The sequence below is a fragment of the Lytechinus variegatus genome, chromosome 8, assembly GCF_018143015.1.
Source record: "Lytechinus variegatus isolate NC3 chromosome 8, Lvar_3.0, whole genome shotgun sequence".
Classification (NCBI taxonomy): Eukaryota; Metazoa; Echinodermata; class Echinoidea; order Temnopleuroida; family Toxopneustidae; genus Lytechinus; species Lytechinus variegatus.
In genome coordinates, this window is record NC_054747.1 from 12,308,171 (window position 1) to 12,380,259 (window position 72,089).

At 36.0% G+C, this 72,089-nt stretch overlaps 2 protein-coding genes across 2 annotated transcripts; both read right to left on the reverse strand.

The window, feature by feature from the left end:
- Positions 1-4,086: 4,086 nt before the first annotated feature.
- LOC121419988 lies at positions 4,087-15,405 on the reverse strand. The gene is made up of 3 exons (XM_041614498.1): positions 15,248-15,405; positions 6,092-6,155; positions 4,087-4,446 (listed from the first exon to the last, which is right to left on the reverse strand). The coding sequence occupies exons 1-3, from the start codon at positions 15,372-15,374 to the stop codon at positions 4,176-4,178; spliced, it is 462 nt and encodes a 153-aa protein (XP_041470432.1). The 5' UTR covers positions 15,375-15,405; the 3' UTR covers positions 4,087-4,175.
- A 12,307-nt stretch (positions 15,406-27,712) lies between these two features.
- On the reverse strand, positions 27,713-52,709 carry LOC121419989 (transmembrane protein 145-like). Its single transcript, XM_041614499.1, has 14 exons — positions 52,527-52,709; positions 47,755-47,829; positions 46,096-46,182; positions 44,255-44,482; positions 41,739-41,817; positions 40,503-40,574; positions 37,108-37,176; positions 33,552-33,711; positions 32,075-32,168; positions 31,430-31,602; positions 30,429-30,549; positions 29,410-29,673; positions 28,537-28,584; positions 27,713-27,748 (listed from the first exon to the last, which is right to left on the reverse strand). The coding sequence occupies exons 1-13, from the start codon at positions 52,659-52,661 to the stop codon at positions 28,537-28,539; spliced, it is 1,605 nt and encodes a 534-aa protein (XP_041470433.1). The 5' UTR covers positions 52,662-52,709; the 3' UTR covers positions 27,713-27,748.
- Between the last annotated feature and the right edge of the window lie 19,380 nt (positions 52,710-72,089).

The following is a 72,089-nucleotide window of genomic DNA, read 5'->3' on the forward strand; positions in this document are numbered from 1 at the left end:
TAACAAAATTCCTATAAGCGCTTTACATCGCCCAAAACCCTAACTACTTAACTTAATCAATTAAAATTACTTATCAACTTAACTACCTTACATAACTAAACATCCAACGTTACTACCTTACATATCTAAAATATTAACTTAACTACGGACATATTAACTGAAAAAAATTCATACTATTTACGGAAGAGATATGTCTTAAGAAGGGTGACCAGACGTCCCGTATTTTCCGGGATTGTCCCGTATTTTGCTCCTGTGTCCCGGAGTCCCGACAAACCCTTCCCGGGACGCCTATTTGTCCCGTATTTCAGAATATTGAACAAAATGTAGTTAATACATTTAAAAGTGACGAACTTTCATAAAATAACCAACAGCTGACGAAGCAGGGACAAATTATTAAATCGATATTTACTGTAAACTTTTGCAAGTTCTGCGGTGATTTCTTGCTAACCCAATGCATTGCAAACCAACTGGTCTCCTGCCTGTGTGTGGCAGGCTACTAGCTAGACATGTAGGATCGAAGCAATGGTGAAACAGTCTCACATGATAAACAGTTTTTCCACCAAAATAATCACGAAATCGGCGGGAATTTCTTATAATTGATGCTATGGATTCTAAGATTAATGATTTGGAGATGTAATCGGAGGAACAAGTTATTGAGTTTTTATAGATCTAGTTGTTTCAGCTTTCGTTTTGAGTCTTGGTGTGCACGCGATGCCGCGATGTAGTTTGAAGTTTAACAATAATGTTTCACTTTGAAACTTTATTCATTTCTAAAACATTTTATTTTTTATTATCCTTTTTTATTTCCTTCATTCTTTCTTTCCATATAATTACCTTGGCTTCCTTCTCTCTTCGTCTCCTGTTTCTTTTCGTTCTTTCTCTCCTTCCATTATTTTCTCTCTTTTTTCGTTCTCTCCTCCCTTCATTCTTCCCTTCCACTCTTTCTTCCTTTCTTTATTTTTTCCCTTCTTATTCTTTTCCCTTATTCTTTCTTTCTTTTGTTTCTATCTTTCCCTTCCTTCCTTCCATTTTCTTTTTTCTTTCTTTCAAAGAATGAAGGAAACATGTTTATTTCCTTCATTATCTCTTTCCTCCTTCTTTTTCTTACCCTTTTCCCCCTTTAATTCTCTCCTTTATTTTGTCTTTCAGACATTTACTCATCTCCCCTTCCTTTCTTTCTTTTCTTTCTTTCTTTTTTTTTCTTTCTTTCTTTCTTTCTTTCTATATTCATTTCAAAGAATGACGGAAACCTTTTTTATCTCTTTTATTTCTTTCATCCTTCTTTTATTCTAACTTTCTGTTATTTTGTCTGTTTTCCTTTATTTTCTTTCCTTCTCAATCATCTCTTCTTTCTCTCCTTCATTCTTTCGTTCACCTTCCCTTCCAATTCTTTATATTTTTTTCACAAGTTTAACACTTTGTGTGGGCTTCTTTGATGATCTTCGTTTGTCAATTGTCCCGTATTTCATTTTGTGAAATCTGGTCACCCTGGTCTTAAGTGCTACTTTCAATGAACTTGAAAGAATGGGATCTTAAGCTAAGAGGAAGTGAGTTCCAGAGTGTAGGAGCCACGACTAAAAATGCTCTGTCGCCATGGGTGTGGGAGGTTGCATTGGGAACTTAAAGGTTCTTGTTGGAGTTCCGAAGTGATCGGGAGGGTTGGTAGGTGTTGATCATGCTCGCGATGTATGAGGGGGATTTTCCTTTTTAGGGCGGGTATTACTAATGGCTGTGGTAGACAAATTACTTCAGCGCCAAAATATATGATAATACATGAGGATTTTCTTTAGGAAAATGCTCCTATCTAATTTTGAAATTTTTCTTTCCAATTCGCGTCCTCACTTAATCTCAGGTTGGGGTGCAAAATGGAGTGTGAACTTTTGCTTAGCAAGGATCTTTATTTCATGCTTGTCAGAGATTTTGGGAGTACGATGTTTTTGTAAATGGGCAGATGTTTTCAATCTTATTGCTTTCCAGTGATTTTTTTTTCCGGGGGGATTCTCAAAAGCAGCTTTAGGTACTCAAGTTTAAACATCAAGTTATAAGGGAGCGCTATGATAATGAATGCAAGAAAAGCCCAAGACCAGGACTTGGGTTTTTTTACATGCATACCAGATATTCCTCCTTTATTTACGGCATTTTAGATGATTTCAGATTTATTATTTATACAGAAGATGAGTCATTGTATAAGGAACAATTTCCAATTTTTAACTCTATTTCACCAGAAATTGAACTTGGGCCTTTTTTCAGATACTCATTACATTGTTTAAAGAAGTAAACGAACCAACGCAGCAAAATACGTACTGCCAGGAATCCTTTTCTGTCAGGGAAAATAATATCGTATAAAACAATAGGCCAGATGGATAAAACGAAGCAATTGCTTTTGCTAGGCTTTTGGATGATTCCGTATGCATTCAAATGAAGTTCAAGCAATCGCTAACTGACTGCATAATTTCCTTGACGAGTAAGTTATTGGTGAGAAGCGTATACATAAAGCGAGTATTTCGCTTGTGCATTTAAACATTTGCTTGTGTTTTTTTTTCAAGCTCCGTCAGAGCAGCTTCATCGTTTGCTTGATCAAGACGTTTGCGTTTTTAGTCATGTTTATGCACCTGGGAGAGCACCCCATGGTGTATCATAGCCTACATGTCCATGTTTTCTTCCTAATAAATGCAAACCAAAAGCCGAATGTATAAATCTATCAAAGAGAAACAAATTAGTAGCAATCGCTGGCAAGCAACTGCTTTTCAGTAGCACAAGTAATAGCCATGATAGCTATTACCAAGCAAAATAAATCATGCTTCGGCAAATGATTTGATTTGATTTACTTATTTCCGTTTCACAATTGGACATAATATGAGAAACGTGATATAACAAGGTTGAAAATATTGCAAGACAAAATATGATATAGCATATACATGTATAACATAATCATAGATTTAAGGAACACCAGTAATTATATATATAAAGTCATCTCAAATGACATTTGTTTTGAAAAGTAAAACGGAGGGACTTGCCGAAAAAAGCAAAGGTTGTACAAGAGGCAACCCCCTATCTTAGTAACATTACAAAATTACAACAAATAAATATTGGGTCGTGATAGTAATTTTGTTTTAAAATAAATACAAACAATTTTTTTGCACTTGACAAAAACGTATAACTGATGGATCGTGTGGGAAAATATTGAGTTTTACAATATTATAAGAGAGGGGGAGGTGAGGGGGGCAGAAAACAGAGGAGTGCAGTACACTAAGTAGAAAGGAAGAAGGCGGGCAGCAGGAGCCGGTACTTATTCAACTATAATTACATTAAAAGTTATTCAGCTTGACATGTTTGCAACGAGTATTGCAGAATTAACTTTTTTCAGTTACTTTGCGTTTAAAAATATTTACAGTAGGAGATTCTTTGAAAACTTGAGGAAGAGAGTTCAAGTAGGCAGACCCGGAGAAGACAAATGAGTTTTTTTTTTCAAATAAAGTTACTGTCGTTGCCTTGTTGGGTAGCAGTGTACTGATGCATTTTTATGAAACATATTTGAGAAAATAGTGGGGAGATCGTCCTTGCTTAATATGAACATAAATTGTTTAAGTTCGAAAAGATATCTGTCACTTACTTTAAGAATGTTATTTTCAAAAAAAAAATAAGATATCAGTATGTGATCTAAAGTGTGTTTGAGAAATTGTTCTCAGAGCTTTTTATCTGGAGAAGTAATATTCTATTTAGCTGTTTTTATTCCATAATTAATATATGGTAGGATAATGGTGTCATAATGTTAACAAAGTGCGGGAAGGGGCAAAATGTTTGAGTTTATTAACGATTCCAATGTTTCTAGAAATTGTTTTACATATACTATCAATACGAGGCTTCCAGGATCCTTTGTCGTCAATAAGGACACCCAAGAATCTGGTAGTGGAAACATTATTAAGAACGAAATTGCTTTACTTCATATGCATAACCCTTTTCTAGACAGTGCTTGAACCCTTTTCTTGTCTTCAGAAAGCGATTGCTAGGGGTTCGAACAACGGCGACGTCATGCTGTTGCTAACACCACTTACAGAAAAGACAGGACTCGAACTCAAAGGTGTAATAGTGCAAATTATATCTCCTTTAACATCTTTTCCTCAGACGTAGTGTCAAACTAACTTGTTGCAAATTGTTCACGAATATCGTGCTAATTACTTTTTATATTTATCAATGAGAGCTCCCACTTCTGCCATATCCAGAGCTCTATCTAGATCGTCAATAAATCCACCTTCACGTTTATCAGCCCATTCATTTAATATATGTTCAATTGCTTCGTTTGTGTCATTTAAATGTTTCTTCAATTTCGTCTGCATGTAGTTGAAGTCAAAACCCAAATGTACACCTAGCTCGTTGTACTTCCCGTGAGGTAGGAGTTTGGATAGCTTGATTATTTCTCCTGGTGTAACCTTTCTCTTCGTTGACCTAAAATACAAACAAAGGAGAATTAAAGCTAATCTAAAAATATTGAAAATGGGTCAGTTATGCAAATACTGAAAATGGGTCAGTTATGCAAATTACGCTCGACACCCTCTAGTATCATTTAGCATTCAAAAGGTTTAGTAAACATTTATTGTGTTTACACGGGCATAATTACAACTGGCAGGCAAAATATATTCATTCAATTCTCAATATTTAAATTTGATATTGCTGATTGACAAAATTGAATGAATATGATTGACAATCTAACACTGATTCTAGGAAGGGTAACTAAAAATAACTTCTTTTTTCCAACTTGGGAAGATATATCACCACTTTGGAACTATTTTTTACTGGCGGAAGGATTAGGGCCATATTACTTTCTCAAGTGATGAATTTGATCCTGTCAGGCGTAGTACGTCTTCATAAATGCCGATTTATTTTTGAAATGATCAGGTCAAGGTACACTTTTCTGGTCAGGTATGGAATGTCAGACATTTATCCTTTTCACTGGTAGCAAACATTTAACCCTCGAATGTCATCCTTATTTTGTATGATTTTTTAAAGTGCCACTTTAACCATGTTAACACACGAGTCTATTGGAAATGTTTTTGCCCCTGATACCATGTGTTTCCAGCTCAAGTTAGAATTCAAATTTTACATGTGCTAATGTTTCTATTTCTGTTAGTTATAATTCTATTTCTGTTAGTTATAATTCTATATGAATTTAGTGATTGTAAATTCATATTAAAGAGCTATCGACGAAGATTATATCATTCAAAAAGCCTCAGCCCATTACGAGGGGTCTCACCTATACAGGACAATCTACGAAGATAAAACAAGAAAATACTTCGATTAAAAAAGTAAAATTTGTTTTAAAAAACGGTTAATCTATCCTATATCCTCAATATCATACAAGTTTGGCACATTATATCTATAGAATATACTAATAAATTTGAATATTGACGTGCACTTTTCTTGGATTTGCCAAAACTAACAATTTCGAAGTAAACGTACACAATCTGGCGACTTTTGACCTTCAATAACAATCTCTGAATGTCCCATTGTCAAACTTTGTTTGTTTTTGTCATGTTATATTCACCTTTTAAAAATTAAGCCTCGGGGAATTAATACATTTATGTTGTCGAGGATTTGCTAGCTTTTCACAAAGGTTCGTTTTTTCGCGCCATTCACGGAATATTTTTCACTCCGAAAGAAATCCTGTTCTTAAACATATAATTCCAACATCAAAATATCTTATCTTTCATTTCAGTGTTTAACATATCACCTTTTTAATCCTAGAATAGTATTTGAATAACTATAGTAATAATCTGCTATGCAGGTGAGACGACAAGAAATAAAACGTTGGCAACTAGTTAGGAATAGAAATATATGCAGATGTATCATATCCATCCCTGACGATTGCATTAAAAATGTCAGCATCAAATGTAAGTACCACACTTAATCTATATTTATCATATTAATTTTCAGACCTTTATTTTGTAATGTATTCATTATTTTGCATTGTTATGGCAGAGTGAAAATACTTCATTAAAGTTTCTACTAGGCAAACCCCAATGAAAGATATGATACCTTTTTGTGAATGAGAAGGGAAAATAATGTCACATTCATGGATTAGAATAATACTTACAGTGCTTTGTCCGCATTCGAAGCTGCAGTAGACGGGTTTCCTGCATTCACTTCAGGGGTTGCGACTAGAAAGAAATCAAGTATAAAGGTGAAAACAACAATAAAAACATTGATAATTTTCTCATAATTGATAATTTTCTCATAGAACGCAATATTATAAGCGCTGCATACTTTCCTGACAATACGAAGAAAAACAATGCAATAGGATAAAGCAAGCGTAAGAAGGGACCGAGAAGGGGGGGGGGTCTTTTCTGATAGCGGTTATCCATTCTAGGGTACAGAGCTTTGGGGCAAAGGCTCTCTTACTCTCAACATTTTAACATTCTTTTTCAGATTATAATTTTTTTTTCAGGATAATCGTTATGGGTGAGAACTAAAACTTGTATAATCTGACTATCCCCTCAAAAGAAGGCCACCATCAATTACAATCTTATCCACTCTCCTGCGTTCATTTGTCAATGTTTTTTTTTAATATCATTAAAATGTGAAATATATGCCAACACCATTTTTTCTAATTACGTATTATGTTTATTTTGTATACATTATGGATTACGTTGCATATTTCAAACAATGTAAATATTTCTATAATGTCTCGTGAACGCAGAAATAAAAATAAAACAAACAAACAAAAAGAAGTAATAATTGTCCTAAGAGTGTTATAATGACTTGCTTTCTGTTGTGAATTTAACTTTGCTGCCCTAATATTGGAAATCTCTCTAAAAACACTGGGGTAACGACGGCTAGCCAGTAGGTGATGCAAGTGCTTCATTCCTGATTGAAACTTCATCTATCGCTCTCAGTCTTCTTGATCATTCACGATCAATATCAATCTTTCTGTCATTAACTTTTAGAACTTTTAAAAGGATTGGATATTTATCCGAGCTCATGGCAATGCGTATGCTATATTATAGCTTTTCATAAGCCTTCTTGCAAGGTGATCCAATCGATCAGGACACTTTCTTAACATGTCATGATTTAAAAAAATAGTGTTAAGGTGCATGCAATCTAATATTATTCGTGTTGTGAACAGACAGCAAATGATTGTTTTCATGAGAATTACTTGTACTTTAGCATGTAGATAAGATAACACAAGCATAGCTTTTTACTTATATTTATCACTAAAAGTCAGCATTGCAATATATCTGGCAAATATTTTATGAGCACAAAAGGGTCAATAGGTGAATATTTTTTTTTCATGGAAGACGGTATCTATCATTGCGTTGTTCGCTTGGTAGTGAAACCATAAAGGACCCAAAACAGTACTCCATTGAGCTATGAAATACTAAAACTCTACTAAAAGAACTTTGGCACGCCAATAGCTTCAAGCATTTCAGTGCTTAAAATAGCTGGCCTCTGCATGTTACTCAACAAACAAAAAGCATATCACATGCTCTATGTACTATTTATTCATCAGTCTTTGTCAGTATTGTTTATCTTTCTGATTGTCAAACTTAAAGATGCATTCATTTAATATCTTTGTTACTCTGTTAATGTATTATTGACCTATGGATACAATGCAGAAGTTCCTACAAAAATAACATATTGATATCTCACCAGAATTTATTTAACGATTTTATTTTATTTGACTTTCTTACCTAAGGGATTGAACATGCAGGAAATCAGTCAAAATGTACCAACACTCTCAATTCAGTGCAAGTTTAACACGTTTAAGATATTATAAATCATCATGAAGAATCTAATCAAATGAAGTGATTAAAGGAACTTACGGTAGAATTGTAAGGAATTAAAAGAAATAAATAAAACCTGTTTGCATGGTTTTAAATTTGGAAATCTCCTGAGTTCTATTTTTCGGTGATGAAAAGATAATTTTCAAATATCTGTATTTTTTAGACAAAGGATATTCACGTTTTAATCTGTACTTAAAGGATTAGGACCGGGATCAGGATTAGGATCAATGAGAAAAAAAAACATTCGTTACCATTCCCTCTCCCCTCCCAAAGAGATTTTATCCTCACTCGCCTAGAGCACTTCCAGTAATCAACTTTTACAATAAAAATATCAAATTGCATCATTTTAAAGGGGTCTCGCTTTACATGTAGTCTAGGAGCCAGGGGGCTTTATTCAGAATTTTTGGTGGGGAAGGTTTGACAAGCTTATCCGGGGTAAAATTGTGCGCTGATTCCAAAAATGTCACTCTTATTGACCGTACTCACGCCATTTTGGTCATTTTGGCCAAATTTTGACCAAAAATGACCATTTTGACCACTCTTTGGAAAATGGTCCTTAACAGACTGCTTTTGTAGCCACATGCAATTAAAAGGGTCTATCTTAAGTAAAAATGCACACAGATTTCAGATAAAGTGCTTTCATTTGCCAAATCACAATAGCAGTGGTCATTTTGGCCATAATTTGGCCAAAAATGACAATTTTCATGATTTTTTTGGCTGAAATGTGTTACAAATATTGATCAGAGCTACGACTGGATGTTTTTAGAAATCCACATTTATTTTCAAAATGTGCGCTGGATCATAACCATCAACCTCATGTAATTTATTCCGTCAGTTTTGACCTATGAGGGTCATTTTGGGTACTTTAGACATAACTGACCATTCGCGCAGTTTGCATTATTAACTGTTCAAATAGGCAGGAAATTGAGGTCTTTACCATGAGAATGCATTTAAATGTCTTTCATGTGTAAAATTTTATGCTGATTCCAAATATATCAGTCATAATAACCCTATTTGATAGCTTGTGGTAATTTTGACCACTTATGGCCCTCAAAATGGCCAATGACATCAGTTCATTTTACCCCCAAATACTTCGAACGTTACCAGAACCATAACAAGGTGTGCTGCGACACCTAACATTGGTGTGTTAATCCTTTAAATTGAACATCTCACAAAGTATTTTGACCTTATGTAATTTATTACATCAGTTTTGACCTATGAGGGTCATTTGGGGTACTTTATACATAACTGACCCTTCACGAAGTTTTGCATAATAAAGTGCACATATACATGTCGGCAGGAATTTGAGGTCTCGTAGCGTGTTTTATCTTCTTCCCAATATAAAATGCAAATGCATTCAAAAATCCATCTTGTGTAGAATTTTATGCAGATTCCAAATATATCAGTCTTAATGACCCTATTCAATAGCTTATGGTTATTTTGGCCACTTATGGCCCTTAAAATGACCAATGACATCAGATCATTTTACCCCCAAATACTTCGAACGTTACCAGAACCATTACAAGGTGTGCTGCGACACCTAACATTGGTGTGTTAATCCTTTAAATTGAACATCTCAAAATTATTTTGACCTCATTCCATCAGTTTTGACCTATGAGGGTCATTTTTGGTACTTTAGACATAACTGACCATTCGCACATAGGCAGGAATTTGAGGTCTTCAGTGTGTTTTATCTTCTTCCCTTATAAAATGGGAATACATTTAAATGTCCATCTTGTATAGAATATTATGCTGATTCTAAATATATCAGTCTTAATGACCCTATTGAACACCTAATGGTCATTTTGGCCACTTATGGCCATAAAAATGACCAATAACATCTGTTCAATTTATCCAAAATACCTCAATGTTACCAGAATTGTTTCCAGGATGTGCTGTGACATCTAACATTGGTGTATTAATCCTTTAAAATGAACATTTCAAAAGTATTTTGACCTCATGTAATTTATATCATTAGTTTTGACTTTTGACTATTTTGGGTAACTGACCATTCGTGCAATTTTGCATAATAACTGCAAATCGGCAGGAATTTGAGGTCTTCAGTGTGCTTTATCTTCCTCCTTTATAAAATGGGAATGATGCATATTTCGTTCTTCTGTAGAATTTCATGCTGATTCCCAGTATGTCAGTCTTAATGACCCCATTTAACAGATTATGGTCATTTTGGCCACTTTTTGGCCCCAAATGACCAATACCATCTGTTCAATACTTCAGTTTATCCAAAAATACTTCGAATGTTTATTATAATCGTTACAAGGGTGTGCTGTGACACCTAACACTGGTGTGTTAATCATTTAAATTGAGTGTCCCAAAAATATTTTTGACAACCTTGGTCATTTTGGCCAGATTGTCCCCTGCCCAATATGTGTATACTAAATTAGCCTATAGTGAACATAGTGAGGAGACAATTCAGGATTGTGTTGATATGAGCATCAATTATTGTTAAATTGGAAAAGTTTGAAAGCTTTTGGGTGAAAATCAATGCAATGATTCCATATAAATCAGTGTTATTGGCCGATCGAACTATTGGACTTTGAGGTAATTTTGATCACCTTTCCTCAATAATTTCTCGTGACCACACATTATTTGATTTTAAAAGGGCTCAAATGTTGCTTAATATTATTTCAGCTTGAGCTACTACACCAATAATCAAGAGTTTAATGAATGTGATAAAAACCTTTACATCAAGTACACATAAGGTTGTTTGACCATGCACTTTGGTCATTTTCATGATTTTAGGCACATTAACCATTTTGTAATTCATGGAAACAAATTCAAGAATGATGTTAGATAGGACATATTACAAAAACTTTCTGCACCAGATTAATACAATGATTTAGAATATATCAGTCTTAATGACTACTTAGTGGTCATTTTGGTCCCTACAATTAGCAATGACAATAACATGTATCAAAAGTATTCCAATGTTCTTGCTCTATATTTTTGTAAGCTTTGTTGTATCAAATGTCAAATTATTTAATTCAATATGATATTACTAATAGTACATAATCAAAATGTGACCATTTTGGCTACTTTGACCGTTTATCCAATGTGTGAATTTTGAAATAAACATGACTTAGCAGCAATTGTAGGTCTATGAACATGATGAAATGCGTTCAATCCCTTTTCATGGGAAATATTAAAGGCTCACCTTGAGTAAAAATTGTGCCAAATATCATGTGACTGTCTACTGTGGCCCCTTTGATCACTGTATGTTCCTAAATAGCCAGAATTATTTTCCTTCTTTAAAGTCAAATTGTACTGAGAATCATTACAAAGCAAATAGGTCACAGTGAAGTTCACAAAGAGTTTTGACTATCATTCATTTTTACAATCTGTTTTTTCTTGTACAGTGATTCACAGAGCTCACATTGGCATGATTGGTGAGCAGCAAATTTACCCTTAATTCTTTTGAAGACGTACTGGGTAATAAAATACATTCTCTATATGAAATAATACATGCCGAATTTTGGTCACTCTTTAACAATTTAGGGCAAGTTTTCCACTTTCAACTTTACCAATCATGCCAATGTGAGGTTTGTGAAACATTATACAAAATGGCAAAGGTAATAAAAATGCATCATGGTTTCTATTCGTGAAATCCAGTTTCACCAATAGCTTTGTAATGACGCACCTTTGAGTTCAGGATTAGTGCCTTCCTCTAGAATATAGTTATCTGTATAATTTAAATAAAAAAGGAGGGAATGATGTTATGGCTACTCAATGACCATACAATGACCAAATGGTGAGGTATTTGGCACAATTTTTTTACTCAAGGTGAGCTTTTAATATTTCCAATCGAAAGGGATTGAACGCATTTCCACCATTGCTCCTGTCATGTTTATTTACAAAAGTCATACATGCGATAGATAGTCAAAATGGCCAAATTGGTTTCAAAATTTTGATAATGTGCTATTAGTCATATCATATTAAAATCAATAATTGATATAATACATCTTATTAACAATACGGAGCGACAACAACATTTGAATCCTCTAAAAGCGACCAAAATGACCACCAGCTCATTAATGGTCATTAAGACTAATATATTTGGAATCATTAATCTACATTAATCTAGAAAAGTGTCTTAAAATTTGCTGCCCCATATATGTGAGGTTTCCATAAACATTTACTGTGTGGTCAAGGTGGCTAAAATCATGTAAATGACCACAGTGCCATGGTCAAACAACCTTATGTATGCACGATGTCAGCACTCTTCACCGATTATTGGTAGCTCATGCTGATAATGATACTGACCAGCATTTGAGCCCTTTTTGACTCATCAAAGCATGCGAGGTCTCTCTCTTAGCTGATCTCTCCACTAGTTGGAGATTCCTAGGGTCCATGGTCACTGGTCAATATTGAGGGAAACGTGGTCAAAATGACCACAGGGTCCAATAGTTATGGTCTGTGTGGAATAATTTCATCAATTTCCACCAAGAAGCTTTCAAACTTCCCCATTTAACAATAATTGATGCTAATAAATAACGCAATCCAAAATTTCTCCTCACCATGTTCGATATCACCTGAATTAACATACACAATGAGCAGGGCTGGCCGGGGGGTCAAGGTGGCCAAAATGACCAAGGTAGTCAACTTTGGGGATGCTCAATTTTAAGGATTCATTCACCAGTGTTTGGTATTACAGCACACCCTTGTTAAGATTCTGGTAACATTCGAAGTATTTCTGGATAAATTGAACTGATGTTATTGGCCATTTTAAGGGCCATAAGTGGCGAAAATAACCTAAAGCTTTTGAATAGGGTCATTAAGACTGATATATTTGGAATCAGCATCACATTTTACATAAGATGAACTTTTGAATGCATTCCCATGTTATATGGGAAGAAGATAAAACACGCTGAAGACCTCAAATTCCTGTCTATGTGCAGTTTATTATATGCAAAACTGCGTGAATGGTCAGTTGTGGCTAAAGTACGCCAAGTGACCCTCATAGGTCAAAACTGATGGAATAAATTGCATGAGGTCAAAATACTTTTGAGATGTTCAATTTCAAGGATTAATACACCAATGTTATGTGTCACAGTATGCCTTTGTAACGATTCTGGTAACATTCAAAGTATTTTTGGATAAATTGAACTGATGCCATTGGTCATTTTAAGGGTCATAAGTGGCCAAAATGACCTTAAACTGTTAAATAGGGTCATTAAGACTGATATATTTGGAATCAGCATCAAATTTTACATAAGATGAATTTTTGAATGCATTACCATGTTATATGGGAAGAAGATAAAACACGCTGAAGACCTCAAATTCCTGTCTATGTGCAGTTTATTATATGCAAAACTGCGTGAATGGTCAGTTGTGGCTAAAGTACGCCAAGTGACCCTCATAGGTCAAAACTGATGGAATAAATTGCATGAGGTCAAAATACTTTTGAGATGTTCAATTTCAAGGATTAATACACCAATGTTGTGTGTCACAGTATGCCTTTGTAACGATTCTTGTAACATTCAAATTTTTTTTGGATAAATTGAACTGATGCCATTGGTCATTTTAAGGGTCATAAGTGGCCAAAATGACCTTAAACTGTTAAATAGGATCATTTACACCGATACATTTGGAATCAGCATAAAATTCTACACAAGGTCATTTAAATGCATTTGCATGTTATATGGGAAGAAGATAAAACACGCTGAAGACCTCAAATTCCTGTCTATGTGCAGTTTATTATATGCAAAACTGCGTGAATGGTCAGTTGTGGCTAAAGTACGCCAAGTGACCCTCATAGGTCAAAACTGATGGAATAAATTGCATGAGGTCAAAATACTTTTGAGATGTTCAATTTCAAGGATTAATACACCAATGTTGTGTGTCACAGTATGCCTTTGTAACGATTCTTGTAACATTCAAATTTTTTTTGGATAAATTGAACTGATGCCATCGGTCATTTTAAGGGTCATAAGTGGCCAAAATGACCTTAAACTGTTAAATAGGATCATTTACACCGATACATTTGGAATCAGCATAAAATTCTACACAAGGTCATTTAAATGCATTTGCATGTTATATGGGAAGAAGATAAAACACGCTGAAGACCTCAAATTCCTGTCTATGTGCAGTTTATTATATGCAAAACTGCGTGAATGATCAGTTGTGGCTAAAGTACGCCAAGTGACCCTCATAGGTCAAAACTGATGGAATAAATTGCATGAGGTCAAAATACTTTTGAGATGTTCAATTTCAAGGATTAATACACCAATGTTGTGTGTCACAGTATGCCTTTGTAACGATTCTTGTAACATTCAAATTTTTTTTGGATAAATTGAACTGATGCCATTGGTCATTTTAAGGGTCATAAGTGGCCAAAATGACCTTAAACTGTTAAATAGGATCATTTACACCGATACATTTGGAATCAGCATAAAATTCTACACAAGGTCATTTAAATGCATTTGCATGTTATATGGGAAGAAGATAAAACACGCTGAAGACCTCAAATTCCTGTCTATGTGCAGTTTATTATATGCAAAACTGCGTGAATGGTCAGTTGTGGCTAAAGTACGCCAAGTGACCCTCATAGGTCAAAACTGATGGAATAAATTGCATGAGGTCAAAATACTTTTGAGATGTTCAATTTCAAGGATTAATACACCAATGTTGTGTGTCACAGTATGCCTTTGTAACGATTCTTGTAACATTCAAAGTATTTTTGGATAAATTGAACTGATGTCATTGGTCATTTTAAGGTTCATAAGTGGCCAAAATGACCTTAAACTGTTAAATAGGGTCATTTAGACTGATACATTTGGAATCAGCATAAAATTCTACACAAGGACATTTAAATGCATTCTCATTTTATAAGGGAAGAAGATAAAACATGTTGAAGACCTCAATTTCCTGCCTATTTGAACAGTTAATAATGCAAACTGCACGAATGGTCAGTTATGTCTAAAGAACCCAAAATGACCCTCATAGGTCAAAACTGACGGAATAAATTACATGAGGTTGATGGTTATGATCCAGCGCACATTTTGAAAATAAATGTGGATTTCTAAAAACATCCAGTCGTAGCTCTGATCAATATTTGTAACAAATTTCGGCCAAAAAATCATGAAAATTGTCATTTTTGGCCAAATTATGGCCAAAATGACCACTGCTATTGTGATTTGGCAAATGAAAGCACTTTATCTGAAATCTGTGTGCATTTTTACTTAAGATAGACCCTTTTAATTGCATGTGGCTACAAAAGCAGTCTGTTAAGGGACCATTTTCCAAAGAGTGGTCAAAATGGTCATTTTTGGTCAAAATTTGGCCAAAATGACCAAAATGGCGTGAGTACGGTCAATAAGAGTGACATTTTTGGAATCAGCGCACAATTTTACCCCGGATAAGCTTGTCAAACCTTCCCCACCAAAAATTCTGAATAAAGTCCCCTGGCTCCTAGACTAATGTATTTTAGGACTTTATATGTTAGGCTACCTTACCACCTCCAGCATGTCCAGATGGGAAGAAATCATCAACTAATTCCGCAAATCCAGATTCATTCAGTGCCTTGATGAGATCAGGTATTTGCTTCGCTCTCGGTGTCTTTCTCTTCCAGTCGAACAGCATGGAGCTGGTTCCTTCTGAACTGTCACTTCGTTTATTCACACTGATGTACATCTTAACCTTTGGCACCTTAAATCCCAGTTTCAACCCGAGAATTAATAAATTTTTATCGACAGCCACAGCCTCTGCTAGTTCGAATAGTTTTTCCTCTGTTAAGGTCTCCGTCATGGTGCTTGGTTAATTTTGCCTGATTATTTTTTTTCGATTAGAAAGTAGGTTAAAAGAGAAAAGGGCATGATTATATATGTCTTCATGTGGGTGAGAGAACCGTTAAAATTTCCCATTCTGCTGCGGTCATTCTATATGTGGACCGCAGTTTATTAAGTTTCCGTAAAGGTTACATGAATGCGAAGTACCCCAAGACTCTGTCGGGGAACCTATTCTGTTTTCCAGTAGTTCGAGGGTCCAACATCATAGTTTTGCCACCATCTTTCCAGGTGACGTGCAGATAACATTGTTCTCCTTCTACTGTTACTACTTCTATTTCTACTACTACTACTACTACTACTACTACTACTACTACTACTACTGCTACTACTACTACTACTGCTTCTACTACTTCTTCTTCTACTACTACTACTACTACTACTACTACTACTACTACTGCTAATACTACTACTACTACTACTACTACTAGTGTAATGACTCCTACTATTTCTACTACTCATCTCCGCCTTTTCTTCTTCTCCTTTTTATCCGGATGACGCCATGATGTAAACATATTTAGCGATGTACTCATTTGCATTTATATGTGTTAAACAATGGCAAATGATTCCAAGTAGTTGCAACTGTAAACCACAACATTTTGTTTTCATATGTTTATAGTCAACGGGCGTTCTGAACATATTCATAACCTTAGCTTTGATCACAGATAAGTGAAAACTATAGAAAGTGATAAAAAATATCTACTTACCTCGACGTGTTATCCTAATTTTGACTTACAACACAGTCACAAAAATACACTTTTCATCAAACAGTCAAAGATACATGTAGATTGAGAACTTACATTATAATTAATTGAAATCGTTCTTACGAAGAAGATCAACGAGAAGCCTGTGATGGCGTGCTTCATATTCAGTAAAATTCAAACATGTAATGTGTAATGTGTGCTTTCAAGATTGTAGGCATCTCATTTTTCTATCAAGAAGATATTTGTTGAGCTATATAACCTAAACGATCTTGCTTTATCCAAAGATTATAGTGATAACTGTTTAGCTTTTAAAGAGATCTCATTAGAAAAGGAGATTTGTATTATTTATTATTGATACCATTAGCCTTTCTTCTCTCATTTTGTTTTCGCATTGTTTCGCAAGAGAAATTGTACATTACGTTGGTAGTGATGCATTTCTTTGTTTCCTTTAATAAACAACATCTTGTGTTATTTATTGTAAATTGATCAATATATAAGAGTAAGAAATGCCATAAACAATATATTGTTTTAGTTGTTGTAAACTGATTGATATAAAGAGTAGCGCTTTGAAACTTCTGTATAAAGCGTTTTATAAATGTTGTATATTATCATTATTATTAAGAAGTGACATATTATTCCAAACAAAAACTTGTAGAAAAAAAAACACGTAAGGTTCCATAAAACATCGGGTAAGAAATTACAAAACAAACACCCCCCCCCCAAAAAAAAAAACCGTCTGTCTACGCCACGTTGCTTTTCCTGACCAAGGTTTCAAATTAAACTTAAATTTCAACGAATTGGTGGAGTGTATTTAGATTTCTTTGGGGGTGCATTTAGTCACAAGACAATTTAAAGTGATGGTCCAGGCTGATTGTATGTATACCTTAATAAATAGGGTAAAATTCACTGAGCAAAATGCTGAAAATTTCATCAAAAACGGATAACAAATAACAAAATAATTGAATTTTAAAGTTGAGCAATATTTTGTGAAAACAGTTGTTATGAATATTCATTACGTGGGCTGTTGATGTCACATATCCACTTTTTCTTTTGTATTTTATTATATGAAATTAGGTTTATTCAATTTTTGTCTTCCAAGAACTAGAAAAGTTGGATTGACAACTGATTTTAGTGCATTAGATATTTATTAAGAAAGACATGTTATTTACACAAGTATGAAATAATGAGAAACAAATTATGATTTTATGTAATAACATAAGAAAACGGAAAGTGGACATGTGACATCATCAGCCCACCTAATGAATATAAATGACGCCTGTTTTCGCAAAATATAACTTAACTTCAATAACGTTATTATTTGTTATCCGATTTTGATGAAATTTTCGGCATTTTGCTCAGTGAATTCTACTCGATCTGTGTACTGAGATATAAATATATTCAGCCCGGACCATCCCTTTAAAACATGTGACACCATTTCCTTTATCATTTGAAATTGGTACACAACCCCGACTTCTGCTAGTCTTCTTTGTTCTTATAATTACATAACTTTCTCTATCCTCCAGTTTGATCAAACAATCACCGCAGGGCCAGCACCGCCCCCCCCCCCCCCCCGCTAAACGTAACCGACGTAGAGGGCGTCAATACACTGCCATTATAATTGCCCTATAATCGGATAATCGCGCTCCGATTGGTCGAATATTTCATGGTTCCCGACTTAGTTCCCTCTGCTCGTTTTCCTGCCCCAGTGATCTTTTACCAGACGATTACCTCCGGCTAATTCAGGAATAAGTTACACGTTTTCCCAATACTAAGTGGTATGATATCTCAACACTTTCAACTGACAGATGTATTTACTACAAGCCATTGTAAGTGTTTTGACGCTGAAATTTGACCTTTTGTAGATAATGCAATTCTGTATAATTTCAAAATTATGAATAAATAACTCCTACTGTCAATGTTGCTGCCCTCTACGTTCGTTGTGTAAACTCTTTAAAACAACTCTCGCCACACAATATAGCTGATCGCACCAAATATAATAATCAGCATATAATCATCAGCATCATCACCACCACCATCATCAGCATCACCACCATCAACAACATCAGCATCATCACCAACATCAGCATCATCACCACCATCAACATCAGCATCATCACCATCATCAGCATCATCATCAGCATCATCACCGCTACCACCACCATCAGCATCATCATATTCATCAAACATTCTCTCACACCAAACATTAAGAAACTAATAAAGAGAAATGCAAAGCTTGATATTTTTTTGTGATTCACACACTCTAATTACAACTTAAATCATATTGCCTACTTTAATGTGTAGGAACATTTTGAGGTCACAGTTAACAAAACTGTGTTGCTATTACACAACTAAATCTCTCTCAAATGTTATTAATTCTGTTCGAAATAGGTGCTGAAAAAAAAATCTAAATTTTCTTAAAATTTCAAAATGTGAACATTGCATAATGAAAAATCATGGTAATTAACAAAATGAAATAAAAACATTAATCTTCGTACACAACTACAACACTTCATTCTCGAAATAGATGTCTCTAGGCTCAAAATACATTTTAAAAAAATCATTGTCAAAATACAATCCTACAAAGAAAATAAATTCTTTAATATTTTAATGTCATTAAAAAAGAGAAGAACTGCCTGGATGGAATAGCCTTTTGGGGGAAAAATCACAAAAAATAATGAAAAAGAAAAGTATTTCATTCATTGACTAGCATTCGGATTGTAGAAGAGAATAGTTGGTATACTTTCTGCATACTTTGTTAAGTAAGCACAGTATCTGTGCAAGAATATTTTCATGAAAAAAACTATTTTTAGCTGTATTAAAATAATTCAATGTTGGTGAATTATGCTAGAGTGTACACCACAAAAACATCGATTCAGATTCATCTACTCGAACCAGCATTGTTGTGCATGGAGTACGAAACACAAACTTGATGCAAAATCTACTATTGGCCAATTGAACAGGCAGAACTTCACAAGCATCTTACAGTATTTCTGTTCTGTTTCTGTTTGTGGTAACTCCCGTAGGAACTCGGCAGGACAGCATTTTGCTGGTAAACGCCAAGCTGGTATATAACCAATTACCTATGAAACATTTTACGTCTAGGTTAATCAATCATAGTGACGACAGATATCACTTTCGGGCCTTTTATCAAAGTGGAGACAATGGCAGAGTTGGGATTCGAACTCACAACCTTGCGATCATGAGCCCAATGCTCTAACCACTGGACCACGCAACCCGTAATTATTTGGTTTTTTTTTAAATCATGAATTTGTACTGCAAAACCCTACAATCATTACTGCATTTGAAGGAATATGAGTGTTCATGTAAATCTGAGAGATATGATTCCCTCACAATGCACAATTGAGAAAACAATAGTTAGTGTGCTAAACATAGAACATGAATTAAAGTCAGCAGTACTTCATTAGACAAGGCATATTTCACAGAAATACATCAAACATGTGTGTGATCAACTAAATATCTGAATAAACTTTCATTTCACTATATTAGACACTGTAAGACACAATTAGAATGGAATAGGTACAATTTGAATGATAAATGCATGTATAATTGACTTGAAAGACATTGGCGATATATCATCATACTTTCTTCAAAAAAATATTTAGCAACTTGTTTACAGTAATGCTATTGGAGGAATACAATTATTTATATGCCCAATTACATCGATTACCGAATGTTTGAAATATAATGGTAAATGAGGTCTAGATGATATTCCTAGAATAACGATCTTGAAATCTGGTTCGATGACATTTGCTCTGGTGACAAATGCTCCAATGGAAAATCTGGAAGTTTAGCCAAACATGAAACCTAGCTAACCTTCAAAACTAAATGAACCCTAATCCTATAAATCTTTACATTATTCTGAACCAAAAACTCGAATACAATCCTCACTCTAACACTATACCCTTTTAGATATTAAGACAAGGGCCCCATCTTACAAAGAGTTACGATCAATCCAATCTATCGTAACTCTATGGAAATCCATCAGTGGCATAATTTCTTCTACAGGAAATTTGCCATTTGTCCTTTGTAAACAAAAGAGAACACACCGAATTGTCAAGAAATCAATGAATTTATGGACATACATTCATATCTAGAATTTTTTTTGAACAAACAAGCATCTTGTACGTTGACGTTGCTGGCCGTCCATAGTTGCGATTGATCGGATCAACCGCAACTCTTTGTAAGACGGGCCCAGAGCAAATGTCGCAGGAACATAATATGTTGTATAAATGAGGAGCATGAATCTCAAAATACAGGTCCACGCCACGATACGTTCAATTAGTCGACAGCGGCCAACCTTTCAAAGTAAAAAGTAGTAATCTAGAACGCTCAAAAGTCATAATTTTGACCTAAGAGTCATAATTTCATTTTGTGGTAGTGTAAATTTCCTTGAAGATGTTATATAAAGAACAGATTCCTAAACAATAAATGATTCCTCTTTCTTTTTTTAAGTCTTAGATTCAGAATCATCTCTAGTACTCTCTCTCTTTTGCATAAACTCCTGATAAATCCAAGAGCAAACAACAAAAGATTGAGTCAGTATTTAAGCAGGTGATGATCACAGTCAGAGCGATGTAAACAAAGATACCTGAAAACAATCATGCGAATAACGAGCATCATTGGCCGCCTCCTGATGAGTTCACCACTGACCGATGAATAACAATATAGTATCAAATGTTAACATACTTATTTGCCCTCAAAAAAGTAATAATCATGGTCAAAAGCATAATGGCATAATTTGACATGAAAATCATAATATTTATGATTATTTCTTAATAGTTGACAGCTCTGATTAGTCGACTATTCACCAAGTCAAAGCATAGTTTTAGTCCAGGGCCCCCGTCTTACAAAGAGTTATGATCGATCCGATCTATCGTAACTCTATGGAAATCCATCAGCGTCATAATTTTTCCTGCAGGAAATTTGCACGATGTCCTTTGTAAACAAGGAGAAGCACAGTAAATTTTCAAGAAAACGATGAATGGATGAATATATACATCAAAGTTGGAAAATACTTTTATAAAACAAACGGGCATGATAGTTATTGACATTGCTGGCCGTCCATAGTTGTGATTGATCGGATCAATTGAAACTCATTGTAAGACAGGGTCCTGATTATGCACAGCATGTTTTTATACCTCTTCTAAATAAAATTTCTCCCGAAGTCAAATTTGAATTCGGCAGGAGTCGAATGTACATCTGCATGTATAATACATATATTTCTGCATACACATTTAATGATTAAATAGAAAGTATACTCAATGGTGAAATCTTTTTTACCCTATTGATGTTCATAAGCATGTTTAAATAAATTACAGAATAATAAGGTAACTCTAGATTTTCCTTATCCTGAAATGGATTATGAGTTACAACTGGTCCAATGTATCACACATCATGCATACTACATGCATAATTGCATAATTAACAAGCAATCAATAATCCAATTAGATAGCGATTTAGCTTTCGGTTACATAGCACTGCAGACACCCACATCACATTAATAATTCACTTATACTTCTTTCCTTTAAAATAGGAAAAGGAATTTTTAAAACTATGACAGAGAAGTTTGAAACTATGAAAACAGGTAAGAACTGGACGGAACATCAGTGTTTCCTACATAGATTTTAAAATCATAACAAGTGGAATGCCCCTGGCGGTCTCACCTGCATCACACGATTAACATAGCAGCAGTGATGACTTTGAAAACTACTATAAAGTAATTATTCACAAAACACCATTCATGTATGATACAATACAATATTTATTGACCTTGACCATGTGACCTAAAACTTGTCAGTGATACTTGATTACCCCTATATCCAGATTCTATACACTGTATCTATAAACTTTGAAAGGTCATGTGACCTGAAACTCGCACAAGATGTTCAGTGATACATGAATACTCTTTTGTCCCAGTTTTATGAACTAGACCAATAAACATTCAAAGTTATGACGGTAATTCAACAAATATCCCCAAATCAGCCAAAGTTCATTGACCTTAAATGACCTTTGACCTTGATCATGTGACCTGAAATTCACACAGAATGTGATGTGGTACTTGATTACTCTTATGTCCAAGTTTCATGAATCAGATCCATAAACTTTTAAAGTTATGATAGTAATTCAACAAATACCCCCAATTTGGCCAAAGTTCATTGACCCTAAATGACTTTTGACCTTGGTCATGAGACTCAAAACTCAAACAAAATATTCAGCAATACTTGATTAACCTTATGTCCAAGTTTCATGAACTAGGTCCATATATTTTCTAAGTTAATATGACATTTCAAAAACTTAACCTTAGGTTCAGATTTTGATGTTGATTCCCCCAACATGGTCTAAGTTCATTGACCCTAAATGACCTTTGACCTTAATCATGTGACTTAAAACTCTGGCAGGATGTTCAGTAATACTTTATTAACCCTTATGGCCAAGTTTCATGAACTAGATATACTTTCTAAGCTATGCTATCATTTCAAAAACTTAACCTTAGGTTAAGATTTGGTGTTGACGCCAAAACTTTTTACTTTGTGAAAACCAAAGTAATGTTTTTTTTATTTATGTTCAGTGAACTCTTACCCGCAGTTTAGAGTTGGTTTGGGGAATGCAGGTCATCGATAGCGCTCTGTCCAATCAAGATTTAATTTACAAGATAAGTAGAGGGCTTTGTCAAAGGCATACACATATAATTATCAATGAAGCATTTCATATTTGGTATCATCTGCATATCGATAGAACTTATCAATCTACAAGTACATAATGTCAATTTCAAGGCAGAACAAACTCTTAAAGTGTACTTCTATAAATATATTAATTCACAATATCCTCAATAATAATAATAATTACTCTGGAATGATGATATGTACATGAATATTTACATTACAAGTGGAATAGAAGACAGAATATCAAGGTGTTAGAGGTGAAAATAGTTGCATTTTTAGATTATTTTTCTATGATTTTTTTTCATCATTTTCCATTACATTAAACATACACAGTAATACACAGTATGACAATCTACGATACTCTCTTATAAAAATAACAGCAAAAGTGAATGAACAACTGAATATCCAAACATTATAATAATAGGTATATTTACCCAGGCAAGCCACTTCAGGGGAGCGTTTCATGAAAGGACTTGTCAGACGTTTTATCAGACAAGTCCTGTTTTATCTGACAGTTACTATAGTAACAGTACTTCTCAACCAATCAGAATCCAGAAAAGTTGTAAGATCTGACAACTTGTCGGACGAAAATATTGATGAAACGCCCCCCAGTTCTGAAAACTGTCCTCCCAGCTGGCCCTGCTATTATTATTATTACATGTACCCCAGCTGTAGCTGGGTTATCTAGGCACTCGAGCATTCCAAGGAATTTCTTCCTACCAGGTACCAATTCACCTCACCTGGGTTGAGTGCAGCACAATGTGGATAGATTTCTTGCTGAAGGAAATTACGCCATGGCTGGGATTCAAACCCACACCCCCGTTTCAAAGTCCGAAAACTAAACCACTGGGCCACCACGCTCCATTCCGTTGGTATGTATTAAAAATGACGTACCACAATCCTAGAACGTCGTGGCCCAGTGGACTACTCACAGGACTTTGAAAAAGAGGGCTGTGACTTGGAATTCCAGCCACAGCGTAGTTTCCTTCGGCAAGAAATTTATTCACAACGTGCTGCACTCAACCCAGGTGAGGTGAACTGGTATGGAGCAGCATTTATTCTTTACATGCACCAAGCACCTTTAGCAGCTGGAGTTAAGGCCTGGGTAGTATATAGTATGCCACTGAACTGGCATCTAGATAATCAGTGCTTCATAAATGCTATATGTTAATATTATCATAGCTTGTTTCTATTCACTCAAGCGAACTACACAACAAAGTTGTCAGCTACCCATTTTAAAAAAATTTATATTACTTTACGAAAACAACCATTGGAATTACAAGCATAATCTGTGCTTATGTGTGTATCCATGACATAATGCTGTACCGCGACTTGCTTTGAAAATTACACAAGCAAACCTCTACAAATGTTGTCAGCCTCACATTTTAAAAAGTTTACATCACTTTACAAAAACAATAACTTGAACACAAAATGGTGCAAAGAATGGATGGAAAAGCATATCAAGGTGAAAAAAACAACATTTTTAAGCCTCTATTTCCCTACAGCCTACATGCATATGGTTGGGAATGCTAATGTACAATACATTCATAATATCATTTCTTGTTTTAGTTATTTCTATTATACGATACTTTAAATTCCTTATCAAGGTCAACTTTTGGTATTGATTTTCAAGGTGATATATACGAAAATATAGACGTAACACCACACATCGTATGATACACTGTGTTGGTACTCCATACATTTTCTCTCAGAGAAATAGTGCATACTAATTTTACTTAGGTGAAACGAAATTGCGATACAATAAGAAGTACAAGAATGTGTGCAAAACAATTCATCTCACATATTTATGCAAGGAAAGATTAATGATGCAATGTACCAATCATAAATGAAAGATGATAAATATACTATACATAATAGTGAATTCCAAAAGATAAATACTCACTGATACAATGCATGTAGAATGCACTAAAAATATAAATATAGATAAAGTGTAATTTTCAAGGGGCACACAAACAATTTGCAAAAGGTGTGAATTTCAAAACCTCCTAAAAGTCCCATTTTATGCCGCAAAAGATTACCAAACCTGGGGGGTGTTTAACAAAGATTTAAGTATGACTTAGAGTCGCACTTAAATGTCTAGTTGCGCGTAGTATGAAAGGCATGACAGTATTAGTCAGATCATGCCAAAAGGACGCGCACTACTGCGTATTGATCAATAAGATTGCGCGTTCCATATCATGTACGCGTCGACATTTAAGTGCGACTTAAGTCATACTTAAATCTTTGTGAAACACCCCCCAGGGCGCCGTCTTACAAAGAGATATGATCGATCCAATCAATCGTAACTCTATGGAAATCCATCAGTGCCATAATTTTCTCTGCAGGAAATTGCATCATGTCCTTTGTAAACAAAGGAGAACAGACCAAATTAACAATCAATCAATGAATTCATGGATATACATTCATGTCTGGAAAATCTTGGGAACAAACATGCATTTATATGTTGACTTTGCTGGCTTTCCATAGTTGCGATTGATCGGATCAATCACAACTCTTTATAAGATGGGCCCCTGACGTTTATAATTATGCTGTAGTATGTTTATTGCAGTCTGTGGTATATGTGTACTTTTTAATTCTGTAAATATTTCCACTATTATGAGACTGTACACTTGAATAAATTGTATGTATAGCCATTTGCAATTCAGGGGAGCGTTTCATCAACATTTTTGTCAGGCAAGTTGTCAGATCTGACATCTTTCCTTAATTTTGATTGGTTGAGAAGTACTGTTTCTATGGAAACTGTCGGATAAAACAGGACTTGTCGGATAAAACGTCCGACAAGTCCTTTCATGAAACGCTCCCCAGTCTTCGGCCTAGATAGGGTTAAGCAAGTACTGAAGTTTGCATAATCATTTTTTCCCAATTGTAAGGTTTTCCTTGCTCTTAATCAAGTTGCATGATCTTTGCTTATAAAATTTTGGAATAAGTGTTTTGTTTGTAAATGTTGACCAGCCTGGTTCACCCACAGACACTGTGACAGTGCACACCTTATTTTGTGAAAATTCCACACAAAATAGACTTGAGTAATTTACAACCCTTCACTCCCAAAACCCCCCTGGGGGAAAACAAATCTCAGAATTGTGGACATTCACATCCGTAGTCAATTGTTTGTGCACCATCTGAAAATCGCTCATTAGAGGTAAAAAGTAGTCTTTGGTGTGTACTAAGCTTGCACAGTATCAACTTTCAAAACACAAGGTGAGTCTACATCTAAATTTCTATTCAAAAGTATAATGGAACATAGCAGTTGAAAGTCACTCTTTTGGAGATGGTCAAGTTTATATTTGATCCTTCCTTTCAGATGCAATGTGCAACAATCAATGGACGGAAAAAAAGTCTGTCCAGTTTTAGATGCAATGAATTGTTTTTATAGATTTTCATTCATGTAAACAAGTTGAACACATCTATTCATTCACTGTCAAGATAATAGTTTACTTGGAATAATTCTGGAAAATAGCATCCAAGACTGATGCTGATCATGCTAGCATTCAGTTTTTGGTCTACATATTTTCTTTTCTACTTCTGATTTTTACTTTTCTTTCAAATACAGAAAACATGGAAATATCAAGGATATAACATATTTTTACCCAAATAGTCCAATTAATCTGCAAATGTCAGCACGGCTGGCAAACTCTTATAATACTAAAAGTGACGATAAAAATAATCTAAAGAAGCATCTACCACGGCAAAGTAAGTTTTTCTATTTTTTAATATATCAATTTAAGTACTTATCAATATGAAAGACGTGTTTGCTCTCCCCTCTGGTAGGCAATGCAAAGCAACTATTAAGGGGGTGTTGCAAGAAAATATTTGCAATCAATTGCAAATTCAGAAGCAAAATTACTATTGATAGATCAATCTTAATGAATAGTAAACTGATTTATACTTCTTGATGTACAAGACAGACCACTGGTCAATTCCAAATTTTCAATGGAATGCATGATTTTGAATTGATTTCAGGACCTAAAATTGACTTGCCATCAATTGCAAGTTTCTTGCAACACCCCATAGGTGATAATAAAATTGCTATCACCACAAAACTTAGGTCGTGTATGTCTATCAATGCAATAAAGGAAAAACTTGATTCAAAGTCATTTTTAAAACTATAAGTAATTTAAACCTAAATCTAAGATTTTATCACATGGAATGGATAGGGTACTTGGTCAGTTGCATTTAAAATGCACAAATGACGTTCAAAACAATCTACAAGACAGTATATCGAGATAATTGCAAATGCATAATGAAACATTGTGAATGTGTTTGTAGATTTTGATTGAAATAATCAAAGGATTGGTAAAAAAGCTAAAGGAAACTGAGGTGCCGAAACAAAAAGCTTTGCGATCGATCATGGGCTGAATATTACGACTAATCATACGCAACAACCAACGCAATCAATCGTATAAACAGGCACCGTGATCAATTTTTGAATCCAACCCAAATAAAAAAAAAGATGTTTTCAGAAGAAAATGAATAATCAGACAAGTTGATAAATGAAAGTTTGAACAATATTGGACATAACTTTCTTCTCATTTGTCCGATTTCTTTCAAGCTCTCACCATTCTGTTTTGTTATTTATCTCCTTTCCAACATGACATTTTATGACCAAGGTTAAGTTATATATGTTATGGGGCCATGGTGTGTTGACAGTATAGTGCTGATGTACATGCAATTTGATTGCTTTCAACTTCTCTACCTACTTTGATCACGTTTAAACTCATTTTTTGTGGGTGTGAAGGCATCGTTTCACATGGCTGGCTCCTCATCTGGAATGAAAGAGGTCAGAAAGGTTAGTAATGGTAGGATAGACAGATGGTATGGAGAGAAAGAGGAAGACGACAACAAAAAAAAACCCTCTTGTTAATCTTCAAGACATAAAATTTGCAATGGTTAATCAAAATGATTTGTTTAAATTAACCCTTCAAACCCTGAATTATTTGGGATGGTCGTAACCCTCACCCTGAATCATTTGCAATCAAATGCACCATCACAGGGTGTGACTTTTGTTTCGTCAAATGGGATCCGAAACAATCATTTGTCTGTGGAACTTTGCAGGCTCATCTTGCGATTGAGTGTTAACTTTGAGTAATTCAGTAATATAATGTGGGGCTTGACCAATTATTATGATTTATATACAATTAACAGAATTTTGAATGAAATTCCTTGATGTACGTGCGACCAGTGGAGCTCTCTCAGAAGAGGTGTAGTAGAACTGAACTTTGGGACACGGGAGACAAGTCTTGCACATGAATTTTGGACTCTTAGAAATGTAACTTAGAAATAAGACTATCAGGCATTCCAACAAACAACAAGTCAAGCTTACTTGTAATCAGAGCATGTGCCAGCAGTGATCCCCTTGAGAAACTTGCAACAGCCAATCAAAACCATTCATACATATGACATTTGTTTTAAAATTTGGCAAGGAACCAATAAAAAATACTGTAAAACAATCCCTTTAATATTTATCGTACGAAAGTAATATTATCATTAAGATGCTTCATCTACCGAACGAAATGTTGCATTGGTCAATAAAACGTGTTGTGTATGAACTCACCTACTTGGCCATGAACATACTGGATACATCACGTTGTGGATTATGGTTCTGTTAAAAGAAAAATGCAAAAAAATATCAAAAGTGCTCGCGTACATGATGAAAAAGCATCTCGATGAATGTGAATTTTTAATAGTTTTGTCATTGATTAGAATATAGTGTAATTATGAGGCGCTTATTATCAAGTGACTACACAATGGTGCACCATATATTACCTTGGCTTTAGCACAGCTGCTAAAGGCACTTGGTGCATTTAAGGAATTAATCCTGCCGGGTACCCATTTACGTCACCTGGGTTGAGTGCAGCACAATTTGGATCAATATCTTGCTGAAGGAAAACATGCCATGGCTGGGATTTGAATTCACGACCCTGTTTCATAGGGGAGAATCAGAATCCCCAGACTATGCTCCGCATTATTTAAAGAATTTAATTTGTCTATTTCTGGGTTCATCTCAAATTTGTCTATATTAATAGTGTAGTTGCAATACAGTATATATGAATTGTCCATATTTTATCATTATTATGTATATGTAAATTAATAATAATATAGGGTATTTATATTGTGCACATATCCACCTTGTTAGGTGCTCAATGGGCTCCTATATTACCCGGCTAAGCGAGGCGTTCATAGCGCACACAACTTTTAAGGAATTACTTCCTACCGGTACCCATTCACCTCACCTGGGTTGAGTGCAGCACATTGTGGATCAGTTTCTTGCTGAAGGAAATTACGCTATGGCTGGGATTCGAATTTAGATCCCCCCCATCAAAAAAAAAAGATATCACCCTGACAAATACCTTCAATTGAAGTGGGTGAGAGCCAAAAGCTGTTTCAAAATTTGTACCATCTGTAACAATCTAGAACAAATACTTACAACTCCGTTTGAAGCGCCATTAACCATTCCGTTTGCATTACCGTTCGGCTGGTTCTGCGCATACTTATTGGACTGCCCAACCGTGAACAGTTCTGTAAAGTTTGGTTGATGATCGTTGTTGAATACGTTGGCAGCATAGCCATGGTGCTCGTAGGCATCGGGGTTATTCTGAACCTGGCCGTCTGGGGTGTCGATAACACCAACTTGCGAAGTGCGGACGTGGTAGGGAAAGTTGTGATTGGCTGCCGACGGTCTGGTCAGAATCTGACCGGGAGATAAAGATGGATTGTAAATGTAGAGTTACATGTATATATGACACAGTGGACGAACACTCTGATAAATAAATTCCTTCACAATAGATGGGATAAAATCATCAGTGGAAAATGTTGATTTCAAGGAGGAGCAGATCTTTTATTATTCTAAATTAATACTGGTAGGTCTCAAAAACATTGATTGAATGTGAAGAGTCAAAATCATTAACTGAATATGAATCATATGTTTACATGTTTGCCCAGTATAATCTATTAGTATCATAATATCTATCTACTATTATTATTATAAAAAAATATTTTTTTCCATATCATTGTCACTGTTACCACCATTTCATCATCACTAAATATTCTTATCATTATTACCAATTTTATTATCATCATTATCATCATTTTTATTATCATGATCATCGCACTTTTCATGCGGGATCGAAATAACTCCAATGACTGGGGTAATAATAAGCTGTAACGCGCTTTTAGCCATTCTTGGAAAAGCGTTTTATAAAAATTGACTATTATTATTATCATCATCACTATTATTGTTATCATTACTAATATTTGTATCATTACCATCATTATCATTAACATCATCATCATTATCAATTTCATTTTTATACATATATATTTATCATCACTATCATAACCAACCCTGAATACAGACAAATATATGAATACATCATTTACAAAAGGATCAAATGACTAATGAACAAAGTAAGATTAGACAAAGCAACAATTCAAATTGAAACTTACCAAAAAGCCTAGCTGTGCCACAAAGGCGATGATGAGTTCAATGGCATTCATAGCCTTCTCTCTCCACCATTTAGGCATGGCTAATGATGCTATAATGTTCATGACAGGCATTGCAAGAAACCTGAAAAGAGAGAAAAAAGTTACCATTTTTACATGAACAATGCTGCTATTACGATAGGCATTGCAGGTAACCTGCAAACCTACAAACTGTGCTACAAATGCAAGGAGTTCAATGGCATTCATGGCCTTCTCTCTCCACCATTTAGGCATGGCTAATGATGCTCTAATGTTCAATACATGCATTGGAAGAGCCTGAAAAATGAGTGTCGCTAGGGCGAGCACAAAATACGCCAAGCTGTAATGCGGAAAATGGATTTATTGATCAACCAAGAAAAGTGGAAGGTGGTGACTTGACCTTTGACCTTTTAACCACAAAATCAATAGGCTTCCTGGGATCCATGCTAGTATCATACACACCAAATTATATGAGCCTAGGTTAAGTTTAACTGAAGTTATCATGTTTACATGGAAAAGTTAACGGACAGACGGACGGACAGACAGACAGGCGGATCCCGAGAGTTATACCAAAGTATGTTCCATCTACGACGGACGTATAAAAAAATAATTCAGGGGAGTGGTTCGTCAACATGTAGTTATCTGACAATTTGGCTGAGAGGCACTGTCGGACGTTTCATTTAACAGTTACAATAACTATTTCCTGATCATCATTTTGTCTATGAGCATTTCATCTCATAACCAGTTTGTCTAATATCCATTTTATTAATTTCCCGCAATAAACACTTAGTCCAATTAGTCCAAATTGGATATGTACTAAATGGATATTGGACCAACTGGTTTATCAGACGAAATGGTGAGTGAACATTTTGGCAAATAGACTGTGTGGATAATGGACGAACTGATGGTAGACCAAATGATAGTGGACAAGTTGGCAATTGGACGAATTGGCATTGGATGAATTGGAAATGAACCATTTCACTTACCACATTGTATAGCAGAAGAAGAAGGGTATGTAGAAAGAATTCTTTTCAGGATAGTGCTTCAATGTGAAGAAGATGGCGTAGATGAACCACAGCCAGGTGAGCGCCCTCAACGCCACTAGGACGTACCCTGCAGGGCTCTCGTACAGGTATAGCACCTCTCCCGCATCAAAGGCCTTTAGGAAGAGAAAAGGGCATAGGATTGGAACTAGTTAGACATTGTGAAGAGACATAAACTACCATGCTATCATGCAGGTGTGACACCTCCCCAAAATCAAATGCCTTCAGGAAAGAGAAAAGGGCATAGGATTGGAACTAGTTAGACATTGTGAAGAGACATAAACTACCATGCTATCATGCAGGTGTGACACATCTCTAGTAACAAATGCCTTTAGGAAGAGAATACTGGCATGGGAATGGAACTAGATAGAGATGTGAAGGGACACACGTAAACTACCAAGTGATCATGCAGGTATAACATCTCTTCAGTATCAAAGGCCTTTAGAAAAAGAAACAGACAAATGAATACTAGTAGCACCAATCTCAGTTCAGTTTCCCTTGGAAAATGTCTCTAAATATGACTCAGTTTGTTTAAAAAAATGTGACATATTTAACAAAAAACACATTTGATTTGAAAAAAATACTTACATATACTTCATAGATGAATAAGGCTGCATACAGCATACAGTATATAGCCATTAGAATGGTGATTTTTACAGTGCCAGAGTGGCTGAGGCGTCCTCTGAAAAGTTAAATTTAAAAAAAAAAGATAAATTCAACTACATATTTTCAACCCCTTTAATGTCTTCACTTGCGTTGGTAAACAAAGGTACATACACTGAACATTTGTGATTATTTTTTTCCAAAACCCCTGTCTTAAAAAAAATGATTTTTTTTTTAAGTGATTACAAAATCACCAGCTTAAATTGTATAGGGGAAACAATAATTCAAAGAAGATATGAGAACTATTGCGATTGTTAAAGGACAAGTCCACCCCAACAAAAAGTTGGTTTGAATAAAAAGATAAAAAACAAGCATAACACTGAAACTTTCATCAAAATCGGATGTAAAAAAAGAAAGTTATGACATTTTAAAGTTTTGCTTAATTTCGCAAAACAGTGATAAGCACATCCTGCTCGGTATGCAAATGAGGAGACTGATGACGTCATCCACTCACTATTTCTTTTGTATTTTATTGTATGAAATATGAAATATTCTCATTGTCTAGAGAAACAACAATGAATTCCTCCCTGAACAAGTGGAATTAGCATTGTTCAATACTATATGGTTGAGTCAAGTTGGTCCAGTTATTGTCAAATCTGTAAAAAAATGAAATATTTTATAATTCGAACAATAAAAAACAAAAGAAATAGTGAGTGATGGACATCATCGACTGACTCGTTTGCGTGACACTGAGTTTTTCATATCACTGTTTTGTGAAAAATAATCATAACTTTAAACTGCCATAACTTTCTTACTTTACATCCGATTTTGATGAAATTTTCAACATCATGCTAGTTTGATTTTTCTCTATGAATTAAAATCAACATTTTTCTGAGGTGGACTTGAACTTTAACAATTGCTAACGCTGTTCACACAATTACACCAAACCTTTTCTTCAATGAAAACAACATGTGACAAGGAATGGGAAAACCACAAATATTTGTACCAAGTGATTTTCAGTAGGAATTTCAAAGTGGTTTTGGTCAGCATTGTCAAATTTCAGTTTTCAGTATTCTTGAAAGAGTATATTCTTACTATAGACAATAGGAAAAGTGGATGTACCAAACAAAACCAAAATTGCTGTTTTGACAGTGTAATTTACATTGTGATTACGAAAACTCCCTTGTGAGTGTGTAGTGACTACTTTATTTTATTTTCCAGTTTGATTTGCTACTTTTTTACCACCAAACAATAATTTTGGGTGTGGTGATATTACGTCACAGACCGCAAAACCACATTACTTTTTAGTCAGGTGGGTCTGGTATCATTCCACTGAGGGAAAAATAGTCCTCCCCTTTTTCTATCATAAACATATATTGTTGTATTGTTGTCGAAAACATATACAAGAATATAACACTTTAAAACCTAAAATAAAAACTAATTTTCCTTTTTGATATTTTACCTGGTAATGGTATATCCCTTTGCCATGAGGATCAGCTGAAGTAGAAAGAGGGCGTCGGCACCCGACTGGAACGCCCTGGCGGTGAACTTTAGCCCTCGGACCTCCGTCCCGTCATTTGCATAGTCAGCATAGAAGATGATGTAGAATACAAGGCTAAGAACTGAAATAAAGAAAGAAAAAATGAATACAATAATTACAGCTGAGCTGACAACCTTTAGAAGTAAGAAGTAATAATCCAGAAGCTCAGTCATCATTTTGACATAAAAGTCATTATCTCATATGCACCACTTTCATCTCTGGTAGTCTCTCATTTGCGTGAATCCATGATAAATCCCAGAGGAAAAAAGTAAAATGTCAAGTGGGTTAGCCATGCCCGTGTTAAAGGCAACTGGGAGTGGTAATACACGTTCATCTTGTCGCCAGGCCCTTAAAACCTAGTTTATCGAAAGAATAAAACAAATTTAACAATGTAGAGCAGCACAGAAACCTATGTTTTAGAAAAGAGAAAAATCGTGGCAAACTTGTATCATACGAAAGCGCTCTCCTAATTATTCTTTTGTGCCAAAGGATGTTGCAACTCTAAAACCAAGCATTTTCTGAGCTGCCCTGGGGGAAAAAAAGAGAAAATTGGGATACGTGTACAAAGTTTTCACAGCCTAGCAATGATATGCTGTATAGGCCCTCTATAAATAGTATTATCTCTTACAAAATATGAACACGAAATACATATGAGAGGCCAAAGTACATCTTGTAACTGATCTCGAATTCAATATGTACAGTTTTATCATGCAGAATAGCTAACTTTCATTTCTGACTGCTGCAAGAGCTAACCCTTATTCAACTGGGCTATTTCAGACCAGGATTCAGACCCCTTCACATCTCGGCTGCTGATTGCGCCTTCATTACGAAAATTGGCATGCACATAGAGCCGGCTGTAAACGATAAGACTATGTAGTAAAATTTTCAAAAAAATGTTTATATTTTTGTATTAATTCATTATTGAAATAAGCGTATGAAATTTCCCCTAATTTTTTTTTTGATGTTTTGCCTTTATATATACATGTACATGTAGCTAGTAGAATTTTCGGTGAGAATACTAATTTTGACATTTCTAACTAATATATATACCAAAAATTTGCCAAATCATAATTAATATCCTATGTACTTTTTCATTCTTTTTTTTCAAACCTTTGATTTTTATTGGATTTTTTAAAATGAATTTTGTTGGGGACAATTTTTGCGATAATATATAACATAAAATAAATCAATTCAAACCCAAAAAAGTAAAAATGATCAAACATTTAAGCTATTTGGTTGAAAAACACAATTTGCATTGACTTTGCACACGGAATCATGTTTTCAAGCAATGTTGGGTCTGATATGTGCTCACAAAACGTTGCGTAATTTCTGGACTGCACATCCGGACGTCATGAAGTTGGTCTCAAAAGATGTCCAAGACTTAAAAGAAATAAAATGTCAGTGAGTAGCGCAGTCAAACATTTTTGCACAGCAGCGTAAAAATGCAAAATGTTGAGGGGGGTCAATTTGACTCCCCCCCGCCCAGTTAAGTAAGGGTTAAACGCACACAAGGAATCAGTCTTGTTCTGAAGGAAAAATAGGACACACAAAAAATCAACACACACATCCACAAGGGCATTGATACGATGGCTCAGCCAAAGATACCATGGAGCCATTGAAATACACACAAGAAAACGCATCTTTTCAAACACGCTTGAAGGAATTAGGCAAATATAAAGTGCAGGTGTAACTTGCAATTGCCAAAGCGAGTGTTGATATTTGACTAATATTTGCACAGTTAAATCTACATTGTGTGCACAAGAAAGGGGGGGTTCCATGAAGTACCAAGTCACTGATTTTCACTATACAGATTTGGTCTGAGCCAATCGGATGCAAAGATCTCAGAAGCTTTTGTTTAAAGTGGTGCTCAAAGTTACTGAACCCTCACCAGAAAATGAAGATATTCGAAAGTGTTCATGGTCTGCCTTCTTTCAGATATTTAACCCCAAATAGACTGGGCTATTTCAACGCCTAAGATGATCTCGGCCATCGATCGCGCCATCGCTACGAAAATTGGCACGCACGTTACCCATGGCATAAGCTACAGAACTATAAGATCAAAATTCTGCTAAGAATCTCATTACTCGTTAAATTATGCTAATTTATGCGTAAAATCAAGTCTGCTCTAATTAACAAAATAATGCCCCTAAAATGCTGATTTTTGTTTCACGTACTCTTTATAGGAATCTGATCACATGTATTTTACAGAAATGTCAACATCACATTTATTTTCTTATTCTTTTTATTGTATATTTTCTAAAGTATCTCTCGGTTTTTCGACTTTGTTTTTTTTTTCAATGGAAATTGTCAGGGACTTTATCATTACCATAAACAAGATAATATTAATTTATTTTAATCAGTCAAAGGAAATATAATGATACATTAAAGGTCAAGTCCACCCCAGAAAAATGTTGATTTGAATCAATAGAGAAAAATTACACAAGCTCAATGCTGAAAATTTCATCAAAATCAGATGTAAAATAACAAGTTATGACATTTAAAAAATTCGCTTATTTTCAACAAAATAGTTATATGAACGAGCCAGTTACATCCAAATGAGAGAGTCGATGATGTCACTCACTCACTATTTCTTTTGTTTTTTATTGTTTGAATTATACAATATTTCAATTTTTACGAATTTGACGATTAAGACCTCCTCCTTGCCTGAAGCACAAAATGTTAAAATAATGGAATTCAATGTGTTCAGGGAGGAATGAAACTTCATTTCACATGACAATGACGAGAAAATAAAAATATTTCATACAATAAATTACAAAAGAAATAGTGAGTGATGTCATCAACTCTCTCATTTGGATGTAACTGGCTCGTTCATATAAATATTTTGTTGAAAATAAGCGAAACTTTAAAATGCCATAACTTTCTTATTTTACGTCTGATTTTGATGAAATTTTCAGTGTTATGCTTGTTGAATTTTTCTCTTTTTATTCAAATCAAGTTTTTGTTGGGGTGGACTTGTCCTTTAAGGAATTTTGGCTAAAAACTCTATTTGCATTGAATTTGTACACAAATTTACGTTTTTTAGCTATCTTGGGTCTGCATGCACTTATGAAATGTTGCGTGATTTCTATAACGCTTACCTGGGGGTCACAATTTTGGTCTCGGAAGTTGCGCGAGACTTAATAGTAAAAAGTCCGTGAGCGATGCAGTTAAAAAAATTTGCCCGGCAGATGAATCACAAAAAATTCAGCCCCCCCCCCCCTCTTCTTAGGGATAATTGTGAAGTCAGGTGATAAAATATTACATTCAATATAGTTTATTTCTCTGGGCTAATCGCCAGGCATTGTAATGTTGTTGTCTACGCTAAACTTGAACTAGTGCATTTTCTGGTGGTGCTCACTAACTTTTCAGCACCGCTGTATAACAGGTATTCAGCGACAGACACTGAATAGGTGTTTCATGAAATGCTCCACACATATATACATGTAGGAGATACATTGTAGGGAATGCATGTACTTACTGTATAAGAAGAGAACCCACATGTACATCTTATAGGTGGTGTGGAAGAGGGACCTTGAAGCAAGTAACACTGTAGAGAGAGAGGGGGAGACAAAGAGAGACATAGAGAAAGGAAAAGAGAGAAAGAGACATAAAGAAAGGGAAAGAGAGAAAGAGACATAAAGAAAGGGAAAGAGAGACAGAAAAAGTGAAAGAGAGAACGAGAGACATGAAGAAAGGGAGAGAGAGAGAGAAACAGAGAAAAGGAAAGAGACAAAAAGAGACATCAATTATAATAATAATTGGATTTATACAGCACTTTTTCCACAGGATAAAAGCACTGTTGATGGCATTAGACAAGTTAAGGTCCAAGTGTGTTATATAAGTGTTTTTTTAGATGTTTTTTGAAGAGGTCAAGGGTAGAGAGATTTCGCAGAGATGAAGGGAGTTTGTTCCAAGGGAGTGAAAAGAGTTGAAACTGGCCTTTTTTTCTGTATTTTCCGGACGTTCATGTAGAGAAAGGGGGAGCGAAAAAGAACAAATATTCATATTGTCCAATATGCGAATGGACAATGCCGTAAAATATTCCATGAAATATTCCAAGATTTCGGAGAGATGGAGTTTGTTCCAAGGGATTGAAAAAGTTGAAACTGGCCTGTTTTCTGTATTTCCCGGACGTTCACGTAGAGAAAGGGGGAGTGAAAAAGAACAAATATTCATATTGTCCAATATGTGAATGGACAATTCCATAAAATAAAAAATAAGTATGCCAAAAAAAGATTTCACAAAGATTTGGGGCAAATTTGCCCAAAAGATGCTCAAAAGACCACTAGACAATCAAAGAAGAGAGTCCCAGGAAAACCCCAATTACCCATTAACTGCAATTTTCACAAAGGTGGTTTTTAAAACCACCTGTACTTCCTTGCTTGTTTACCGTGTATATTAAAAAATGTCCAATGCTGATGCACGCTTTTGTCACAGTTTGCCAAATTGACGCCTGTTGCCATGGTTAAGTACACTATTTAATTCATGATTCCACTGTTTGAAGTGTAGACTCATTCATTCAAAACTCTTGAATAAAATAGCGTGGGTAACCAAGGCAACAGGTGTCAATCTGGTGCACGCTGACAAAAGCATGCATCAGCAGAGATGCCAACTTTTGGAAATCAGAATTAGGGAGGATTTGCAACTGCCACCAAATTATGTGCGCGTAGCGCACATCACGAGCGCGGAGCGCTCGACCCTTGCGGCCGGGGTCCAGGACCCGCCTTAGGGCCCTGGAAGCTCTGGGTTTCTAGATGCTCTCTGGTGCAATCTGACCCGTATTTTGGGGCATTTCACATGTTTTGAAATAAACATTGTTCCCACTTTTTTAACATTAAAAATATCAAATATGCATTTTTACATGTAAGAAAAATGAGGGGACAAATTTCACAAAAGAAGTACCTGTTCAACAATAAGGAGGAATCATCACTATCGGCTATAGGCAGGTTATGTTCCACTAAAAATCCAGTAAAGAAAAGCTCAGCGCTGGTCCCTTGCTTGGTGAAATAAAGACAACAGGGTACTAGTGGAGCTCGAAGATCTTGTCATCGCAATGTCCGTAGGCTAGGCTAGGCCGTTTGCTACCGAACGAAAGTGCTTCCGAATTATCATCACGACCTCCCTGCTAAACTGAAATGTCCACGCTGCAAATTGCGCAAAATGCATGGTAAATTCCTCTTTCCGACTTCCGAACACACAGGTACTGGAGACTGTATTCAGTCTTATACTTCTGAGACCATTTCTTGGTCTTCTTTTGTTGATTTTCCGCCATTTCGTGTCAATATCAACCCATCAATACGCCGAAATCACACACCGATATTCCACCACACGACTCGACAAATCCAGTGGCCGCGAGCACACACGCCTCGCGAAGCTAGCCGGGCCTACCGGCCTGGTGCACAGTGGATTCCCGTTGGGCATTGACATGCACCAGCTTTTCGCTGCTCCTTATTTGTCTACTTTTCACACAGAATTTAGTAGCAGCGAACGTAATGGAGTTACTACATGCTAAAGTTAGCAGACGATACATGTCCTTCCAATCCAATTTGATCAATGCAAAAAAATCGTAATTTCGGGAGGATAAGGATGGTAATCGTAAGGGCGGGAGTTGGGATGAATTTTCGGGAGCCTCCCGATGAAATCGGGAGGGTTGGCATCTCTGCATCAGCATTGGACATTTTTTAATATACACGGGAAATAAGCGTTGGAGCGTTGTGGCCCAGTGGATTAGTCTCCGGACTTTGAAACAGGGGGTTGTGGGTTCGATCCCAGCCATGGCGTAATTTCCTTCAGCAAGAAATTTATCCACATTGTGCTGCACTCAACCCAGGTGAGGTGAATGGGTACCTGGCAGGAATTTATTCCTTGAAATGCGTGTGCGCTGTAATCATAGTAATTACGGCAGCCAAGCTACAGCTGGGGTAATAATATCCAAGTCCTTTGGAAGCACATAGAGACATTATTCATAATTGTGATATGCGCTATACAAGAACTGTTTATTATTATTATTATTATTAAGCATAATTTATACAGAAAATCTATTAAACCATTGGTTCAGGAGATGGTTTTTAAAAACCACCTTAGTGAATTCAGGCCATTCATCATATAGGCAGAAGGTTGACTGTGTCCAACTCCCTATATGTAAAGAATTCCCACAATGATATACAACATTAGACGTGTATCAGACTATTCATCCCAAATTTACCCTTATGCAAATGGGTACTTGGGAGAAAACCACAAATCCCTGATAATAAAGTACATGGCCTATGAGAAAGTTGTCCTTGCTTCTTGTCCTAATTTACTTACCTAGTTGCCAATTTGAAATCTACATGGTATTATTGATTTCAATTTTAAAGCAGCTATAACTTTCTTATTGCTTGTCCGATTTCTTTCAAACTTTCACCATTCTGTTTGATTTATTTCTCTCCTTCCCAACACACCATTTTATGGCCAAGGCTGGATTCCCCTTTAAAAAAAAAAGAACTGGCATGTATGTAGAAGCAAAAATCAATCTAAGGAAATTGTCAGATACTGTAACTTGATTTTGACTGTGAAGCCTGCACGTTACCCAAGTAAGGGATATGACAGCTGGCCCCCATCTTACAAAGAGTTATGACTGATCCAATCACTTGTAACTCTATGGAAATCCATCAGTGTCATAATGTTTTCTACAGGAAATTTGCACAATGCCCCTTGTAAACAAAGAGAAGCACGGTGAATTTTCAAGAAATCAATGAATGCACGATTAGCCAACATAGTTAGAAAATATTTTGAAGAAACATGCGTAACACTAATATTGACGTTGCTGGCCGTCCATAGTTATGATTGATCGGATCAATCGCAACTCTTTGTAAGACAGGGCCCAGAACTTACTTGCGACATATATAGAGCATCCAAAGAGGGCCATAAACATGAATAGGAATGCAATGTCTGTTGCTAGGATACCTGTAAACAAAATGAGAAGAGGTCGTGAAGAAGAAAAGAAGCAGCCATTATCATCAATATCATCATTTTAGCTTGAATCATTATTTCTGCCTCTTTTTTTTCTATTCATTTAGCCATAGCCGGGGTAATATATAGTGAGCCATTGAAGAGGCAACTTGATAACAGGCACCTATTAAATGCTACATATTACTATCATCTAGATCCATTTGACTTCTACTAATCATTCTATTCTGTAATTAATCATATCAATAGTATTTTCTTAATAATAAATACATTCAATAGTGTGTGAGAAGGTCTTCATATCCTAGGTAAATCAAATTGTTCGTCTAACATGCTACACTGCTGGTTACATTTTCACTTGACTATACACAGAAGCTGACTGAACATCTTGTAAGGTTTCTTTTTGGTTTCATCTTCTTTACATGTATGTCTCCATAAACAGCAAGTTATGTAAATTGCTTTGTGGTATTCTTTACTTGTATTTTTTTCTAATTATGAAAATGAAACGAAAGTTCATAATTTATTGTTCGGAATAGAAATCTGAAACTAAAAAACTATTGAGAATTTGTTTCGCCAAATTGATCATGGGCCCGGCAGCCACTGTGCAGCACCAGATTGACGTACATGTAGCTCATCTCTTGAATGTTTAAACATCAAACAGGGTAGCAACAACTCCCACATTTTGACATCTTTGGTCTGACGCAGCAGGGGTTTGAACTCCCGATCTCCCTGTTGTGAGGCGGAAGCTCTACCAACTGTGCCAACGCACCGGTAATTATTTGCCTTGTCCAACAAAAAGCTTGAACATGTATGGTTTCTTTTTGTCTCTGGTAACCTTGCTGATTTCCTATCTACGTGTATGAAGCTAACAAACCTCTAACATTACCGGTATTACCTTTTTTTACCTTGAATTACAGTCTCTTTGAACATTGGGAATTGTCAGGGGGGGAATAGGAAAATGAGGATCTTCACAAAAAATATGAAAATGGTAGAAAAAGTTAAACTAGTTGAAGGGCTGGACTATCCAAAATCCCGGAATGAGACACTTACTGAATTAGGAAAATTAGGGTCTTCACCAAAAATATGAAAACGGTAGGAAAAGTAGAATTAGTTGAAGGGATGGACTATCCTAAAACCGAATAAAAACCCCTAGGAGTCACTTACCAAACTGATCAGCAGAGAAGTGCTTGTACCACCAATCTTCACCATTGGTCATCGTCAGTTTGTAGTTCATCAGCAACCCCTGAGGATGATAAACCATTTTGTCCCAATTTTATTCATGGCATCATTTTGGAGATACATTTAGAAAGGAAGACCTTCTGGTTGGTGTATCATAAAGCTGTTTTAAGTTAAAAGCGACTTTACAAACGACTGGTGATCCTTTCTTGTGGCAAGTGATACACACCGCATTTCTCTTGCCGTTGATTTAGTTCCCAAGAAACGACTGGTGATCCTTTCTTGTGGTACATGTACATGTAGGTGATACACACCTCATTTCTATTGGCGTTGCTCTAGTTCCTAAGAAAGGGTCACAAGTCGTTTGTAAGTCGCTCGTAAAGTACTAGCAGCTTTATGAAACACTAACCTGGGGGCCGTTTCATAAGGCTGTTTGTAAATTAAGAGCGACTTTAAGAACGACAGGTGAACCTTTCTTACGCACTTAACCATCGCCAATGAATATACCATTTTCCACAAGAAAGGATCACCGGTCGTTCTTAAAGTCGCTCTTAACTTGTGAACAGCTTTATGAAACACCCACCTGGGCCCTGTTGCATGAAAGCTCACCATAGGAACAATGCTAATCAGCCAATCAAAATCAAGGACTGAATGAAAGTTACTACTGGATGGTAAAGTTACCACAATAGTAACTTTACCAAAATAGTAAATTTTGTGCAAAAGGGCACAGGTTATTTTTTCATATCTTATTTCCCTTTCCCAGCGTCCATGTGATATTCCTCATGCTATTGCTAATATTGCCACTCAATTCTGTAACTGTATGATAATAAATGACTTTTTAACCTATTTGAACGCTCAATTAACTTTTTTGATTATTTGATTATTTGATTTGTGACGTCATATGCAGGCAGCATTCCTACTTAGCGAATGGTAAGAAATTATTGAAATCTCATTTTCTTTAAAAATGGTTTTTACTGTATTTTTCATATATCAATATACAAATCATTTCACACCTGGTCATGAATAGAAACAAAATTAAGTCATCAGGAACCATACAAAGTTTGAAATTCATGCATTTTAACCCTAAATAGACTGGGATATTTCGACGCCTAAGACTGGGGGGGGGGCTGATACAGCCCCCCCTTATGATCTCGGCCGTTGATCGTGCGATCGCGATGAAAACTGGCACATGCGTTACCCATGGCATTATCTACAAAATTATAACATCAAATTCTGCAAAAAAAGTCATGTCTCATTAATTATGCTAATTTATGAGTAAAATCTTAAGTTTGCTCTAATTAATAAAATAATGCCCCTGAAGTGCTAATTTATGTTTCACGTACTCTAGATAGGCGTCTGCTAAAATTTATTTAAAGAAATTTCAACATCACATTTATTTTCTCATGTATTCTATTGTTTTCTAAATTTCTTATGTATTTCTTTATTTTTTCGACTATTTATTTTTTATTGTTTTTTCATTGGAAATTGTCGGGGACTTTATTTTGACCATAAAAAAGATAAAATTAATTGATTTTAACCAGTAAAATGAAAAATAATGATACATTTATGAATTTTGGCTAAAAACACTATTTGCATTGGATTTGTACACAAATTCACCTTTATGAGTAATTTTTGGTCTGCATGCACTTACGAAATGTTGCGTAATTTCAGAACCGCGTACCAGGGGGTCACAATTTTGGTCTCAAAAGTTGCGCGAGACTTGAAAGTAAAAAGTCAGCAAGCGACGCGGTCAAAAAATTTTGCGCGGCAGATTTATCTTGAAAAATGTCGAGGGGGGCTGAATCAGCCCCCCCCCCCCCCCGTCTTTTTAGGGTTAAATCACATAACATATGGGGCAGCTGGTCGTTTATGACGTCACAAATCCAAAACTTTGAATTCTGATAACTTTCTTCAACCCCTGAAGGAGGTATATGACCAAAGATAATCAAACCATAGGTTATTGCATTGTAGCACGGTGCTACATAATTTGTTAGAAGCAATTGCCTGGAAGGGTAAGTAAATGTTTAAATTTGACCTTTTTCTCTCTTTTGACATGAACTGATCTCTACCTTGTTATTGTATTTCTTTTTCCAAAGCGATTTTATCTTGCCTGCTATGACCAAAATTAGGGTCAATATCATATCATACCGACCCTAATTTTGGTCATTCTACCGTGAGAATTTTGCTTTATCCTGTGTGAATTATGCTTGCCAAATTCGGGCAAGTAGTTTTGGTCTTCACTTCAAAAACACTTGCCCGACTCTCACTTTTGCTTGCCCCTGGCAATCGGGCAAGTGCCTGATGTAGTACCCTGATTGTAGTATCACTAAACGGAAAATCACTGACAAGGGGTTTGTTGCAGAAAGAGTTGCAATCAATCGCAACTCTAAAAATCGTGCGCAACTTGATTTTCAACCAATCAACAACATGCATTTCGGACTTGCGATTGATATTTTGACTTGCGTTTAAACGCAACTCTTTCTGCAACGGACCCCAGATCTTACGTGGCCGGCATTGCAGTTGGAGAGAACGATGTACCACCATCTGTCCCGCACAGAGCGAAAGCTCCGCCCACCCTTGCAGTCAAAGTAGTGAGAGTCGCCGAACAGCCTCCTCCAGTCGCTGTCCACGTCCGTTTCCAGCTGAACGCACCCCGACCAGACGTAGGACGTGGTCAGGTTCACCACTTGGTGGTTCTCGGGTTTCAAGACGGACTCTTTCTCTAAGCATGACTGGAGAATTGAAGAAAAGTAGTACATGTACCTCGAAGGGATGCGAAATGTGGTGAATAAGCCAAACTGTTTATACCTGTTAATACATGTATGCATACTTCTTTCATTGGAACCTGTCAACAATAGTTACCTACACAGGTCTACATGTGAATGTACCCTTTATTACTTGAAATCACTTTTATATTTGACTTGTTGGTATGGCTGGCAAGCTTTCGCGTTGTCAAGAACCTAAAAATATGCATACAATTTGAAGATGATAATAATTACATGTAGGTCTAAATTCTACATATACATGTATGTACATGACCAGTCCAATGGTTTTTGGCGGTATAATCTTATCATATTCATTAAGGGTATTCATACAGTTTTAATATTATCATTTCTCACCTGCAAATCTTAAAACCAGGCCAAACTTTTTTTTTGGGGGGGGGAGGGGCTACATTTCCCAACCTACTGGCTGAATCTGTGACATTGGGGAATCTTTAACATTGCAGTGAATGAAAGTGAGACTGGGAAACAAAAAAAAAACAATTTTAATCAGAAAACAAAGAAACCTTATAAAGTTAAGAATGGATTTAGATCAGCAGACAAGGACTACTCTCATCGGACAAAAAATTACACTGCCCCATATTTAGAACATTAGAAGGAAAGGAAAGGCCAATGGTGACGTTTCCTGAAAAACACAAACGGTCACTTTCAAACGTGAGTGACATGACAATCGGAGACGGTAAAGGGCCCATATCTTCAAACGTATTTATCATGAATCTATCCTGACTAAGTAGGTGTCTGTCTTTTACACTAATTAATCATATTACCACGACGTCTTTGCGAACTGGAATACTTTGCACAATGCATGTAGGGAGTTAACATGTAAAGTCAGGGATACCAGGCACCCTGGTTTCACAACACACGTTACTTGGCTCTTGTGCTACAGGCTTTCATGTACATGTACGCAAGCTGGGGGTGTACGTGTACGTCTATACAGATACATACATACATACATGCACATACATACATGCACATACATGCATGTACATGCATGTACATACATGTACATGCACATGGACAGTTTACATACGTTACATGTACGTCAGGGGAAAAAATTGTAACGGGGGCCCGAGGCAATTTCACAAAAAAAAATGCTCAAAAGACCACTTGAAATCCCCATTCGATGCAATGTTAAAGATTCTCAAATGTTGCAGATTTAGAAAGGCTGTGAAAACTGTACCCCTGCCCCCCCCCCCAAAAAAAAAAAAAATAATAATTTATTTAAGAACATGTAAATGAAATGATAAGTAGCAATCAGCTTCAATGTGGTTACAGTCAGATGAACAGTCAGATGAACTGGGCATGCACACTGCTTCAACCTTCCTGATTGAAAAATAGGGACAAATTTTCTCGAAAATAGGGAAAAAATATAATATTTCCTATATAGGAGTGCAAATTTTTGTTATAATAATGATGATGAAATCTTGAATTAATAGCAAGAGCCCTCAATGGTACATGTATAAATTCAAAATGATTGAGATATATCTGGCAAATAAAGCTTAATACCATTTACATGTATAGGTCAAGGGTAGAAGCGATATTAGGGGTCAAAGGTCACTACTTACCTGCAGAGGTGCTGTATCTAATGGGTAGACTGACGGCCACTGACCCGGCTCATCGTAATACAGAATTAGGTTCTGGGTTTGAAAAGACTGGATGGGAGAAAAAAAAAAACAATCTTAGAACTACAGCTACATGTATTGAGATTTACATGCACAACTCTGACCTGGCAAGGTTATCTGCTGCATGTACTTCCATCATTCTCAAAGCACTATTTGATTTTAGGACTGTCCAGGAGCCCTCAACAACAACACCAAATCAGGCACAAATTTACGCTGAATTTTTTAAAACAGGCGCTTAATTCTGGGACCTGAAATGAGCTGGCGATCGATCCCAAGTGCTTTTCATACATCCTCTGATTTTCAGACTGCATTCTCAAATGAGGTTTCCATTGTACCAATGGCAACAAAACCATGAACTACATGTATACAGATTTCTTGTATTATCGCGCTTCAATTAATTAATAATAATAATAGCTGGATTTATATAATGCTTTTTGCCTGAGGATACAAAGCGCTTGTTATTATTACCCCGGCTTTAGCTTGAGCTACCATCACTGGCGCTCAGTGGATGCAAAGAATTTCATCCTGCCGGGTACCCTTTCACCTCACCTGGGTCGAGTGCAGCACAATGTGGATAAATTTCTTGCTGAAGGAAATTACGCCATGGTTGGGATTCGAACCCACAACCCTCGGTTTCAAAGTCCGGAGACTAATCCACTGGGCCACAACGCTCCATTTCTTGTACTATCGCACTTCAATTAGGCGCGCGTTGCCTACATGTAAAGCGTGCATTCATAATTGGACCTTTCTTACTGCAAGTGTTGAAACAAGCAAAATCAATTATGCACACTAATCAGCATAGTCCCTGGTATCGTACAATCGAAACTTCTTCAGGCCTTAAAGCTTGTGTATAGTTTTGGTAAATCCACCAAAATGCACCTATCACTATTCCAATTCATTGCTAGCTAATATGAATGGATATGCCCTATAACAGTTATGATGTGGAGGATATGAAATGAAAATGTGTTTTACAGGATAAATTTTTCGATTTTACATGGAAATTTAACTTGATCGGGTTGATCGGGTAACCCGATCAAATTAAAATATCTGTGTGTTTTTATCTTTCAATTAAATCCTATTCCAAATCATGGAATGGGCTGAAACTTTCAAGATATGTTCTTTGTCTGTAACTTTTGGATATCTAATCACTAAATTTATAAGATAAGTGCTTGAATGCCCATTTTTTTAATTTAAATCAAGCATCGCCGAGAGAGGGCGCTATATATCCAAGATTTGAATATTTGAAATTTTCTCAGAGAAGTGCAGTTGGAAAAATATCTAACGGTCTCTACGCTTCAGTAAGACTGTCATATTAGATGATATTTGATTATCAATCACATTATTGACCCTTTACCAAAGCTATACACAGGCTTTAAAGTTATGAAACACCCCTATTTACAATGCACATGTACTGTATAAGTACATGTATGCAGTGGCCTGGGTTTGAGCTATACTAGATTCAAATCAAACTCATACTAAGATTGATCACAAATTATGTACTTTTAGATCTATGGGTATTAGGATTTATCTAATAAATATCAATTTTATTTTGATTTAAATTGATCATAATTCTTTGTAATACAGGGCCAAGATCTTTCTTACCTGAGGATATTGAACTTCAAATCGTAACCTTCCGATGTCTGACAGAAAACAAAATCTTGCTAGAAATATCCAATTCTGTAGGAATTCAAAAAGATAGAAAAAAGGGTTGGTGACAATTCACAATGCACACGAGTCAAAAGTTTGACCGACAACCTTCCAGACTTTTTTCCCCACACAGGGTCAGGGTAGTCTACAGGCACAGACCCTGATTGAAACTATGATCAACAAGTGTGTCTCCATGCAAAGACTAGCACATACAATACATACAAAACTTGCTGTTGAGCAAGAGGGCCTTCGGTACACAAGGCATGAGTAGGCTGCAATTCAGACCCTTAACTCGAGTGAAGGGTTTGCACAGCACAGTGACAAATTGTGTACAACGGATAGCGGAGCGTTTTGCTTATTCATGACGTCATCCAGCCACTGCCGAGAGCCAATGTATGAATAAAAATATAGTAAGCATGTGCAGTGCAAGCCTTCCATTTCCCCACACTGTGCCACACGCATTCCAACGAAACAAGTGTGCAATTCTCTTTCACCTCGTACCAAAATTGACCTAGAATTTCACTTTCCTAAATTTTATATGAATTATGAAAGATATTCTCGGAAGATCTATTTTCTCACCGACACCGCGCAGGTAAGCGAATTTCCATTACTTCTGGCTTTTCCGTCAAAATCTTGCAAATTAGCGTCGATATGGCATCGTCTTCGCTGGAATTGTTAGAGTCTATCGCAACGTGCACAAAATCAATTGGCTTCCGCGTTTCTTGGCGTCGCGTAAATATATGCATGAAATTGCAGAGTCTCAATAATTTTTGATCGATAAAGGAGCGATCCAATCACGAACCAAGACAATTTCGTACACAACGTGACCGGATATCATTATCGCTATCGCTACTTCCGCACGCAGTCCGAAGGAAATATTTTGGCGAACATGTAGTCATGACGTGATCTGCGCGATTGACCAATCAGCGGTCTCCGAATCGCTGTGCCGAGACGATCTATCTGTTGTACACAGCTACATGTATGGATGATTGGAAAGACTTCCATATGTCCCCTCCACTAATTTTAAAAAATACTTCGCCAAAACCCCCTTCTTTTGTTCTTTTTTTCTGTTTACTTGCGGTTGGAGCTTGGATTCGAACCTCTCGCTGCTGATCGAGGCATCTTCTGTCTGTCGCCTTACTCACTGAGCTACATGTAGCAGGAATTGTTGAAAGCCATGGGTTTCGTAACGGTTCTCAAACATTACGACTAGTCTACTCTCAAGAGTATTGGGTATTTATTTTGAATATCTGACTAAATAAACCGATGCCATTGGGAATTACACACACTCAAATTTATGACGGAATAAAGCCATATATTGATATGTATCCAACTATTCCTTCTTCAATCTCTTAGACATATGTTAGATAATTCTTGATAAACCTTCTCCATATTTTTTTTCAATTTTAGTGGAGGAGACATATGGAAGTCTTGCCGGACGATTTGTTGTTGTGCACAGCAGACTAGGGTCAGGGAATATTAACACTATACTGAGAACAAGGTTATATTGGCATTGATTCTGCAAACTCAATATTCAACTTGCCCAAGGCCCTATAGGGTTAAGTCAGACTACGTTACATGCACTCATTCAATGAACAAGGTTATGATGGTTACATGAATATTCATGGAACAGAATATAGCGTAATTTCCAAGGAGTTGATCAGCTCATCTGGTGTGGCGCGATCAGTAAAACGATGCATGCGCTATTATGAATTCACTGCAGTCAAGATCATTGTTGCAGGTTCGAGTCTAGACCAAAAGCTTCAGTCTCTGTATTTTGGTTGTTCCGCTGAACTACGTTGGCTCCACTCACCAATACACAGACTGAAAAGCTTGGAGGCCCGTACTGTACGTACAGCCAACGTATAAGTGAACTAACGTTTTATAGGTCGCGATTTAAAACTGTTTTTTAAGCGAAATTTACAGTTTCATGGAATCCATTACCAGGGAAATATAAGTAATTGCATACCTTGGACCGGAGTTATTACTGGTAATAAAAATCCTCTGGATTATCCAGAAACCTTTCATCTAAGACATTTTCACCTGAGCCACCGGTTTTTCTAGCAAGTTGCCATCTTGAATGACGTCATTATCGTTTATGTCTCGATATATCGAATGTTGTCTGCTACCTGTGATCGTAGCAGTTTAGCTCGCATGTGGAGCAGATTGCATAATAATTAATATCGAAAGCAATATCGATATCACATTCGTAAATTGTTGATGCACTCTCCGTTCGTTTGTAATTTTGGCTGCTATTTTGGGAGTGATTCGGGCGTCCAAGTCTCAAGAAAACATCAGTAAAGTACCATTTTCATACCTTTTAAATCTTTGACATTTTTTCATTGATTAGAAATTATAAATTGATATCTTGTAGTTGATAAATCTTTAGAGTGTAAATTTGATGTAAAAAAGCACATCGAAATCTGGACAGTCAATCGACAAAAGGAAGGGCGTGATAAGACATGCAAGCTCACACTAACACTCTACCATCGGTGAATGGGAATGATAGTAAAATGTCAGAAATTGTTGAATAAATTCCCAGAAACGACGGTTATTCCTGTCTAGTTCGAGTCTTGCATTCAACAATTTTTTTCTCAGTTCTTAATCTTTTTTATTTAAAAAAAATAGAGGCAAGACTGAGAAATTACAAGACCAAAATTTGTACATGTAACTTTTTGTTAGTCTGATTCAAAGCCTCCAAAACACAAAAGTATGCCCAAAATTTGTTTGGGGCGATCTGGGCTCCGTATTAACACAAAGGTTTGCAAAGAATTGCAAATATGAAAGAAGCGCACTGATTGGTGCCTGGTCAGTCTTTTAAAACAAATGCGCGTGTAACATTGATATTGAATGGTCAGTTCAGTTAGCGATTGATCGCTATTCTTTGTGTTATGGAGACCTAGTGAATACAAAAATTATTCCCAAGTTACTGATGAAAACTAAGTTGCAATTGTATGGAAATTAGTCAATTTGGTCACAAAAAAGATATTTCTTTGTTTTGTCACATGCTCTGCATCTGTACAGCATTGTCATCCCAGACCTAACTGTAGATTCCCTACAGGCAGGATGGCTACAATGAGACAGTGCTTTGTGAAACAGCTGAGCAATATCTCGTTTATTTTACGAAGAGTGTCTGGAGAAAAAAATCATTTTTCTTATTTCAAGAAAATATCACATTTTCTTTGTGAATTTGAAGAGAAATGACCTTCAGACTTACAGAAATGTAACATTTTTGAAAAAAATCCAATTATTGGCTGCAAAAAAGAAGAATGAAATTAGGTCAATTTTCAGCATTTTTCTGCCATAGACTGTGTAGTTAAGAAATGGACACACACAAATCCAAATTTTTAGCTTCCGAGAGCTGTTATAAATTTAGTATTAATGCCAAAAACTTGTCCATAAAGAGTCAAATAGGATTTTTTATGCTCTTTCTGATGGTATGATTTTTATAAAGATTTGGAAACCAGATCACAATGAAAAATTGCGACAAAGTGAAAAAATTGTGCAAAACAGAAATTTCATTTTCCATAGAAAACGCATGGGGAAATGGCAATCTCAACACACACAAAAATAAGGGTTTGCAATTTATCTCTAAATCCTTATTTAGAATGATCATATAAACTTGTCCTGTCAAAAGAAGCCCCTGAATTTTCTCTTTCCATACATGCCAAAAACAAGTTAATAATCAATTCAGATCACATTTTTCTAGTAGCCTGAACTTCCCGAAAAATATGTGCCATATTTTCCCCTAAATCAGCCTGTTTTATGCTGACACTTTTCAGTGTGGCTTCAGACACCCTACGTTTATTTTAGGAAGAGCAGTTCTACCATAAAAAAAAACAGAACATGCCCCATTAATTATTGTGCCACGTTTTGCCCAAAAGGAGAATTAAGCAGCAATCATGGTAAATCGAGGAGGTAGACCAAAAGCTTCGGTCTCTGTTATGTTGGTTGTTCAGCTGAACTCCGTTGGCTTCATCACCAAATACAGAGACCAAAGTTCTAGCGCGATCTGTACAGGGGACTCAATGGCCAATTGGCCATATGTTTATGTACTTAAGATCGGATAAAACAGGAAGTGAAGTTGCACAATCACGCAACAGCCGAGGTAAGTCATTGGTTTTGTTTCTTTTAACTTGATTTTTCCCCATTTTTTTGGCATTTAAATGCCAAGACTAAGAGGGAATATAAATTTGCATTTCTGTCGTGTTACTTAAACTTTAAAGTTAAATTTCAAAATTTTTATTCATTAAAGACAAAAATTGAAGAGCCCCGACAAGGGGATTTTGCATTGTAAGTCCCCTAAACATGGTGGCTGCACGATAGCGAGCAGTCTGTGTATGACTGAGCCTGAGCTGAGGATTGAGGTCTGAGGAGAAATTACAAAAATAAAAAATTTTAAAAACTCCTCGAAAGACATTGAAAGACGAAACAGACGGCTGCCAGATGTCTATCGGGGAGGATGCCCTGGCGCACCTTCTTTTCCATACACAATGTAAACAGCCTAAAACAATTACTAATCTAAATAGCATTTAGGGTCATCAACAGTCCGGTGATTTATCTCTCGGCCTAGTCACGGAACTGTGAGTTTCCCTATTGGACATGTGTGGATAAGGATTGCGCGCGCCAGTAAATGAATGATGAATGGCCGTTATAATGTTACATGTACGCGATAAAGGTAAACACAGAAAAGAAACGAAAAGAAATTCGTCGATTTTTATACTTACATCGGTTGTTTCTATTCGACCTTCTTGATATAGGCATAATGTACTCTGTAATAATGAACTTAATATGGCAAGAAATAGTAAAAATTGTTGAACAACGAAGATTTGTCCCTTCGTTCTTCTGTCTAGCTGCGCCATTTTCTTTGCTGATGATCGATTTTTATTTTCATATTGCGAAATGGCATGAGGGCGCGCGTACAGTACGTACGGCCGTGCAAGCTGCGCTAGCGAGAGTTACGGGGTTACGGACGTCCAGTAAAACATTCCTTCGAAGGCTGGGAGTGACATGTACGTAATTCGGTAGCGTTCGATCGCCTAGCAACTGTACACTACGAGTCTTTCTCAGTACAGTCTGTGTACTGTTCAAGGCGTAATGAGCCCAAAAAATTGAGGGGGCTCGATATATACCGCGTATTGAGGAAAAAAAGTGCCTTGGTATTCCAAAAATCAAATTTTGTGGTAGAATTTGACAAAATGTTAAGAAAATATAATATTTCTTCTTTTTTCTCAGTTGTGGTCGATTTTTTTTTGGGGGGGATGCACCATCGGTTGGCCTACATTACTAGTAGGCCAATATTTTTCAATGGTCCCAAATTTTGATTTTTTTTTTTTCTTTTTTTTTTTAGACAAATCGAAATTAACCCCTAGAATGTTCAAAATGTTGTGACGAAATACACTCGTTATCCTTTTGATTTATGAAGGTATGAGCAAAAATTATACTGCATCCTATAGTTTGGGAATAATGTCCATTATTTTTCGTATAGCTTTGTATTGTAGGCCTATATTGTTATGATCAGTTCTTACAAAGAAGGAGAAAAGGAATACCCTGTAATCAGCTACTCTGCCACCCCCCCCCCCTCCATAAAAAATGTCGAAATCCCCCCCCCAAAAAAAAAAAAGAGAGAGAGAGAGAGAGTGACCGGGGGGAGAAGGACAAACGGAAACGAAAATCGCTGTTGCAAACAATAAAATTTGTGACAAAATATATCACAAAATTTTATTATCATTTCAGAAATGGCAAAAGTCTTCGCTTGTTCCCAACTTTATGCCACTGACTTGAATAAGGGGTTGTATATATCATGAGATTTGTTCCACTGTATGTTCCACACACTAATGGAATGACTAATCATGGAAATTAGTCAATTTGGTCACAAAAGTGATATTTCAATATTTTTTAAGTGTGTGCTCTGATTTGAAAAACACAACATCCTATTCTATATAATTATGCCTAATCCTAACATTATTGCAACCTTAACCCTATTGTCTAGTGACGAAAAAAGTCCGGAACAATTTTCTCCGGAACAAATGTCACTGTCGTGTCATCGGTTATAGAAACGCCATGTAGGGCCTAGCATAGCAGGGGTCGCGGAACGGTTTTGAAAGTGGGGAGGGGGGCTGAGCTAAAAGTGGGGGGGGGGCTGACCATGCAAAAAAAAATAAAAATCTGATGGTCATTTTTTTTTTACGTTTTTGTACATGGTTTCGAAAAAAGTTCGGGGGCTGAAGCTCCTCCCCCCTCCCCTTGGTTTCACGGCCCCTGCCTGCCTCACTTAAGGTTGCACCCCCCCCCCCATTTCCTGATAATACATAGATGAGCATTGACAGGGGATGTCTCCAGCTTCCACGGTCGCCACGGTCTTGCCACGGCTGTATTCCTCTCGTGTTGCATTGTTGTTTCGTTAATTGTGTGTTTCATTGAAGTCTGAGTAATGACGAGTGATGACGTCATCTTGCCTAACACAATGCGTATCGGAATACCTCGCCCCGTGAGATTGTAGAATCTCGTTTGCTTTGATATTGTTAAACGTAAAAAATAGGCCTAATACAAGTATCCCACTTCAAGCTAACGTAGGCCTATATAACTATACATTATGCTCAAGTCAGGGGCGGATTAAAGATTTTCCAAAGGGGGGAGGGCATATTTTCCCGAGGAAAAATTTGACAAGCAAAAAAAAAGGGTTTTCAACCCAAAATTAGGACATTTTGTCCACACAAAAAAAGACAAGCAAAAAAGGGGGAAGGGTTTTCACTTTCAAGGTGGGGGCACACCTGTCTTTTACGGCATTTTTACATTGCAAATTTTAAGTGAGGGGATTAGTTCTATAATTAATAAAAGCATTCTTATAACTATTATTACGACTATAGCTGTTTTTGTCAGTCCTATTCCCTGTGTCATGTCACTCTTTTTTTCCACTTTCGTCTGTACCCCCTCCCCCATCTCCACTCACCCCCCCCCCCTCATTTCTCTCCCCACACACACACACACAAGCATGGCGGTTTGGCATAATGTAAAATGGCAGCAATATCGATATTTCATGTATTTTGGATAATCCGATCCACGTGCAAACTTCCCATTCGAGAAAAATAAAATAGGCCTAACTTCAGCTTTGATAGTTTGACTTTCATGAAAGTCAGTTTACTTACTTTAGGTATACAGGGGCGGATCCAGTATTTTCCAAGGGGAGGGGGGCACATCTTCCCGGGAAAATTTTGAAAAGCAAAAAAAAAAGGTCTTCACTTTCAAAGGGGGGAGGGCACACTTCTGTTTTAACGAGAATTTTACATTTCAAATTTCAATAGTGCCTCTTTTTGGTGTGTGTGTGTTTTTTCATTATATATTCTGACACTAACGACAATCACTTCCTACCACGATTCGGAGGAAAAATGGCAAAAGTAATAATAGCAGGGGTAAAAAAATGGCAGCGGTAAATATGGCTGTTGTAGAAAATGGCAGAGGTATAAATGACTTCTCTATCGAGAGTAATAAGTTATCATTCCACTAACATCATATGCGACTAGTCACGGTGATGTTCAAACGCATGTTTTCGTTATAAACATTTAAAATAAATCCCCCAAAAAGAAAAAAATCACATACAGCGATATGAGTTCTATGTTTCATAATTATTTGCCTTGAAGTTCAGGTGACGCTTATAGGCATTCATTACCATTATGTCCTTATCGGCCTATTTGCACATTTGGACGAGGTGCACCGTGAGGGTTAATTAAAAAGATTACGAACGACAGATTTTTTTTTTGGGGGGGGGGGTCATTAAATGATCAGAAGCAAAATGAAACTGCACTGTTCTCATTAATGTTTTATAACATTCCTATCTGCCTGGCCGATTCTTTTGATCCACGCTTACCGATGGAAAGAGGAGGAAAAGTAGACATGGGAGTGGGGGCCGAGAGACAGAGAGGGTTTGGGCGGGGGAAAACATAAATAATACATAGGGAAAGCTTAGACGTTAAAATTCTCACGAACGATTGTGGTTAAATATTTTGTCTTTATTTGTTTGTCATGTTTGTCATACCAATCTTCTTTTGGTTAAGAATGACAATAAGCATGCATTCCCAGGTTCGGCACGGAATCTGTAATTCATGAAAATTAATAACAAATCTTGTTTTGCCTGGTAAACCACATAGGGGAGGGGGGGACGATTGAGCTAGGGTCTGGTTCAGATTCTTTGAATAAAAGAAGACCCTGGACCTTTACCATTGCATCCACTACACGGATTTTGAATAAACGCCTTGATGATCATAACCCTTGGAAGTGGGGGTGCTGTTGGGTATTTTGTACACCGAAAGCAGCACCCCTAGAAATAATAGGTTGGTATGCTAAAAAAATGTAGAGATTTGACACAAATATGCGTTATTTTGGACTGAAAAAAGAACTGGGTTTATTATCTCATTATAATAATTTTGTAGTTGTATTTTTTTCTCTGACCTAAATGAATTTAATTTTGTTGGAATAAATGCTTTTTTTGGTCATTTATCCCCCTAACAAAATCACCTTTCATTCTGTAGTGAAAACTTTTTCTGGGATTTTTAACAAACCAGCACCCTATATCTCTGTCATTTTTCTCTCTGCCATCTTTACCTCTGCCGTTTTAACTTCGCCATTTTTACCTCTGCCAGTTTTACCTCTGTCATTTTTACCTTCTGCCATGTTTACCTCTGCCATTATATACGTCTGCCATTTTTACCTCTCCGATATTTACCTCTGTTATTTTTGCCTTTGCCATTTTTATCTTCCCCATTTATACTTCTGCCATTTTTAACTTTGCCATTTTTACTTCTGCCATTATCATGATTATCACCTCTGCCATTATACCTCTACCATTTTACCCGGCACCCCTTACCACCGACACCATAATAATCATTACCACCGCCACCACCACCACCACCACCATCATCATCACCACCACCACCATCATCATCATCATCACCACCACCACCACCACATCATCATCATCATCACCACCATCATCACCATCATCACCATCATCATCATCACCATCATCATCATCACCATCATCACCATCATCATCATCATCACCATCATCACCATCATCATCATCATCACCATCATCATCACCATCATCATCATCATCATCACCATCATCATCATCATCATCACCACCATCATCATCATCATCACCATCATCATCATCATCACCACCATCATCATCATCATCATCATCATCTTTACCATCATAGTCATCATCGTTTATCATTATGATTATATATTAATATAGAAATCAGTTAACAACCGTCTTAAGGAAAGCAAAGCAAATGCATTATGAACAAAAGTTTGAAGCAGACAAAAAAGATTCCAAGAAAACTTGGAGTCATATCAATGAACTTTTGAATAAAAATAGTGGCTCGAATCTGAATTCAAAAATTAACAAATTAGTTGTTAACCAAGAAAATGAACCTTCCGAAATTACTTCATCTGTTGATATAGCAAATTCACTCAACAATTATTTCTCTACTATTGGGAAAAATCTAGCTGAGAAAATTGAGGAGCCAAATGTTAATTACCGAGAGTTCATGGGTCCATACATTAGTCAAACATTTTTCTTCCTACCAATAACAAGTTCAGAAGTTAAAGAAATGTTATACACTCTTGATCAATCTAAAGCAAGTGGCTATGATGATATATCAGTTCGACTGTTGATATACGCTATGAATTGTATTTGCAAACCTCTTTCGCATATATTCAATCTATCATTTACCACAGGCATTTTTCCAGATAAATTAAAAGTTGCAAGAGTTATACCAGTTTTCAAAAAGGGAGATAAAGAATTACCTGGAAATTATAGACCAATATCAATTTTACCCGCGATTAGCAAAATATTTGAAAAACTAGTGAATGCACGATTGATGAAATTCATAGAAAATAATGAAATATTGTACAAACACCAATATGGTTTTAGAAATGGATACAGTACGAAACTTTCGCTGATAAATCTTATTAATCAAATTACAAGATATACTGATGAAGGAAAGGTGACAGTAGGAATATTCATCGATTTTGCTAAAGCTTTTGATACGATTAATCATTCTATTCTCATTAAGAAACTAGAACACTATGGCATTCGTGGTATGGCAGTAGAATGGTTTAATGATTATTTACGAAACAGAAAGCAATTTGTTAATTATGATGGTGTAAATTCCGAATACAGGTCGGTTTCATGCGGTATTCCACAAGGATCAGTTTTGGGTCCAACTTTGTTCTTGTTGTATATAAACGATTTGGCAAACTCATCAAATTATTTCAATTTCCGACTTTTTGCGGATGACTCAAATTTATTTCACACTTTCAATTGTGATGAACAACACATTGATTTATCAGAAATTAGTCTCAATTTAAACAATATAATAGCATGGTGCAATGCCAACAAATTGACAATCAATGTTACGAAAACTAAATATATGTTGTTTAAAAATAGACGAAAAAATATTTTGATATCAGGACAATTGTCACTTAAAGGAACTTTATTAGAGTGTGTTGAATCAACATTGTTTCTTGGTATATGTATAGACAAAAACCTTACATGGAAGAAACAGGTTGACATTGTCTGCAATGTGCTAAGCAAAAAAATTGGAATACTTTATAGATTGAGGAATTATGTAACAAAGAGAATCTTAGTTATGTTATACAACTCATTTATTTTACCACATATAACGTATGGTCTGGAAGTATGGGGTGGGACGTGCAAAACAACCCTGAACCCTATATTATTACTACAAAAACGAATAGCTAGAATAATGACGTTCAACCATCATACTTACCACTCTGCTCCTTTATTTTATGATCTAAATATTCTTGATATTTTCAAACACTACCAATATTTGATAGGAGTATTTATGCACGATTTAATTAATAATCGGTTGCCACATAGTTTTATTGATTATTTTTCATTTATAGATCATCCTTACAATACAAGAAATAGAGAAAAGCGAAATGTTAATCTTGAGAAAAATAATACCAATTTGGGAAAACAATCAATTTCATTTTCTGGTCCTACTTTATGGAATCTCCTGCCAAGTAATATTAGAAACACCCCCAGTCGTAAGACATTTAGCAAATCGTTAAAATTAATGCTACTGGAAGATTATAATTAATTTGATATGGTAAAATACTGCCTGAAAACAAATAATTCTATGTAAAGAATTTGTGAATAATTAAGACGTTTGTTTTTTGTTTTTTTCTTGTAAATAGTGTAAATATGTTCACTGAAAATGATCGAAACTTTCTGCAACATTAATAGTAGAATTAGTAATGAATTAGTTGTACAATATTGAGATTTAGTTAAATTTATTGTTTAAACTATGATAATGACATTATTTGGGGTTAACCTCGATTAGCATCTTGCTATTATGTTAGCTCCAATTACCAAATGTTTTGTTTATATGACTTGTGATGTACTATTCCTTGTAATTGTACCTGACAGTAATATTTGGTAATAAATTCAATTCAATTCAATTAAATTCAATATCATTGCAACTGTTGTTATTTTTGTCCTATGTCTTAAAGTTAATATTTTGATAAGCACTGCCATCCATTCAGCTCTTTTAACATGTTTAATGTGATTACACAGCGCGTATAAAAAAAAAACTGGACAGATTTTTTAAAGTCTATAGAATTTTTGTTTCTAATTATGATGACTATATTTTGGTGATAATAGGTGCTCTAAGGTCTTATTTTTCAAATGCTATTAAAAAAATTAGTTTCGTTCATGCTTGAGCGAACACGGAATGTTTTTGTCTGGGGTTAAAAAGGAGGCTTGCGCCAAAATGGCATGAAATTATAAATATGGTGATCGGACTTCTTGCTAATTAGCAGACTTCCTCTTAAACTTGTCATTCTCTTTTCCATTGGGTTTTCAAATCATGCGGTCAAAATTCATTTTCAGATCTATTTATTTGCTTGAATTTTTCTGTTGTTTCTTTTTAATATGCTCTCTGTCATGTCTGTTAGCTTTGAATATTCCTTCTTCAAGCTGAAACAATTTTGTTTCAACCGAAGTATGGAAGAGCGTGGATTTTTTTTTCTTCAAATCCTTTCACTGTGTGCTTCAAAGGTTATGATGCCTTTGAACAGTGCCACACAGATGGGCGGGCGCTCGGGATGCTCCCCCACCCCTCAATTAAAAAAAATCATGACCAAGAAAAAAAGTGGACAGGAAATGAAAGGAAAGATAGAAAGTGAGATATGAAATTATTTTCTGAATATTATGTCAAAATCTATCACAAAATTTGATATTGTAATAAAAAAGTGAGAATATTTGCGTGTTCACTTCGCTCGCTCACAACTGATTTTTAATACATTTTACCCGATCTGCCATATCTAGCTCCTACAAAATTGACTCAATACACCATTGCCATTGAAAGACATGAATCCTTTCCTTTGTTTCCTGTCAAGCATATAATTAAACTTGGTCAAGGAATCAATGACCCCTTGAAAAATAGATTCATGTATTTTAAAGGTACATAACATAATTTGTTTCACATGATAAAAGGATTTGAATAATCACATGTTTTCCAAATTAATAATTCAAATCTTCTTGCTTGGGTTGACTAAATAATCTTCTTTTCTCAGTTACTTATGAAGGAATATTAAAAGGTATAAAGGGAAGTTTAAATGAAAAAACAAAATAACTCAATTAAATAAATAAATTTGTAAATGAAATTTGACAGCATAATTCGAACATTGTGGCACAGATAATGAAAAGGTCAAGAGGAAGTCTCCTGATTAGCAAGAAGTCTGATCATCATATTACTCATATTCTGCAATTCTGGCACAAGCCTCTTTTTGAACCCCTAACAAAAACGTCCCGTGTTCGCTCAAGCATGAACAAAATTTATTTTCTTTAATTGCATTTCAAAGATAAGACCTTAAAACACCTATTTACACCAAAATGTAGACATCATAATTTGAAATAAAAAAATTTATAGACTTTTCAAATCTGTCCCGTTTTTTGCACTGTATATATGCTTTTTGCTTGTCACGTTCTTTGTCATATTTGCTAACAGTGACATTCAGTCTTTCGCAAGTGATATGTTCAACGATATATATTTCTTATTAGTTGTCAAAATAGTTTTGTTATTATGCATACGAAAAATAAATGAATAAAATCAAACTATATCAATTTAATTCCTATTTAGAGTCGAATCTATAACACTGCGTGGGCCTATATTGGCTAATGAATGAGGCGCCCATTATCTTGTTGGCTAGTCAATGGCGCGCTATGTCCAGTTACCCTCAGCGGCGTATCTGTACGGAAGGGGCGGGGGGCACGCGCCCCGGGCGCCACTTTCAGGGGGCGCAAATAAAAAGGAAGGAAAACACAAAAGAAGAGAAAATACAGAGGGATAAGGGCACAGAAAAGGAATACCACTAAAGGTGACTTACCATAGTAATACGATTCTCAACACATAAAAGTGAATTGTGCATGCAAAGAGATAAATAATCGTGCATGCATACTGTACCAATTGCTTATTCTCTTTAGGAATTCCAATAAACAGTCTTTGAAAAAATTATTTATTCCAACGCATATATCATAACTTTTTATCTCTTTGCATTTTTATAATAACTCTTCATTCATTCTTAATAGCAGTTCAAAAATACAAATTTGTCTGGTTTGATAACGGAGATACAAAGCATCTTCATTTGGTTTTGACAATCAATGTCCCTTTTTTAGGTGAGGATATGAAAAAAATCAGCTCGCGCTTCGCGCTCGCATTTCACCGATTAGATTCATATCCTTTTCATGAACTCCTATAAAAAGACCTTAAAACTTTTTCCTTCCAGGAAAGCTGTCGAAAATTTCAGCTCATTCCTCGTGCTTGCATTGATTACTTAGTAAGATAGACGTAGTGGGTCTAAATACTTTCTAAGTTATGACATTTCAAAATCTTAACCTTTTTAAGATTTCAATGTTGACGAGGGCGCGCCGCCACCGCCGTCAAAAAAGCGTCACCTATAGTGTCGCTATGCTATGCAGGCGAGACAAAAATGATCTACTACAATGTATTAAATCATTCACAAAGTCGCAAGGTATAACCAGTGAAAATCTATATTCTTCTTTCAATTTTAGCTATGAAGACGCACATGCAGAGGAGCATATCTGAAAACGATAAGCTAAACAATTTAATTATTTGTTTATTTATCTATTTATTCAATCGTTTATTCATTTATTTATCTATCTATTCATTCATTATTCTATTTGATTTATTTACCCAGGCACTTGGGTTGAAATAGAATATTATCAAAAATTTGTACCTGTATTCAATTACAGATTTACAAATTGGCAAGATAGCTGGACAGAATTTGCCCCTAATACTTATTTTCAGCTCTGCCCTCCACCCCTCCTCCATGGGCTTCAGAACGTTACTTGAAGAAGGGTACTGTTTTTTTTTTGGGGGGGGCGGTAACAATTTGCTCCCCAAAAAAAAAAAACAGACGATTACAGAGAATTTTAACTCCGCGACGTTCGGAGGGTTCAAGAAGACGGTTAATTTATTCAAAATGCCCGTCAAATGGCAATGAACAGCTAGCTGGGAGGTGTTTAGCGACAATTATTACTGAACCAGAATATCAGACTCGTTCTAGGTTTTGGAGCTGACAGAAAAAATAGAAATAATTATAGGTCTTTGTCCAGAGTCAAGGACGAAACTGCCTTTTGATTCAGCAATTTCCGACAAAGACTTCTTGGTAATTCTATGTCATGAAGGGCATTATTTTATCTGTATTTTGGCCCTGCGTACACAGCAAAAACTGTGGTGTTAACCGGTGTACATAGAGGACCACACCAGTTATTTTACACCGGTGTTAAATTGGTGGTGTTAGTTTTACATCTATAGGTGTTATTACAACACCTTTTGTTGTTACAGTTACACTCTTTGGTGTTATGTTTAATCTCTAGGTTGAAATTTTAGCACCTCATGGTGTGGTCCTCTATTAATACCAATTGGTGTCAGTTTTAACACCGCAGTTTTTACAGTGTATAGACCTATATAGCGGATCGAATTTTCACTATGGTGCCAACTGCCAAAGAAAACCAACATAAAATGCTGCTCTTGTATAGAATATAAGAGGTCAACATCGAAGAAACGTGTATTGTGAGTCTAGAGTTGAATATTTCCTTTATACTAGGTACATGTATATTGGTCTTCCCAGGGGCGTCGATCCATGTTTTAAAAAACGGGGAGGGGTGGGGGTACAAATTATAGTGAAAGCAGAAAATGTCCAAAAAATGGTAATGTTTTGAGTTGTCAAAATTATTGGGGGAGGGGGGGGGGGGCTAGAATCTATGAACTGCCTCTAAATCCCCATGAAGGCAGGTAGGCACTATTGTAATCTATTTGCGTATAGCTCCGGTAAAATGGCATCGAATAGTCAACGCAACGAATGACGTCTTCATCGAGCTGATCACGTGGTATTGGTACCAATTCAGTTGGTACCTCGAATTGGGTGCTTTTAAAGGCCCTCTCGTAGAAACCCGACCCAACGCCCTCGAACAGGTTTGGTCCTGCTGTGTGAAAGTTCTGCGGAAAATCGTCAATGCTTGGGGACCACTGGAGAAGGCTGTCGTTGTATGGGAAACCGATCGCTTCACAGAGGCCTTTCAAGATCTTCTTAGGGTTGGAGGAGAGATCATAGGCATCGATGATTATTGGGTTGGGGTCTAGGTTGTCCTTGACGTATATACTGATTATATATTAGTGTCATTTAACCCTCTTGAATGGGATTCATTACACAGGCAATGCGAGGCGCGAGCGAAAAATTTTCTATAAAGTCTTTTTTCCAATTCTTCCCTCACCTTTTTTTTTTTGTTTCCTTTCGGGGTCGGGCCGGTCGTTACGAGGCTGTAAATAACACATCATGGGTAAAATACCTCTTTCTTACTTCTTCTTTCTGTTTTTCGTAGTTTCTATCAAGGTAAAGAGTAAACTTTTTTCTGCAGGTTGTCAAAAAAATAGGGGGGGGGCCGGGCCGGCTCGGCCCCCTCCTGGATCCGCACCTGGCGTGGATTTTTTTTCTTCAGATCCTTTCATTGTGTGCTTCAAAGGTTATGGAGCCTTTGAACAGTGCCACACAGATGGGTGGGCGCTCGGGATGCACCCCCACCCCTCAATTAAAAAGAAATCATGACCAAGAAAAAAAGTGGACAGGAAATGAAAGGAAAGAGAGAAAGTAAGATATGATATTATTTTCTGAATGTTATATCACAAAACTTGTAATAAAAAAGTGGGAATATTTGCGTGTTCACTTCGCTCGCTCACAAATTTTTAATACATTTTACCCGATCTGCCATATCTAGCTCCTTCAAAATTAACTCAATACACCATTGTCATTGAAAGACATGAATCCTTTCCTGTGTTTCCTGTCAACCATATTAAACTTGGTCAAGGAATCAATGACACCATGAAAAATAGATTCGTGTCTTTTAAAGGTACATAACATATTTTGTTTCACGTAATAAAAGGATTTGAATAATCACAAGTTTTCCCAATTAATAATTCAAATCATCTTGCTTGGGTTGACAAAAAACCTTCTTTTGTCAGTTACTTATGAAGGAATATTAAAAGGTAAGAGAAGTTTAAATGAAAAAACAAAATAATTCAATTAAATAAATAAATTTGTAAATGAAATTGGACAGCGTAATTCGAAAATTGTGGCACAGATAATGAAAAGGTCAAAAAGAAGTTTCCTGATTAGTAAGACGTCTGATCATCATATTACTCATATTCTGCAATTCTGGCACAAACCTCTTTTTGAACCCCTAACAAAAAAGTCCCGTGTTCGCTCAGGCATGAACAAAATTTATTTTTTTTTAATTGCATTTCAAAGATAAGACCTTAGAGCACCTATTAACACTATTCAGGGATACACGGTTACTCTTCATGTCCAAGTTTCATGAACTAGATCCATAAACCATGTAAAATGTAAAGTTATGATGACAACATACCACAAATACACCCAACATTATCAAAGTTCATTGACCCTAAATGGCCTTTGACCTAAGTCATGTGATCTGAAACTCAAGCAAGATATTTAGTAGTACTTCATTATACCATTATGTCCAAGTTTCATGAACTAGGTCTACATACTTTCTAAGTTATATGATGACATTTCAAAATCTTAACCTCGTTCAGATTTCAATGTTGACGAGGGCGCGCCGCCGCCGTCAAAAAAGCGTCACCTATAGTGTCGCTATGCTATGCAGGCGAGACAAATAATTATGATTTACTACAATGTATGAAATCATTCACAAAGTCGCAAGGTATAACCAGTGAAAATCTATATTCTTCTTTCAATTTTAGCTATGAAGACGCACATGCAGAGGAGTAGATCTGAAAACGATAAGCTAAACAATTTAATTATTTGTTTATTTATCTATTTATTCAATCGTTTATTCATTTATTTATCTATTTATTCATTCATTATTTTATTTGACTTATTTACCCAGGGACTTGGGTTGTAATAGAATATTATCAAAAATTTGTACCTGTATTCAATTACAGATTTACAAATTGGCAAGATAGATATTTTCAGCTCTACCCTCCACCCCTCCTGCATGGGCTTCAGAACGTTACTTGAACATGTTGAAGAAGGGGTGCAGTTTTTTTTTTTTTTTTGGGGGGGGGGGCGCTGTATTTGCTCCCCCAAAAAACCCAGACGATTACAGAGAATTTTAACTCCGCGACGTTCGGAGGGTTCAAGAAGACGGTTAATTTATTCAAAATGCCCGTCAAATGGCAATGAACAGCTAGCTGGGAGGTGTTTAGCGACAATTATTACTGAACCAGAATATCAGACTCGTTCTAGGTTTTGGAGCTGACGGAAAAATACAAATAATTATGTCGCTTGTCCAGAGTCAAGGACGATACTGCTGTTTGATTCAGCAATTTACGACGAAGACTTCTTGGTTATTCTTTGTCATGGAGGTCATTATTTTATCTGTTCTTTGGGCCCTGCGTACACATTAAATTATTTTACACCGGTGTTAAGTTGGTGGTGTTAGTTTTACACCTATAGGTGCTATTACAACACCTTTTGTTGTTACATTTACACTCTTTGGTGTTATGTCTAATCTCTAGGGTGTAATTTTAAGCACCTCAGGGTGTGGTCCTCTATCATCACCAATTGGTGTCAGTTTTAACACCGCAGTTTTTACACTGTAAAGACCTATATAGCGGATCGAATTTTCACTATGGCGCCAACTGCCAAAGAAAACCAACATAAAATGCTGCTCTTGTATAGAATATAAGAGGTCAATATCGAAGAAACGTGTACTATGATTCTAGAGTTGAATATTTCCTTTATAGGTACAAGTATATCGGTCTTCCCAGGGGCGTCGTTCGATGTTTTAAAAAACGGGGGGGGGGTGGGGGTTACAAATTATAGTGAAAGTAGAAAATGTCCAAAAAATTGGTAATGTTTTAATTTGTCAAAATTAAGGGGGGGGGGGGGGCTCGAATCTATGAACTGCCTCTAAATCCCAATGAAGGCAGGTAGGCCCTATTGTAATCTATTTGCGTATAGCTCCCGGTAAAATGGCATCGAATAGTCAACGCAACGAATGACGTCATCATCCAGCTGATCACGTGGTATTGGTACCAATTCAGTTGGTGCCTCGAATTGGGTACTTTTAAAGGCCCTCTCGTAGAAACCCGACCCAACGCCCTCGAACAGGTTTGGTCCTGCTGTGTGAAAGTTCTGCGGGAAATCGTCAATGCTCGGGGACCACTGGAGAAGGCTGTCGTTGTATGGGAAACCAATCGCTTCACAGAGGCCTTTCAAGATCTTCTTAGGGTTGGAGGAGAGATCATAGGCATCGATGATTATTGGGTTGGGGTCTAGGTTGTCCTTGACGTACCTCCAAAGCTGGTGTTGACTTTCGTACCACGACATCGGCCTGGTGTTACCCGGGTCGTCCCGGATGATATCCAACTTCTTGTCTGCTGGGACAAAGAGTCCCGTAGTCAACAGAACCTTCCGAAAAGACGCGTAGGCTCTCGTTGGTTCCCTCGTCACGAAGACGTATCGAAAGTCACGCGGAAGATAATCATGGGCGTAGTCCTTAAACTGGCACATTTCTTTTATCAAGACAAACCTACTTTTCGTAGTTTCGACTTCCTCTTGAATATCATGGCACCTGGCAAGTGAAAATGAAAGAAAGGAAAACTACTGTTAACACGAACCATATTATTTTTTGTCAATACACCATTAGTGGACCCCCCGCATTTCCATTTAAGCTCAATATTATACTGTTTTTTTTTTTGCTATACGAAGTAAGAATGCTCGTCTCTATTGTACTTGATTTGTATTACTTTATATTAGTTTGGATTATGTTTTAAGTGGAAATGGAATAAAGAATCGAATTGATTTGAATTTTCACTGCACAGCAAAAACTGTGGTGTTAACCGGTGTACATAGACGACCACACCAGTTATTTTACACCGGTGTTAAATTGGTGATGTTAGTTTTACACCTATAGGTGTTATTACAACACCTTTTGTTGTTACATTTACACTCTTTGGTGTTACGTTTAATCTCTAGGGTGTAATTTTAACACCTCAGGGTGTGGTCCTCTATTAACACCAATTGGCCTCAGTTTTAACACCACAGTTTTTACAGTGTGGGTTTGATAAACACTAGCATGACTAAAATAGGCCCAAATAACACTGACCAGTGTCAAACCTTTTTCACTCTAGATATCTGTTTCTTTCTTTCATTCAGGCTATTTAAATTCAATGTATACCAAAGATATATCTCTGTCATAGTTCAAAGTAGTCATTTAAGTTACTTTCCGTTATGTGTTCGATAAATATATAAACTTAAATTCATTAAATTGCATTTATGGTCATTCCTCTATGTTAAATTTTTAATACGTTATTTATGTTTGTATATTGGAAATATAAAAATTATGGTAAATGTATTAAAGTATTACTGATACTGCTATCTATAGATATTTCTTTTTGTTATTTGTTATCCGATTTTGATGAAATTTTCGGCATTTTGTTCAGTGAATTCTACTCTATACATTAAGCTATAAATACTTTCAGATCGGGCCATCCCTTTAAGCTTCATCAGAACACGTGCTGCAATAAATGCCCTCCCATACATGTTATTTCAACTTGAACCTTGGGGTAAGGAATATGAATACTCGAAAATTTTGCGGAAACCACGAAACCCTGGCTCTCATACTAAATATAATCTATATCCCCATATTAATGGTCAAGAACGTTTTTTAACTACGGATATAATAGCATCATTAACTTTGCTGTGCAATCACTTAAGCAGATTAATGACCCAGATATGTTGATCTATAATATTCAAACATCCAAGGTCACACCATAAATGAGGGAACTGCATGATCTCATAAGAACAGCAGAACGGCCGAATATTGTATGTGTGGATACCAACCGTACATCAGTAGTAATTGGGGAATCAACTGTCTCTTTCGAGCCAAATATCGAAGGCGCTAGGAGACGGAAATGTGAGACATATTGCCATTCTAATTTCAGATTTTCGGGAAAACGTTTTTCTCTTGCCGTCTCATATGCTTTGAGGTTTGATCAAGGGGACTCTGATCGACAACAAATACCAGATAACTGCACCATTTAATTAAGTCAGCCAGCCGTTCTGTGAAACCTCGCAAGTACTTCACACCCATATCAGATAGCCATTTTATCATCTTATCTTAAAGGTCAAGTCCATCCCAGAAAAAAAGTTGATTTGAAGTAAAAGAGAAAAATCATTAGAAGCATAATACTGATAATTTCATCTTAATCGGGTGTAAAATGAGAAAGCTATGACATTTTAAAGTTTCGCGTATTTTTCACCGAACAGTTATGTGCACAACTCAGTGACATGCAAAATAAAAGAGTCGATGATGTCCCTCACTATTTTTTATATTGTTTGAATTATACAATATTTCACTTTTGACAGTTTTTGACAGTAAGGACGCTACACTCACCAAAAAAAGTGAGTCATGTGACTCATTTTTGCGCAATTTTCATGAGTCAAGTGTCAAAATTGACTCCTCAGTATCAACAAACGAGTCAGTATTGGCTCACTGATACGTCACCAGTGCGTCAATAATGTTCTGACTCATTTGCACGTTCACCGCCTGAGTCACGTGGTCGCAAAAAAGTGAGTAAAGATCGGCTTTTGATGCATGGGGGGGTATAATCCCATGGCAGGGCATAATTATACTCACGATACTCTTCGTGGATTTATCATCATGTTGGTTGTCTTGAACCAGACGTCTTTGGCCTCTTCATAAGCGGATTCATTCCCATCGAGCTTCAGGGGAAGTTTGCGACCAGTCGCCGTCTCAAAGCAACCGCCCACCAGTGCGGCAACGGAGTACAGCTCGAAATATATGTCCATATCTTCTATAGCTGAAAGACACTTGGTGAGGACTGTTCTTGAACAGGATCTATTTATTTATTTATTTATTTATTTTATTTATTGATAAATTCATATTCCACAATCATCAAAGTACATTTCGTAATAAATCATGTTTACAATGAAAAAAATGCATAACACATGCAGGACTGAAACGTACAATGAAAAGAAAAAAAGTGGAGGGGCCTACTAAAAAGCAGTGCTTGTAAAATGTAGACCCCCTATTAAAACTTTATACAAGGGTAATATGACACAAATAGAGTAAAATAATCAGCAAAATTCTATACAATTATATAGATATAAACACTGTAACACAAATGTATATACACTATATACAAACTTAAATATTGACTTTAAAATAATCAATATTACCGTGGATAAGTATGAAGTTCACAAATATTTGATTGAATCAATAAGAATTCAGAAGAAATTTTTTGATGAGTAATTTAAATCGGTTAAGATTAGCTGCCTCTTTCATTTCTCTGTCCAGAGAATTCCAGAGTTTTGGTCCTGTGAAAAATATAGTTTTGCTAGAAAATACTGTTCTACTTTTAGGTAGGTGATAGTCGTTTGATTGTCTCGTATTATATGAATGTAAAGTATTGTTTCTCATAAATTTCTTTTGTAAGACATTAGGTACACTATTTCTATCTAGCTGATACATGAATTGGAATAGTTGCAAGCGGTACAGGTCATTGACTTTAAGGATACGTTTCTGACGAAACAATTCATCCGTATGAGATCTAAAGGACATATTGCATATTATTCTCATTACTTTTTTCTGAAGTAGCAAGACTTTATTTAGTCTCGTTTGAGAGGCATTACCCCATGCCAGAATTCCATAATTAAGATACGGTAGGATTAATGCACAATACAACATGGATAGCGCCTGTGCTGGAAGAACGTTTTTAAGCTTATTGATGACTCCAATATTTCGTGACACAGTTTTGCAAATATTGTTGATATGAGCATTCCACGTGAGCTTGTTATCAATAGTAAGACCTAAGAATTTTGTTGTTTGCACTTCTTTGATTTCAGTATTATCTAAAAGTATTTGATGCGGTAGATGTTTCAATAAATGACTAAAAAGCATATAATTAGTTTTTTGCAGATTCAGTGACAGTTTGTTGGCTTTAATCCAGTTTGTTACTTTTTTAAATTCTGTATTCATAGTTCTCACAAGTACATGTGGATCATGATGTGTATAGAAAATATTGGAATCATCAGCAAAGAGAATAAATGACAGAACATGAGATGAATTTTTCATATCATTAACATAAAGTATAAATAACAAAGGGCCAAGAATACTACCTTGTGGAATTCCACAGGAAACTGGCCTTGTTGGAGATTCTGATTCATTTACTGTAACAAACTGAATTCTATCAGTAAGATAACTCCTAAACCATTGTAAAGCTGTCCCTCTGATACCGTAATTTGATAGCTTATATAACAGTATTTCATGATCTATTGTGTCAAACGCTTTTGAGAAGTCGAGGAATAATCCTACGGTATGATCAGAATTGTCAAAAGAAGTAGATATTTTATTTATTAATGTCAATATAGCATGAGTTGTATTATATTTTTCTCTAAAACCGAATTGATTATCACATATAATACTATATTTCTTAAGGAAAGCAACTGTCCTTTTATAAATTATCCTTTCAAGAATTTTTGAAAACGAAGTTAACAAGGATATTGGGCGATAATTACTAGTAATCAATTGGTCTCCCTTTTTGAAAATGGGTATAACTTTAGCTATTTTCATCTTCTTTGGGACCTGACCAAGCTGCAATGATAAATTAAATATATGAAGCAGAGGATCAGCAAGAGAATGTATAATGTTTTTCACAACTCTATTTGTAATACCATCATAACCGGGTGTCTTTTCTGCTTTCAAATTAGATACAATCTCAAGTAATTCTTTTCTATTAACTGGAGTAAGAAATATTGAACTATCATTTTGTTTATCCAAAAAGTCCTTAAACGAATTTTCTACAGGTATAATATTTCCAGCTAACTTCGGTCCAATTTGAGAGAAATATGAATTAAATTCATTTGCTATAGAATGAGTATCTTCAACCATATTTCCATCTACACTTAATTTATTAACAGCACTAGATTTGTTAATTTTGTTTAGAGCCCCATTTATTGTTTTCCATGTATTTTTAAGGTCGTTTTTATATGATTGTAATTTTTCTGAATAAAACCTCTTTTTTGCTATTCGGAGAGTAGTTGTTAAGGTATTCTTATAAGACGTGTATCTATTCCGTGAAATATCATTTGGATTTGATATATAAGAAACATACAGATTATTTTTCCGATTGATGGACCTTAATATCAATTTTGAAACCCATGGTAGCTTTGGAACACGTTTATAGTCGTAATTTCGATATTTCTTCAGAGGAACACAAGAATCTAAGCAATCATTAAAATATTTCAAAAATATGTCAAACGAGTCATCGACATTCTCTTTCGAGTTATAAACGTCAGACCAATCAACAGAGCTTAAATTTTCTTGGAGGCGTTCAATATTTTTGTCACTAAAGTTGCGACAGATCCTATATTTCTTTTCCATTTTTGCGAATGATTGCATTGTTTGGATATGGGTAAAAATAAGAAAATGATCGGATATGTCTGTCGTTACAATGCCAGCTTTCGGAAGAGGATGAGAGTTACAGAATATATTATCTATAAGCATAGCAGAATGATCAGTAATACGGGTTGGTCTAGAAATAATCGGCAAAAAAGTAGAAGTTAACATTAATTCAAGGAAATCGTTTGTTAAAGAGTGATTACTGGTCAAGAGATTAATATTGAAATCACCAGTGATGATACAATTGTTATTTATCAATTCGCCGTTT

Coding starts and splice junctions, on each gene's coding strand:
- LOC121419988 (XM_041614498.1), bottom strand. CDS start 15,374: ATGCTGTTCGACTGGAAGAGAAAGACACCGAGAGCGAAGCAAATACCT. Junction 6,156..15,247: donor ATCTGGACATGCTGGAGGTG/GTAAGGTAGCCT, acceptor ATTTCTTTCTAG/TCGCAACCCCTGAAGTGAAT. Junction 4,447..6,091: donor TCGAATGCGGACAAAGCACT/GTAAGTATTATT, acceptor TTTGTATTTTAG/GTCAACGAAGAGAAAGGTTA.
- LOC121419989 (XM_041614499.1), bottom strand. CDS start 52,661: ATGGCGCAGCTAGACAGAAGAACGAAGGGACAAATCTTCGTTGTTCAA. Junction 44,483..46,095: donor TAGATACAGCACCTCTGCAG/GTAAGTAGTGAC, acceptor TCAATTCTCCAG/TCATGCTTAGAGAAAGAGTC. Junction 40,575..41,738: donor CTTCTCTGCTGATCAGTTTG/GTAAGTGACTCC, acceptor TTTTGTTTACAG/GTATCCTAGCAACAGACATT.